General features: G+C 44.0%; 1 protein-coding gene and 1 long non-coding RNA gene across 5 annotated transcripts; one reads left to right on the forward strand and one right to left on the reverse strand.

Annotated features, from left to right (window-relative positions):
* Positions 1-6,671: 6,671 nt before the first annotated feature.
* On the reverse strand, positions 6,672-30,596 carry Maf (MAF bZIP transcription factor). 3 transcript variants are annotated; one of them, XR_013104902.1, is made up of 3 exons: positions 29,297-30,596; positions 15,532-16,330; positions 6,672-8,462 (listed from the first exon to the last, which is right to left on the reverse strand). XR_013104902.1 is itself a non-coding variant. In XM_034522340.2 (3 exons), exons 1-2 carry the CDS (start codon positions 30,403-30,405, stop codon positions 16,297-16,299), a joined length of 1,143 nt encoding a protein of 380 aa, XP_034378231.1. In that variant the 5' UTR covers positions 30,406-30,596; the 3' UTR covers positions 6,672-8,376; positions 16,270-16,296. The 3 variants fall into 3 exon arrangements, 2 of the variants coding, with proteins under 2 accessions (XP_034378231.1, XP_034378229.1); XM_034522340.2 differs by having other exon boundaries at positions 6,672-8,376; positions 16,270-16,330; XM_034522338.2 differs by having other exon boundaries at positions 16,270-16,330.
* Positions 30,597-39,502: 8,906 nt separating this feature from the next.
* Positions 39,503-53,096, forward strand: LOC117723362 (uncharacterized). Of its 2 annotated transcripts, XR_013104904.1 has the most exons (5): positions 39,503-41,053; positions 43,348-43,422; positions 50,682-50,827; positions 51,762-51,961; positions 52,680-53,096. It is a non-coding gene; the product is annotated as an uncharacterized LOC117723362 (long non-coding RNA). The 2 variants fall into 2 exon arrangements; XR_004608654.2 differs by lacking the exon at positions 43,348-43,422.
* The last annotated feature ends 18,771 nt before the right edge of the window (positions 53,097-71,867 follow it).

Here is a 71,867-nt window from a genome sequence, read left to right on the forward strand (position 1 = left end):
GGTCTCCGTGAAGAGGTAATCACACTTAATGTTTGCCTGGAACTTTAAGAGATTTCCTCCCTTCATCCTTACAGCCGGTCTGCAGAGGATGGCCCTGGGACTGACTAGTGAGGACCCTTCACATCACTGTGTGATTGTTTGGGAAGTGAAGAGCTACCATTTACTGATCAGACCCTCAGAACTCTCCCTACCATGTGGATCCTCACTCACTCTTACTGACATCTAGAAGGTTGATTTTATTTCCACTGTCTGTATGAAGTCAAACCTTGACCACGGAATTTAAACTGGATTTCTTTATTTGAGGATGATTAGTATTGGGGGCTGGCCTATGGCTTGTGGTGCTGACCTGGGCATGTAGATCCTCTCTGCTAACCATGACAGCCTAGATGCTGCTTGATGTCCCTGACAAGCAATGCCATCCACAGTTGAACCTCTTTGTCTGAAACAAATTGTTGAGGCCATGTAGAGGAGAGCTTCAGAGTTGAGAATGGTGCCGGATTCCTACAGTAGATGGTTCTCTACGTGTCCCTTCAGCTATCCCGAGACTGTAGGTCTCCAAAGCACAAATGTGTTCTTCCAGTACCAACTGGGATGTAGTTTGAAGTGTATATTCTTGAGGTTTGGGGAGTTGGCTCAGTCAGTTAAATGTTTACCTTATAAGCACAAGGACCCAAATTGGATCCCAAGAACCTACTTGAGGAAAAAAGTGAACATGATGTTTGTGCTTCTAACCCCAATGTTGGAGAGGAAGGGAGGGACAGATGGACCCCTGGGGCTCACTGGACAGCTACCTAACCTGCTTGCCTTCTTGATGAGTTCCAGGTCAATGACAGACTCTTTCTCAAAATAAAGGTATAAGGATAGTTCCTGAGGAAATAGTATTTCCTCTCACCTTCATAGACATGTACACATACATATATCAACACACACACACACACACACACACATGTACACTTATGAACTTCAGGGTTCTCTTCCAATGATGTGTCTAGATTTGTCTACCTGTCTACTGTTTTACAATGTTCTTGGTGCCAACTTGACACACTTGGGAAGAGAGAACGTCAATTAAAGAATTGCCTCCATCAGATTGGCCTGTGGGCATGTCTGTGGACAGCGCTATCTCCTTAGGCAGAAGGGCCTGGAAAGAATAAGAAAGGGAGCTGAGAGTGAGCCTGGGAAGAAGCTGATGAACAGTATCCTCCATGGTCTCTGCCTCCATTCTTGCCTTGAGTTCCTGACTCCACCGATACTGGGCTACCCCTTTCTTCCCTAAGTTGCTTTTGGTCTTTGTGTTTATACAACAGAAGGAAGCAATCTAGAACACTCTTTAGCTTCTGCACTGGCTCAAGAGGTTAAAGCAGCCACGGAAATAGGTATAAAGGGTGTTCACTATGTCAGATGCCTCTGCACAGTGAAAGAGTGGCTAGCCTCTGGGGAAAGGGATTAACTTTTATTGGTAAGATAGCAGAATTCAGAGATTTCTATGAATCCCTCTGCAGCCCTAGCCTGTCACTCCTGACTCTTCTGCTTTCCTGTTCCTCCTTGGCCCATGGCAAGCCATGGATGGCCTGAACATCTGCTCAAACCCTTTCTTTTCTCCTGAGATTTTTCTTTGACACCCCCAGACCACTCCCACTTTGTGTTTCTCTTCTGTGTCTCATCATTGTGGCAACGTCAGCCATGCCATTGCTATTGGCCTGTTGAGCAGTCTTTTTCTCCAGGGCCTCTGTACACAGCACTGTGCGTTAACTGTGTAAAAACTGGCAGTGAGCGAGTGTAGAGGTCTGGAAGGGTCCTTCATTTTAGAGTTGTGTTGGTCCCTCTTGCAAATATTCCAGCCACGGACAGTTTCACGCTACCTTCATGTTAGTCCTTGCATGTAGAACTGAGAAAATGGTGATGCTCACTCTTCGCCCTCATGAGACCATAATCCAGGGAGTTGATCCAGAAAATGTTTACTGGGAATCTGCTCTGCATAAGGCTGAGCACTGGACGGAAAGGATGGGCTATGGAACCACACAGCCCTGCATGCTGCAACAGGAAAACTTCCTTTCAGGGTGAAGGGTGAAGAATCAGGTATGAGGAGGTAAGAAAGGAAGGCACGGGTATCATCTGTCAAACAGACTACAGGATCCCCTTAAATCCCAAGGAAAATCATTCTGTGTTTCTGATCCAGAGGAGACAAGGTTGCCACTGGTCACTTCTGCTGCATCCCCTGAATGACAGCAGCCAGCTTACATGGGTCCTTCCTAGATGCCATCTCAGCTGGGTCATTTAACTCGAATAACAGTCTCACGGGGCTCTTTGTAGCACCTCTCTCCCCATTGGAAAGATCAGAAAAGGAGGCATGTGGAGAGGGGAAGTGACTTTGGGAAAGTCACAAGATGAAGAAGGTCTGACCTTTGTGCCTACATCATCATGGGCTCCCCGTTTAGGAATGCCCAAATGTTTCCAGCAGGAAAATGAAGTGCTTGTTTTTCATATCAGAGATTGGCTGAGCTAACAATACCCTGGAGAGAAGAATTCCCCAAAGATGCTCACACCAGCCTAGAGGGAGCCCAGAACCGCACAGTGACCGAGGATGACAGAGGGAGGAGGACCAGCATCCTGGAGGGACAGCCCCACTCGGCAGCTCCCATCTCTCTTTTATATGGTGATCTCACATAAACTCTCATTTTACAAATGGTTCCTCTGCTGAAACCAAACAAAATAAAACGAGTTTGAAAACCTCCGGGCCATGACAAATCCTTAAATTTATGGAGTCTGTAACTGAAGCCTGGGGAGCTGCTAGCGGTCATTTCGACCACTCCATACTACTCTTCTCACTTGCCAGAGCATCCAGAGACTACAAGACTAAAATAACTTGGAGGGATTTCCCAGAACATTCAGTATAGCCCAGTTACCTCCACCCCATGAGGGAAAGAGCTGAGACAAAATTTGAAGCATGCTAGGAACAGGACCCTCTGACTCAAGGCGGGTCATAAGTCTTCCCTTCATGTCCTCCACTGGGGGACGCTGTGTGAACTGGGCACTGTCCACCTGTTTCAACACCCACTCACATCCTTATTGATGCTGAGACTGCTCCTACCTTGCCTCGCTACTGTGTCTGATTTCTCTTTAAGCTGTCTCTCCTCCATTCAGAGATTCCCCCCTGAAGACAACAATGTGGAAGAATCATAGCTGCAAGCTTTGCTCACCACTCTCCACTCAGTTCTCTCAGCATTTCTCTCCACCTAGCAGAAGACTCTGGGTCCACTGCTGTGTTTTAAGATATAACTCACAAATTAAAAACTGAACGAAGAAACACATTTTTGTGTCAATGGCTTAAGGGGATTCTTTCTCTAAGCTGCAGTTAAAGCTTTCTTAGTCTTTTTTACATTTGTAGCATTTTGGAGCAATTTGCTGGAGTCAAAGAAAGCAGTGAAATTCCCACAACTGACTTCAAAGCCCCCAAATCCTGTATCAGTGGAGGGGAGTCTGGTAGCAACCCCAGAGGGGACGTTATTCAAAGAGGCACGTGTAAAAAACGTGCTAAGCATTTTTTTTTTTTTTTTTTTTTTTTTTTTTGCCCAGGCATCTTCGATTGATGTTAGTGGCAGACACGTGATCAAATTCCCATGTAGTTCTTTGAAGAAGCACCCCTCCTTTTCTTCTCCCCAATACTGTGAACTCTTGACGAGGCAGCTGATACAGAGAAGAGCAATAGATAAACCCCTGCTTCAGCTCCACGAGCAGTGCTGGCCTTGATTCCGTGGATGCACGTGAGTCCCTTTTACCTGGTGAAAAGTGTGGAGCAAAGTCTGCGAACAGACAGACGTATGGAGGGACAGACAGATGACCGAGGAGGGAAAAGGATGGGCTGCCTGGATGGACTGCCACTTAGTCATGAATTCTAGCTACAAACAGAGATGAGGGAGGCTTGCAATACTTCAGATCTCCAGGCCCCTCTTTTCCTTTCTTCCTCCCTCCATCTCTTCTCTCTGACCTCCCTCCCTGTCTTCTCTCTGTCCATCCCTCTTCCTCCCTCTCTCCCTCCCTGCCTCCTACCTTGTAGCTGTTCTTCACTTTTTTCTCTGCTGACCTTCCAGTCCCTTCTTGAGCCCAGCACTGCCTACGCCTCTTGGGCTGTGTTTGAGACAATGCTTCCTTCTCAGCTTCTACACATAAGTCCTCTGCTTGTTCCAGATGCATCTCCAACAGTAAGTCCATTTCCATTATGCAAATAGCACCCTGTGGTTGTCTAATTAAATACTAAAAGTACTTAAAGTGTGTGTGTGTGTGTGTGTTTTTTAATGGCAAAAGAGTCAAAATGAAAAAAAAAATTGTCAACAGAACTAAAAAAGAAATTACCTGATGGAACCATGGCTCAAGTTGGTAATGTTTGCCTTGAGCTTGAGGACCCAAGTTCAATCCCTAAAATACAAAGAAAACAAAAACAAACCAACAAACAAACAAACAAAAAACCCAGAAAACAGGTATAGTGGTACATACTTGTACTCTCAGTGCTGGAGAGGAAGAGAGTAGGCTAACTAGCTAAATAAAATAAAATAAAATAAAGTAAAGTAAAATACAACGTGTAGGTGACATTAAATTTGTTATCCAAGTAAGAAAACTTTACCCATAAAACACATAAGTAGTTGTCAGGGGATTTTTGAAAAGCTAGAAGAGAGTTAAAATAATCTTTAAGTTTTAGCAGATTGTAAAGATGTCTTCTTGGATGTTTCACAACTTTCTAAGGGCTGTTATCACACATTGGTGTGCATGTTTGGCTAGTCAACTACTTATTCAGGGAGACCGGTGCTTTGATCAAAAGCACTGAGCCATGGCTACTGTGTGCTGCTCACCGGACAGCTCAGGTTCAAACACATGAAGGCTTAACGTATGGACATCACTGTCACACGGTCTCAGCATCCAAGAGGGGAGGAAAAACTCACAGGGCCATCTTCTTACAAGGTAGACAGTCTACAACACAGGTGTGTGCGTGCGTGTGTGTGTGTGTGTGTGTGTGTGTGTGTGTGTGTAATCATTGGTGTCTGCAAAAGTCTGTACAAATAATTTGAGAATGCATCTATCTTTGTAATTTGATCACTGAATAATTATTCTCTTTTCTATGAGGATTAATTTTTAAAGGCATCGCAGTATAAAAATTTACCATTCCACCAGCTCAAATCCTTATCTCTGGTTCATCACTAAGTCTGTGAGAAGCTAGGTGCATAGCTGATTGCATAGCCCTCCTTGGCTTCTAGGTCAATTACACCCCCTCATCCCCCTGTTTAAACAAAAAAAAAAAAAAAAACAAACAAACAAACAAAAAAAAACCCCTGAAACTTGTGACATGTGATCCTGCAAGGCAGTTAGGGGAATGGGACCCACCCACATCCTAGAGCTATGCTGTGGCCAAGTCAGGTTTAAATTAGAGGCTTCGAGCTCTGGTCTGCTTTCCCTGAGGGACCTTATCTGGCTGCATTGGCCTTGCTCATCATGAATAGAGTTGATGTTTCTAAAGGACTGAGGAGACCAGATGGAGTGGGAAACACAAAGCGATTGTTCTGCCCTTCTCATCTGAAACTGGACCTGGAAGATGCTGAGTTATCAGAAGGACAAGAATGCAGGAGCGTTGCCAGGGGCTTCTTGGCTCTCTGAGTTTTCTGTAGATGCTGGTGCCCCCTGCATTCTTCTCTAGGACTCCTCATTCCTCCTCACATACTGGAATGTCTTGGGACTGTTTAAAATAAAAACACTGGTATGAGCTCACCCACCCCTTGAGGTCCCAGCTTAATTGACTTGAGGTAGGGCATTAATGATTTTGGAATCACTATCTATCCAGGATTGACAACCCATCTTCTAGGTTCACAGATCTGCTTGTGCCCAGCCCCTCACATCCCTGTCTTCAAAGCAGGTAGACATGAGTCTTGAGTACTAATTGGGGCTGGACCACTGTGGTAGTCTCATCCATCAGAAAATATGACTAAGCAAAAGCCTCTCTTAGTTACTGCTCATCTGATATAGATGAGCCAATCAGTTCTCTTCTGAGTTGGGGAACCCAGAGTGTTCAAATAACCTCTGGTGGGGCCTTAAGAGCAAAGAACATGTTTGGGGTGGGACTTGGGCATGAAGGTGGGATCCACGTGTACCCCACTAAAAAGAGGGTCAGAGAGGATGAACTTGTACACCCAGTTCTCACCCAAGCCATTTTGTATTCACCTGGCAAGAGACACCTTCATCCTTTTAAAAAAGGAACCTCAAACTGAAAGCTGCTTCCACAGCCACAGACTCCCTGGCTGGAACCCGAGGCAATTGTGTATTCCTTCCGGAAGCTTTGACTCTTTGGATGGCTCATCTAGTCACAAAAGTCTAAGGCATGTTAAACAATGCCTCTGGGTGTTCTACACAGGCTGAGGGTCCCCAGATGAACTTTTGAGATCTCCTGCGGAGCCCAGGAAGACAGGGCAAGCCCAGGAACTCATTATTACGCAGCCCTGGAGGATTTACCCCCACAGCTGAGTTCTCCCTCCTGAAGTACACATCACAGATGGAACCCTATGCAATCATTCTGCACTGATGAGTGGACTGAACACACAGAATGCAAAGGAGTTATTGAGGACAAGATTTCCACCAGGGAAAAATTAATGAAAGGGCTCTTTGGTGCTAAAAGAAAGAAAAGCCAGGGCTTTAATAATTTAGGCAATCATATATATTTTTTTCTCTCAAAATTGTCTGAAACAACGCTAGTTACAGGAAATGGGTGGTTCAAAACAAGCAGGGTCCATGTCCACACAAGTTTGGAAAATACTGAATGCCATCTGTGTTAATATGTATACAGGGCATACATATTAGCATATAAAGTCTCTGAGATAGATGACAGCAATATTAAATGTTTAACACACATTTTCCTAAATGTTTTGAGCAGAGAGCTCCCCAAAGCACAATGATTTTATATTTTATTTTAGGGGTGATGGAATATATATATATATATATATATATATATATATATATATGAATAGCCATAAGCTATACCAACCTCAGTTTTCTGATTTTTGAAAACATTTATTTTAAAATGAATGGTCTGGGGGTGGGGGAGCGGAATACTGTAATCACAAGGTTATTCTAACGTAAACCAAGGCTTGTTAAGTGTCAAGGTCACAATTTCATCCCATGTAACACTGTCCATGGCTGAACATGGTGGGGGTGTTTACCCAGTGCAGGTGTTTTACATATATTAACATATTTAATCCAAGTGCTTTACATATATTACCATATTTAATCCTTTATGCTCCCCTTTGAGGGACAATTCCCATCCTGAGATGTGGAAATTGTATTCTTTGTAGTACCAGATTTCGCTGACAACTTTTATTCAACAGGGCTTTTGCTGGAGAGATTTACCAACAGCGATTTATCTTCACTGCCCAGCAATTTGCTGAGTGACTCTTTACACATTATGGAATTTTAAGGAGATGTGTCATCAGTTACTTTCTAAACTGCGGCTGGGACGACAGTCATTATCTTTTGAGTGGGAAGCCTTTTCCATTGCCTACCAAAATCAAAAAGTACGGAATCATCGTTTGTTCGGAGACTTCCAAGGGTCCTTGGGGGTCAAGACCACAAGAAGCCATTGGTCTTCTAGACCTCCAGATAGGAATCGCATTATGTGTCTTCTGAGTCACACTCATCCCTGCTCGGGAAAAGAGGCCATTGGGAGGGCACCTGGGCACTTACAGCACAAATTGAGGCTAAGAGCTAGAGTATGTGGCCCAGAAAGGCTGCAGACAGACTGACTGACAGGGAGGAAGTAGCATGGTAGGTAGCAAAGCAAAATTGTAGTGAAGGGTTACATGGCACCTAAATTCCTTTGTGACCAGTACTCTCCACATCTTTATAGGATTAAAATATCTACTCCTAGACTTGTATCAAGGACTGAAGATGACATAGGTTCTGGCTCCTGGGAGACTTCTGCTCCTCAGCAGGTTCTCATCCCACAGATCAACTTTGTAACTGGCTGAGTGGGATGTTCGAGTGCATGGATGTTAATTCTAACTCCGACAAACAGGTATGGCCTCCATGTGGCCATAACAGACGTTAAATACCAATCGTCCTTGAAGTATGCATTTTTTAAAAAGTCTCATAATCTCTGTAGCTAAAGCAGTTCAAAGTGAAATGTCTTAAGTTACATCATACAGTGTCTGCTCGAAAGAATAATGTCCTAGAGCATGACGGTCCATCTCCACGCATGCCAGGGTACTCATTGAGGGCCCCTTCTGTACATTTTCTTCTTCTTTGAAAAGGGCATGCTTCAGACAAGCCCCTATTCAGGCGCTCCAGTATCCAAGATGCTGGTCACATGCACTGACATCCTGGGTGCAAGTTTGTCCAAGGTACCTTTGTAAAAAAATAGTTTCCAATTTCAGAAAATAAAACCTTGCTTGGGTGCACGCAGCAAGGAGCGAATAAGCAGAGTGTCTTCTCTGAAAACAAGAAAAGATGCGTGAATGAAGTCATCTGGCATTAATGTCAAATGATTGCTTTGCTAACACACAGAAGGATCGTTTCCTCATTCGGCACTGTGAGCCTATGATGTGCTGTGTTTAGTGTTCTGGTCATTTATAGAATGTATTGATTTGTTCTTTACTGCAACGTTTTGGGGTATATTTGTTGAGGTTTATGCTGTACCCAGCTCTTCGTGGTACTAATGAACCCAAAGATTAAATACCTAGGACGTTAGCAGGACAACAGTCACATCAATTTATTTCGACTCTCACGCTAGCTCCATTTTTCAAATGTACAGATGTTATTGTACATTGTCCTATTTCCAGATAGAATCCTACACCCCTATTTATCTCTCCTATTAACAGCTTAATAATTAAATCTGGAAACACAGGCAAAGAAAAATGTAATGAGAAAACTCCAGGTCTCTCCCAAGTAGTAACACTTGTCTTCCGTTTGACAAATCAGATGGAGAGCTTAACACACAAAGCCTTTCAAAAGAGCTGCCTTTCTAGGTATAAATCCAGTGGCTGCCCAAAATGAATGTATACTTTTTTTTTTTTTCCGGTTTGATGTTAATCACAGTGTATTTTTTTTCCTTTAAAAAATTAATTAAAAACACTAGATCGAATAAATATTTCAGGAGACCAGCAGTAAAATGGGGGAAATCCCATGTGTTTGGAGTTTTAGTACTCTCTGAGTACAGAAATTTATTTGCAGGAAGCAGAAAATAGACAGCAAGCATAAAAACACAGCCGAGTCCCTCTAGTGAAATTATTTATCAAGCTAACAAGGGAGGGACCCTTCTACTCACAACAAGCCAGCGAGGAAAAGACACGGCTTTATATTTTACCTTTGGGTTAGCAAACCAGTAAAAATGCCAGCTGACAGGCACTTCACATAAACATTTCTTTCTAAATGAGCTTCCTTGTTAGGGAGAAGGGGAAAAGAGTCTTCTAAGCTTAGGAGTGCCATAGCTTCCAGACAGAAAACTCTAGCTACATACTCTGACTATTAGATACACAAGTAACGTAATCGACAAGGAATATAATGAAGTAATATAAATTATAGGTGGCATGTGAATCACCAATTATAAAGTCATTAATTCCAGAAAACTTATGCCCTGACCGTGCTAGCCTGAATGGATGGAAGGATAGAAACGGTGAATGAGGAGAGGCAGCTTGGTTTGTAAAGATACTTTTTGGGAGACTAGCTTTAACAGGCTCTGAAAGAGACTTACATCCATACATAGCCATGCACTCAGATATATAAATAAATATCAGTGTGCACAAGTCTGGCATTGCATCCACCTCGCAAGTGTCCTTGCCGTACATTATATTTCCAAATGTTTATTTCATAAGCAATACCCCAAAGTCAGTTTTGTATGGTTTCACTTAACGGCATCGAACTTTGATTATAAACCACAAGCATTGTTTGCTGTAGCTTGCAATAGATAAAAAACGAGGGGTGGGAATAAAAAAGAAGGATGAGAAGAAGAGGTGAGGAAAGAAGGCCCCCCCAAAGCACATGATGACCTGATCCCAATTAAACTTTAAAGAAATAGTAAGTGTGGCGTTCCCAGAATCACTCACTGTGTTCTCAATCACTCTGCAGAGACCTCCTAATGAATTGACAGAAGACCCTCCCTGCCTCTCCTCCTTCCAAAAGTGAGATTTTTTTTTACCCATTATCCCTGAGAATGGTGGCAAGATGCCTTTTTCGTTTTATTGTTGGAAAAAAAAAAAAAAAAACAGCCTGGTGAAGATGGGCACGATACTGTAAATTGCTGAGAAAAGGACTGGGGAGAGAGCTCAGTGTTTAAGAGCATGTGCTGCTCTTTCAGAGTTCCCGGCATCCAAGAGGGGCAGCTCAGGACCACTTGTAACTCCGGCTCCAGGGGATCTGACTAGCTGCGCATTCTGACCTCACTATGCCACCTGCAGGGATGGTTTGTGACTAGGCCACACTTCATTCCTGACTGCAGGGTTTCTGCTCTTAGACTGGGATTTTATAAAATGCTACCAAGCATATATATATATGTGTGTGTGTGTGTGTGTGTGTGTGTGTGTATACACACACACACATATATATATATATATATATATATATATATATGTATATATTATGTGATATATTATGATATATATCATATATATTGTATATTATATATTATTTCAAAGGGCTGTCCAAAATGATGATGTTTGGAAAAGACTACACTCTTATCAGTAGCTTCGTGGCACACAGCCTGGCTAGGCCCGGCTTTGAATGCATTGAGATAAAGATTCAGGCTTGGTTTCACTGCACCAACAGGACACCGGGCAGGCATAGAAGCAGGGAGTATGGGTAAAGAACAAGATGCTTCAGAGCAAAGGATCTTCAGGGAGAGGTTCCTGATAATATTTGGAGAGAAGAACAGCTGGGAGTCCTCTGACTCAGGCTGTTCAGGGTGCTCAGCTTTGAGACTCATGGAAGCCCAATTTCCCTCCTCTCCCCTGTCTACCCGAGGAGTGCAAACTCAGCGGTGGTCTCCAAGAGCACGGGAGAAAATTGGTGGCAGCCCATGCATTTTGCTTTTATATTCTACCAGGTAGTGACAAGAAATTGTGAGAGATTTAAAAAAAATGATAGAAAACGAGCAGTGGGGAGGAGGAAAAGAAGAGTAAAACAGCCTTTGACCATCAGCCAAGAACTTCAAGCGTAAGCTAGCTACCGAAGCACAGGATAAGAAATCAGTTCTTGCACTCGTCACAAAGTTAGCATTGGTACAGGAATTTCTGGTCTCTCTGAAACTCTCTGAGAACAGAAAAAGAGAGGCTCCAAACATGCCATCTACATAGACGCACTCGCTTGTAAAATGCAGCACGGGACTCCAATGTTGTGAAACTGTAGTGTATGCCTCGAGGGTTTTGAAAGGGACCTATGTTTTTCCATTGCACGGTGTGGGAAGGGGTGAGGAAAGGAGAGGGAGAAGAAGAGGAGGAGGGAGAGACAGAAAGAGGTAGAGAAATAACAAAGGTAAACAGAATTCTGTTATTCTATTCCATTCTATTCTGTTCTGCTCTAGTCTACTCTATTCTAACAGTTCAGGACAGCTGATAACCCCACAGAAGCTTTGGCCCCTTTTTTTCCTGTACACCAAGCATGAACCTCATTTTAAAATATAAACAAGCCAGAGGCTCACCACAGCGGTATAGACGCCAGCCCTTTAATTAACTACCGTCCGTAACAAAAGGTCTCTATTTTGATTAAGGGTACAGAGGAAGAGTCAACTCCCGGTGCCTAAGAATTCCTTTAAATAATTACAGCCCCCAACTCAGTTCTGCTGCAGAAGCCGGGGAAGAAAAGGAACTTTGTGTGTGGAACCCAATTTAAGGGAAGACGACCTCGGGGTCAATTTCTCGGAGCATTTTCGATCAATTCAATTCTCACCTCTACTGCCTACCTGCCAGCAAATGAACTTAGTGTGCTTTCCAATAGACAGGAAAGACAAGGAGAAACCATCGGAGGCTGCATGCGAGGAAACCCATCAGATGATGCTCACAGAGCAAAAAGCAGAAAATAAAAATCCTACCAGCAAGCTCTCCCTTCCTTTCCCTCTCTGGATTATCTTTCTTGACTTCCTGTTGATTCCATCATAGGATTGCGCCCTCTCACCATTAATTAGGTATTAATATCAGGCAGGGCTTACACCTGCTATCACTGGTCAGAAGCCAGGATTCAGCTGACAATATCTGTAAATCTCACAGTCGGTTTGATTTTTTTTTTTTCCCCCAGGCATCTCTGAATCCACACTGTCCTCTGTCTTTCTGGGTGATACCCGCGCTGCCCAAGAGGACCACGTGGTGGTAATTAATAGCTTTACTTTATTCTCAGTAGATACTGGAGTAACACACACTAACTCTACTGGCCTTTCCTTGTCCTGATGTTTTTCAGATATGTTGGGTGGAGAGTATATACAGACAAGCAGAACCCCACAGCCCTAGTGCTTGGCTCATTTGTTTCTGATAATTCCATTAAGTGCCAGGAGAAGAAAAAAAAAGCAAAGGAGACCCGAAGCTTGCTAGTCCTTTTCAGGGGAAGGAAATGACAGAGTCCACCAGTGAAAGGAGAGGGGGTTTGGATGTCAGTGTGGGAGCCCAGCTGTAAGTCTGAGCTTTTGACAGGTGACTGAACACACACCGTGCCTTAATGACAGGTGCCCTTACGAAAGAATCGTTTTTTTTGTTTTAAGTCACTGAGGGCCACAGGACTTGCAAAAATTCCTCCTCCCACACCCCTCACCTAAACGTAGAACACTTCTTTCTTTAAGTTCACCACTTCAATAGTATGTCAGGGTTGAGGGAAAACTATACCTCGACACAGTATGATTCGGCTGACAGGAATTGATTAAATCAGCTTGCTGGTTGAGGAGGAGCCTAACCTAATCTAAATCAACAAACAGCAGCAGCAGACAACAATTAGGGTGAGACCGGATCATGAAACACTTTAAGCCAAATCTTCTCCCTAATTGTCTCAGAGCCAAAAGATATAAAAATCCAATAAGCTTGAAATACACTCAAGGAGATTTTTTTATCAGATTGCTCCCCACTGCAAATGCTCAAGTGAGAGAGAATGCCTTCTTCCTCTCAGGACTTATTCTAAAGACTTACAGTCTAGATGCCCCAATCAGCTTTTATCGGAGGACAGGGTCAAGACCAAACATTTGATCTTTCCAGAGGTGCCAATCAGAACTAACAGTGTCAGGTGGGAAGTTTCCTTTGTGGAAACGAAGGTTTAGATTCATCAATGCTGATCAAATATTCTCATAGATTCTGTGAGGGATACTGGCTGAGGCATATATATCTAGTGGGAACTATGAACTTACATTTGCATTTTATTTTCCCAGAGGCTTATAAGCAACACCTAGAGACATGTAGGCAGGGGCTTTGAAGACTTTTTTTTTTTTTTGGTTCTGGTGGTTTCATGTTACTCTGTTCGTAACATTTAGTAACTTTCTGAAGTCATAAACTTTCTGAACTGGATCGAAGTTACTTTCGGTGGGTACAGGGAAGGCTAGAGAAAATCATGCCCATTCTGTGAAGACTGGGGTTGAAGGATGGTATCTGTGAACAAAGTATTTCTATACATTTTCTCTCTTGTAGATGACAGGACAGTCATCACCAGCCTCTCCCTGTCTTGTTTGCCATGCCCCAAGACAGCACTGTAAGACTCAGTTGCAGCCAGGTGGGTCTAAGCCAATACCAGGAACATCTGAAATGGTCAGAACAGACACATAAACTGGTTGTGACTCCTTGCCACCTTCCAAATCCTGTAAGCCTTCCTGCCCCTGTTACTTTTTAATCTGATGCAAATCACAGATAGTTAGAGCCACCCACACCTTAGTACACTGCAAGACAGGAAACAGCTTTAAAGGCTAGTTCAAAAGCCACACCGAGCCAGAGGGTCAGGCTAGAGCATCACTTGTTTCCATGGCAACGGTCACACCTTAGCCAGTGAAGCTGTGGGACAAGACAGTCAGGAAGCAAGACTGGATAGACGAACAACAAGCCATGCTTAGGTGTTAGACTTGAGTGCTAGAACTTTCCCGAGAAGGAAGGCCTAAGTGCATTTTGATTGATTAGCTTATTTGGGTCTATGAAATATAACAGAGAATGCTAGTCAAGGCCAAGGAAAGCTACCTAAGTAAAGAATTCAATCTTCCTGTAATATCAACTAGGTGAATATTTTAAAGTGTGTATCTGTCTGTCTGTCTGTTAGATGTCCCTGGAGGCCAGCAGAAAGTGTCAGATCATGGAGCTAGAGGTAAAGGTGGTTGAGAGGCACCAAATGTGGGTGCTAAGATCTAAAACAGGTTCTCTTTGAGAGCAGTACGATCTCTTAAGAGCTGCACCATCTCTCCAACCCTTAGATGAATAACTGGTAATATGACCATGAATCATGGTATAATCCAGACTACGTTTCTGACAGTAGATAAAAGGCAACTAGATAGAGCTTTCTGCAAATCTTGTGGTTCCATTTTCAAAACTCACCTTAGCATTGAGATGCCAGACAGGAGTCACTAAGCTACACGTAACTGAAATTAGTGTCAGAGAACCTACTGGACCACCATCACCACACTTATGGAAAGGAAACCTCACAACCAAAGTGACTTTTTAAAAACAACTCTCCCCAAAGCACTGAGCAGTGAGCTTTCCATATGTCGGCTTATGATACCTAATGCCATAAGGAACTGGGAAGCATTGTCCTCCTCCCCAAATTCCCTTCCCGGCCAGATGTCTTTCCCTTTACTCTTGCCTGTCAATCATCTCCACAGATGAAATTTGATTTCTCTCCCACTGGTAACCTTATATGAAATATTACCAGTCGGGTCAGGACCAGTGTGAACCTTGCTTTTCATGTTCATTAGTTTTCTGCTCAAAATGGATGGTTTCAATGTCACAAAACTTGCCAGTCGGTCTAGATCACTGTATTTAACAGGTGGCTTTTAAATTAGAATTATAAAGACCCGCACAAGTAAGGAATAAGTATTGCAGCTGCATGCACATACAGACATGCGCATCCAACCAGAGGAATACACTGAGATCAAATCTAGATACAGAAATTCTTGATTTTGGTTTTTTTTTTTTTGTTTTTTGTTTTTTTTAAAAAAGCTTAATTTTTATAAGGTTTGCAGAAAAACCATATTATGTAGTCACAGAGTAGTTATTAAAAATAAGACTCTCCTCAGCACAGCAAGTGGATGTAAATAATTAGACATTATTGTTGAATAGAAGTGTGTGTGGGGGGGGAATGAGTGCTTCGGTTCTGTTGTCACTGCTGCTGTCATTCTTGCTGCTTTAACCCAATACTCTCATTCTCTGCATACCTCAAGAGCCTTCTTTGCAAAGAACCACAATTTGACAGTGTGTGACTTTTACTCCCTTTCAGAGAGAAAAAAAATTAAAATAAGAATATTTCATGCAAATTTCAGCAAGCAAACTTTTAATGGAGAGAAAAACAAAAAGAATGGTATGTTGTTTCACCAGCTATTGAGAAGTGAAAGGAACTCACAGTCATGACAGTACGTCATAGTTGGTACGAGAGTGTGGCTCTGTCTCTCCAAATGGAGAGGGCTCATAATTAAATTCATGCTGGGATACTTGGAGTCGAAAACACATTTAAACAGCTCCGTTTTTCTTTTCCCTAGTAGATGAAAATCAGACCGTGGCCTTCCACGTGTCTCCTTCCCTCCCCTTCTGTCTCCGGTTGCTGTGGAAAGTCAGCTAGCTCCATTACAGCCTACAGATTCAGAAGGACAACACTCTGTGCATTGAAATTATGCTAAACATCTCCAGGTGCAAGCACACACATTATAAACTGTTGTAAATTTGGAATGTTCACAAAGCCAGGTAGAGCGGATCAAGACAATGGATGTCAGTTTTGCTCAAATTCATCCAATAATCCGGCATTCAGGGAGAAGGACCACCTTCTCCCGAGTAGGGGAAAGGTCTGAGGCACCAAGATGAAGGGTTGAGATCTGCTCAGACTGGAGTAGTTATTTCTGTATGAGACAGATAATAACAGAACAACAACACATGCCAGCTCTCACCCAGAGAGCTTGAGCCGTTCTTGCCATACCAGGTATCACAATTTATGTTGTCCGTGAGATACTGATACTAAAATGGCCGACAACGGGAACTTCTTGTGTCTGAGGAGCTTGCTGCAGCATTGCTGGCTGTCCTGCATTCCCTCCCTCGCATGGCAAATCCATTCAAACAAGCACATGCATATCGAAGATCCAGGCGTTACCTGTTCAGCTTCGGAGAACTGCTTTTCTCACATCACAGATGTAGAGGAGTCCCTTGGGTACCTGATTCAGTAAATATATTAAAATAAACAAAGGGCGATTAATATCTAGGAAGAGCCTTTGAAGGACAGTTATGTACAAGGTAAGCTTAACTCTCTATGGCAAGGACAGAGATGAACCAACCTAAAAGAAGAACAACTCTGTCTAGTTGATCTTGCATGGTGGTCTCTCAGCCCTACCAAGTCAGAAGATAGGTCTCAATCGAAGGGAAGAGGCCACAGTGCAAGAGAAACTCCCTCTTGATTATGGCTCTGAATGGGGATGCCACTGGCCGGGCACCCTGAGTCAGCTTTGGAACTGGTCTTAATTCACAGGGAACCAAGTGATCCTGGGTTCATAGAAGGGGGATATGAACAATTTTTGACGGGCTTTGTGTCTACCAGTTCCTCAGAGGACCCATTGGTCTGGCTCTGTGTGCACCTACTGGGCCTCGGCTAGCCCACACTCTGCCCTCCCCCTGCCCCCATCTCTGTGGTTTGTTTTGCTAGCAGTCCTGCCAATCACTCTACATGTACTCTTGACAAATACTGGCACATAGATGTCATCTCTTTATTAACATTTTTTTCTGTTTAAATTAGTAGCCAGTAGTACTCAGAATGTTGAAATGGAAATGAGGTTTCCGTAAAAAAAAAAACGAGGGGAGGAATTTCTGTTTTACATTGACTGACAAAGCACAATGATTCAAAATGCTTACCTTCCTATCGTTTAAAAAACATGCTATCGCTATTAGCTAGACTAACGTGAGTGACAAAATAGTGTTCATTTGCTGTGCAGAGCCTAATATTTTCTAGATAGCAGCTTAATAACAAAACAGACCTGTCATTTCCTCCCACGGAGAGTCACACTGTACCAGTCCAGGCTGTCAAAATATATTTAAAATCTAATTTAAAAGATTCAACTTGGTTTTGGGAAATCTGTGTACAATAACTGTAATAGACTAGTAAGTCATCCTGTGGTTTTTTTTTTTTCTCCCTCCCCCCCAACCTCCAACAAGGATATTTCATTATTTTCCCCTAATCTGCCACACTTTTATTTTGTCTGCTTTACAATTGGTGGAGAAAAATAGAGAAAATGCCAGCTCAACGCTCGCTCCCATAGTCTGCTGCAGCCAAACACATAATCTTCACTTAAATTGTCACCGGGCTTTCTAACTCTAATTCTTTCAAACACTTTTTATCTGAAGTGTAAGACTGTGGTGGGATAAACCAGTCCTGCCCCTTGCACCCGTCACCATCAGAAGCTAATCATGTGTTTCCATTTGTGTTTTTCAATGTGATGTATCAAAAACATTAAGATACACTTGTCTAGTATATATATTCATATATATCTTCTCCCAAGTGTGTGTGTATATGTGTGTGTGTGTGTGTGTGTGTGTTTCACAAGGAAGAGGGGGTTAAAAAAAAACAAAAAAACAAAAAAACAAGAAACATACTAAAATTGTCACAAAACCTGGAAGTGGTTCATTAAGATAAACTGTCCCTTACTGGAAGTTCTGATAGTCAATCCCAAAACAAAAGAAAATAATAAAAAAAAAAATTAAAATTTCCCATTTAGGACAACTTTCTCTTCTAATGAAAAAAAAAAAAAGAAAGAAAAGATTCTTTAGGAACAACAGATTCTTATAGAAGTGCAAGTGAGTGGAAGGAGATTGAAGCTGAGGGGACTTCCGAAGGAATAGCGGTGGCGTTAACCCTTTGGGGATAAAACAAACATGTTAAGATTTGACAGGGAGGATCTACATGGGCTCAAATACTTGCAGGGCGTTTCACAATTTTAGAAAAATATTACAGAGCAATAATTTGATGTGGGCTTTGCAAAAGTGACACCCCCTCCCGCCCCGTCACCGCCACCCACTGTCCTTCCTGGCCCTGTCATTGATAGTATCTGTTATTTTGGGAGGAAAAGCATCAGCCTCATTAAATGCAATATTTGGCGCCTTGCCTGAAATCTCATAAAGAAGCTGTCCTTTTTAGATGGTTGGTGTCATTTTCCTCAAGATGACCTCTATGCTGTGGCTACCTGGGGAACCTATTGGAATATCTAGGCACTTGTTTTCCAAAGCTGGGGGGAAGAGGGCTCTGCTGTTTGCACACCTGGACTGAGTACAAAGGCCAGTGCATGTACTGTTTTGCTTGTTTGGTTTTTAGGGGTCCTTTTGCCTAAACCAGTCACTGGGGAGGAGTGAGGACTAGGGGGGGTTCTCTAATAAAAGTGAGAGGGGAGAGTTTTGAGCTGAACCATGTCCTTGTAATCAAGGCCAGATGGCTGATCTCCTAGACCCTCTTACCATAGCCACTGAAGAGGTTGTTGTTGTTTTAATAGCATGAGAGGGGACATGGATATTCAAGTTAATATTTCAAAAGGGCAAGACACCTTCACACCACAGTGAGTGCATCAGAGGGTGGGAAGTGCACCTTGAAAACATGTCATGGGTTGTCTGTTGTGTCTCACAGTGGCCTTAGTCTGGCGTGGGGAGGGTGTCACTTGTCTTTCATAGGTGAGGATTTTTCTAAGACAAGCTGAAGCAAGCTTAGTTCTGTGCATGCAGGGCCAAATAGACGAATGAACTCTGCCCCTGTGAACATTTTAATTTCACAGAGTAGAAACTGCAGATTTATCTTTAAATGGCTTTTTGTACTTCAATGTGTTACTCCAACGGGGCCAAACATATAGATAAATGGCAGAGAGGTCAGGATAGTTTCAATTCATTGTCTTAAAAACAGGTTGGCACAAATGTGGGTTTTAAAACAGATTTGGTATGATATAGTTACCTCTCAGTAACCACTGGGTAACCATTTGGTATGGTATAGTTACCATGGGCCTTTTTTTTTTTTTCTGCCCTGTCAAAAAAGATTTTTAAAATAATCTAACAGTATTCAGAGTGCCTGTGATGCATAATTATTGTTTTGGTTTCAAAATAGTCACCTTTGCAGCTAGTCCCTCCATTGAAAGCCAGAGAGCTAATATATGTATATGTGTGTGTGTGTGTGTGTGTGTGTGTGTGTGTATATATATATATATATATATATATATATATATATATATATATATATATATAGAGAGAGAGAGAGAGAGAGAGAGAGAGAGAGAGAGAGAATCTGTTCATGAAGGCACGGGGGCAACTAGTTTCACCCATCCCAGAACATATTGGAAAGGGGCTTCCTGAGCTGAAACCAACCCCAAATGTTTCTTTTCAAACTCTGTCCTATGGAGATAATTCCTAGGTGCTTTGCAGTTTGTCCAGTATTGTGTTAAATCCAGGAAGGCAAACCTAAGTGCTGCAGAAAGAAAACATGTTCAGCTCTCTTTCTTCTGTAAAGGGGCACCCAGCTATAAACCCTGAAAAGTCCAAATCATAAGGAGAGACTTTAAAGATTTTGAAACAGGTTATCTAAAGTCCTGTTGCCACTTTTTTTGTCCCCCCCCCCCCCCCCCCCCGCTTTTTTTCCTGCCTAATCAAAGTAGAAAAAGAAAATAAAAAATGTCTACAAAGTTAATAGAGTAAGAGACACAGACGCTCTGGGACTCCGGGTGTTCCTCTTGTTGATAGAAAGTTTCAGGGTGCTAAGTGGAGTCCTGCAGTAAAATGAAGAGGCTGGCAGCATGCTTTTCCCCTCCCAGGTCCAGCAGCACAGCTCCACAGGTAGTTCTGACAGCCTAGAAGGCTTGCTCCCCCCAGAGTTATCCTTCTAGACAACTTTAGCCAGATCCCAATGCACACCGGAGCTCCCTGCAAGGAAGCCTGGCACTGGGCCTAGCAGGGGTCCCAGAGACAAAGCAGTTGTGACTGCCCCTGGCTCCTAGCACCAGGCTGCCTTTTGAGTATCTCAGAGGTGACACTGGTGTCTGGTCCCCAAACATGCACCAGCTTCCTGTAGGCCTGTAGCTACAGGCAAAGCAGTGAGGAACTTTGTGGTGGCCTGAGGAAGTCACTGGCCACAGGCAGCCATTCTGGCTTCCAGGATAGACCTGTGGTTCCAGCAGATTCCTACCTGCTGTTCATCAGTCAGCTGGGCCCTGAAGCAGTATCCAGCAATCTGTTCACCTCAGCTCTGGCTACAATTGAGCCTAGCTATGTGACTGGTGTATGTATCCATGGGCAGAGGCTGATGGGTGTTCTTTGTGGTACAGAGGGGAGTGTGTGGACGCTGGGAAAGGATGGGGTCTCTCTCAGTCTTTTCCCTGCCTGTCTTTCTGTTCATTCCAAGCTACAGAGAGCTTTATACTTTGGGCAACCAAGCATCTTTAGGTTCAGTTCTCTACAGATAACTGGACTTCACTCTCTGCCTTTGTCTGCTTGTACACTTACCCAGGATGACTTATGGTGGAGTTAATGCTTCCTGACTAGAAAATAATCCCCCCCTTCCCAGTGGTGGAGGGAGACTGTCTTATGGCCCTGTGTGACAGACGTGATAGGAGAAGTTGCTGACAATCAAGAGGTGGACACTTGATGGGACATGAGTCAGGTGGTAAGGGGCCCAAACCTTGGTGCTAAGGACCTCACTACTTTTAGCAATCTGAGGGGCTAACTTTTAGCTGGGGCTAAGGGGCCTGCCTGTCCCTTATCAGTGCTCCCTGCAAACAGATACTTCTTGGGAGGGTCCCTAAGGATGACCTGAGATGACCCTAAGCAATTGGAGGTCATAGGTCAAGGTTGGCCTTTGTTAGGAATTCCTTCCCCTGGCAGTGGGGATCTCTTCCTTCCCTCTGCATTTTAAGTCTTGATTAAAATGCCCTATTATCTCATGGCCATCGGGTTTATGCTTCTTCTGCTAAGGTTCCCAAAGGAGGTCCGAGACACTTCTGGAGGTTTCCACAAGTAGATGCTGTCACACAGAACCTGGGTAAATACTGGTTGTAAAAAGGGCACTCGTATCCTGCTCCTGACTTGCAGGTCACAACCATTCTTGACAACTGATCATGAGAGTTTCTTCTTCCCTGCCTAGTTCTGCAAGGTATGCTAGCTTCCCTAGATCAACTACAAGGAAATACCTTCTTCTGAGAGCTCAGTTTGGAAGCAGGCAAGTCTAGGAATCAGCATGGATTCCAATCAGAAAAGCTAGGGACAGAATCAGCCAGCCAGGCTTGGAGCGAGGGTGGGTGAGAGTTGTGCTCTGAGAACTGTTTCCTTTCCTCCTGCTTTTCTTGTTCCAAAGCAGGGAGGCACCCCACCCCAGTCCCCTTTCTTGAATTAATGTCCCTTTCTCATGGGCTACTAAAAATTCAAGATAAATTTGTGCAGGGGGGGGGGGAATGTTATGTTGTAATCTAAAGTCTAATTGGGAGGAGGCATTTCTGATTTAAAGAAACGGGAAGAAAAAAAAAAAGTTGAGTTGTGCTAGATGCAGGAGGAGGCGCTCAGCAGATACCCCTTCTGATTTCAGGGAGGAACTCCACATTCCTATCATGGACTCCCTCTGGGAAATGTGTTTGGGGAGTTTCTTAAACCTGTCCAACTCATGTATATTCATATAAACATCTGATTTCTGTGCACTTTCTATCTCAGCCTTGTTCTGTTGGGCAGACCTCTCTCTCTCTCTCTCTCTCTCTCTCTCTCTCTCTCTCTCTCTCACACACACACACACACACACACACACAAACACACACACACACAGGCCTCTCAAATTTAACCGATCAAAAGCTGTAACGATGTCATACAACCTCGTGCAGTGTCCGTACAAACACGCTGGGATAAAGTGTCTGACTGGTCCAAAATGTTATCCCTTTCAAACAAACAACTAAATACATTCATAAATGCTCCCTCCAATTGAGACTAAGACACTAATGATTTCCTCAAAGCTCTCTTTCCCCTTTGGATCCCTTATTTAAAAAACAAAACCAAAGACAAACAAACCAACAAAAAAACGCCAGTGTGCACGTACTGTTGGAGAAGCAGAGCAGGAAGGAGTCCTGCCTTGAGTGTTCACTGGTACTGACTTTGGTCACTGAGCAGGGGAAAGCTCCTGGATCTATTTGTTCTGGGGATCCATGCCTTCAGAGTCTCCCTCCTTCCTCCCTTTCTATGGAGTGTATAGGGACCAGGCTTTTCTATCCTTGGTACAGAGCAGTCCGATGCTTTCTTCTCTCTGTCACTCCTCTCGAGAGGGCAACAGGGCCCCCAATTTGTCTCAGGCCTGCATTGTTTTATGTCCCCAACAACCATGAGCCAGCTCTACCAGCTAAGATTCTCTCACCGTGTCTCCAACTTCTGGCTAGAGTTAAAATGCCAGAGAGAAACCAATTTGTTCAGGGATGTGAATGGAGAAAAGGCTGGAGAGACTTCTCCTTTTCCGGGGCCTTGAATGTTGGCATTTTAAAGATTTGTATTAAAAGTGATTAAAAAAACAAAAAACAACAACAACAACAACAACAAAAAAAAAAAAAAAACCAAAAAAAACCCCACACCTATCTCTTGAGAAAGTAGAGTAAGGATTTTCCTGTTTTAGAGAAATTAAGAAAAAAAAAAAATCCTGGTTTCAATAACAGGACCCAGGACTCTGTCCCTGTCCCCTGTGGCTGCTCTACCCTGGACTTGGGACATTGTTGAACTTGAAGATTGGTTAAGAACACAAATAAACTTCAGAATTTTAAAGGAAAGCACAGACTCCATATTATTTATTTGGTATCTTGAGGAATAAATTGAAGCGGTAGAAGCCTTCAACTGCAGAGAAAACTTCCCTAAATTCCCTCAAACAACACAATGAAATGACAGTGCCTCTTCCAAGAAAAGGTGTAAATTATTATTTTTATAATCAAATGCAAGTCAATCACAGAGGGAAGTCCTGCAAAGTCAGCCCTCCAAAGTGGGCTGTGAGGGGGGCTGACTTCCAATGGCTCTTTCATGGACAGTTTGTAGGAGCATTAAGGCCTCAAAGCGGCAGTGTGAGGTTTTTGGAGGCAGTGATCAGATGTCTGAATGCTGTCACTCATGATAAACAAACAAACAAACAAACAAATGATGTCAGAGTCACAACCAGATTTTTAAAAATATCGATTGGTTTGAAATATATCAGGAGTATTTTATCAAGCAGAGAATGTGTAAGCAAGGGGATAAGTTTCCCTCAATCAGAACAGGGTAAAACAACAAAGCCCCCGGATGCTCTGCGCTCTTAAGCTTTGAAATGCGTCAAAAATGACTTCTGTCACTTAGACAAGGAAGCAGAGGAAGCCTGGCTAGAGAGCCAAGCTGTATGAAGGTGACCACCATTCTTTCCTCCGAATGCTTTTAACAGTAACATTGGTGGTTTGGCCAGAGGAAGTCCTATTTAAAAGCCCCAAAATCTAGAAGTGATGTTGCCACATAAAAAGGACTAGGGTAAAGGTAAAGGGGCAGAAAGAACAGGGTGTTAGCACCAGACACATCCAGCAAAAACAGCATCTCCTATTGTAGTGCCTGTGTGGAAAAGGGTCTCAGTGGTTCAGGCACCAAGCTGTAAATGTCTACATGGTAGATTTATCGGTTGGGGACAGGTTGAATTTATTTGATGTCGATATATTAATATTTTGAATATTTTATGAAATTTTTTTTTGATAAGGGGAAATATACATAAGCCAGGAAATTAAAAGGAAGTGATTTTTGCTGAGCGTCTCGGTGAACGAAACACTGTATATGGAGGTATGCTGGAGAAGTACTTGAAGGCGTGTGCCTAACTGTATTTTACCACACATTGGTTTCATTTACAGCTATGTCTGACAAATGACACATTTGACACCAGCCAATACTAGTATCGCCAGGACCTTTGAAAAACTAAGGTGTCCCACTCGCAGAAAGCTGCTGCCCCTAACATGTGTTTGGGGAGAGAAGTCAAATTCTTGCTTTTTTTTTTTTTTTTCTATTTTTTTTTTCTTTGCTTTTCTTTTTTTTCTTTTCCTTAGTATCCTTCTCTGCCTGGAAGCAATGAAAAATGAAGATATACTGTCAAGAATGCGCATGCCTGAATTTGCTTTTTAAAATGCTAGCTGTTTGCTTTGCAGGACGTTTTCTTTATAGATATGTTTGTGTAACAAGACACACACACATACACATGCATACACATGAGCACACACAGAGGTTCTGATTGCATTAGATTTTAAAAACTACTGTTATAGCTTGAAAGCTATCCCACCTGTTTGGTTGTGTGCCTGATACACGAATTAAGTGTGCAGAGGCCCTTTCCTGTGAGTCTGTGAGTCCTTCAGACAAGAAGTGTAGTTACTTAATTGTTTAGTATAGTGGCTACATATTCATTAACCTTCTTCTCTAACACATTTTTCTTTAGAAAGAACATGAAATGGAAATCATTCCACAGAATCACATTTTTTTTTAAATGGACATCTTCCGATCCTCTTATGTGCATCTCATATTTTATGAACACACTGGGCACATGCGTCTGGGCTTCCCAAATGTGGCATATCCCGCTGATGACTCTAACTTGCTAGTGGGCTGTTCCATTATTGGAATGAAAGGAATTTTAACACTATTTAGACAAATGCAGGGGAAAGGGGAAAGCGAGACTTTCTTTTTCGATTTCTTTCTCTCTCTTTCCTTCCTTTGTTTTTAAACTTGGGAATCTAGTCCCAATAATGGGCAATAATGGGTATTTAGACAAGATATGTCTTTTTGTGTTTACTTCTGTTTAGTATTGTCTTCTGAAGTCTCATCATGCCTCAAAGTGCTTTTCATCAGAGGTTAACTTTTCCTTCGAGCCAGCCACTCCGCCTCCTTTTTATTCTGATGGTGCTGTCTTCTCATTTCCTAATGTCCCAGGCCCAAACTGGCTTCTAATATTGAACTGCTTTCTAGAACCCTATCAAGATGATTAATTATTATATAATTGCATCTCTCCTGCCCCAACCCAGGTCCTACTCTCTGATAAACAACTGCAGCCATCATGTTACAAATGTCACTGGAGTCTAAGAATATATTTGCCTAAACTCTTTCTTCCAGGGCCGAGCTATTGGTGCAAATGGCATACCCATTTCTTCCTCCCGACAGACTGGTGATATGTGTCTATTCTGGCTATAATCAGAGGATGAAAATCTCTAAAGCTGAGGACGGCTAACTTACAGCATAGGAGAGAAGTTTTGCAATTAAGATTTCCGTCAAGCAAAATTAAGTGTTTTGGGGACTCACATTCAAGCTCACCAAGGGAAGCCAACATAGGAAGTGTAAACAGTGTCTGTGTTCTGTGCAAAAGAGCCAAGGCCCATGAGAAACTGGCCAGAATTCACCAGACTGAAGGACTACCTGATTCCTTAGACATCAGGCCTTGCACGGTGGGTTGCAACATTATCTTGTTTGTTAAAAAAGAAAAAGAATTGAAAACATAATAAGACAAAAATCATGTGTGTTTAGCTATATTTTCAAAAACAGTGTTGGCTTTGTCTACTACGGGATTAACTTCCAGGGAGGCCTACCAAAAGAGAAAGTGCCCCGTATTTGTAACATGGTTGCAGGAATTTGTGTCAATTTTAAATGGGTCAGGGTTTAGGAATTCAACTGAAGGTAATTGAGATTTTTTTTTCCAAGTGATCATTCAATTAGACCCCATTCACAACCTGCTTTGGGGGCAAACAGGAATACACCAGAGCACAGCTTCCACCCCCATGAAAGCATCATTTTCTTCATATATTTATGTATATTTATATTTTGGGGACTCAGGTAATATGTAATCATCCCTAGCTCATATGCTTGGAGACAGCTCTTTGAATATTGAATATTTGAAATGTAGTTAGATATCACAGATAAAACCTGGTATGAACTGGACAGTCTGGGCACAAATGGTAGACTTTCTTTTTCTCATCTCAGACAAGTGACTTGTAAAGTTAAAAAAAAAAAAAAATAAAAAAGAGCAAAATCAAACCACTTTGATTTGTGCAAAGTGTTTATGTTTAGTCTTGTCAGGGCTGTGCCAACAAGAAAATCACATGTAAGGGAAGAAGAAAAAAAGTAATAACTTTGGGCCAAACATCAAGAACTATTTATCTTTACCATTAAACACATATGTTCACATGTACCTTTGGTGAGCCAGACTTGCCGGTCTGTATCCCTCCAGCCATGCTGCTTGGTCAGAAGCTTAGAGTCCTATTCAGAAAGCTTCAATCTACTCTCCGTGTGTGTGTGTGTGTGTGTGTGTGTGTGTGTGTGTGTGTGTGTGTGTGTCTGTCTGTCTGTCTGTCTGTCTGTCTTTCTCACTGTCCCTCTTTCTCACTTTTTTTTTTTTATACTGGCTCAGCCTATTGGGGAATTAAGATCTGTGAGGAGAAAAACTGAGACTTCATAATTTGTATTTATATTAAATATTATTACTGACTATATGGTGTCAAACTCCTCAACTCTCAGAATAGCCAATAATTTCACCTAGAATTCTTGCCTCCAACTCCCCTGTTCAGAAATCAAAGAGAATGCATTTTGTATTTTATATCCAAGCTCCAAGACATGGGACCCAGTTAATCTATACACTAAGAAACGGAACAGAATCAAAAAAAAATGCAGTTTATTATTGTAGATTATTCTTTCTCTTGATATAACCAGAATTGAAAATGAAAGAGAAGCATGTAGAACGTCACGCGTGGTTAGTTAGTAACTCAAGTTATAAAACAATTTTGCACAGCAAAATATGTAAAAGAAAAGTAACTGACAAGATTTTTTTTTATATTTATTGTGGTAAGATTTACTTTTCTTTCTTTCTTTCTTTCTTTGTTTCTTTCTTTCTTTCTTTCTTTCATTTTTTTTTTAAGACAGGATGTCAGTCCCTGAAAATAACATTTACTGGTTATTGCCTTTAAAACTGTGGATTTTTTTTTTAAGTTACAGAAAATCCAGTTCTGCACCACAACACAACTGTAAAAAATCTGCATCATCTTAAAACTGTGCAGTAATGCCATTTTATAACTGCATAAATTTTATTAGCGTTCTAAACAGTTTTGCGATTTTTTTTATTATATGCTTGCAGGTTATATCTTAGTGCAATTCAGTCCCAAATACTTTAATTTTGGAAAAAAAACATACATGTTGAATGTAAAATACCCCTACAGATATAAACAGGGGCATTTCCCCTTTTAATACTTTGGTTTTCAATACAGTCCATGGTATAGCAAGAACTACACATACCCAACTTATATTTAAGTTGCAAGCACATGCTTCAGAAGCTACTTTTTAAACAGTCCCCTTGCAAACTCTACCCCCCTTAACATCACAACAGTAAACAATTTAGTGCATCGGTCTTTAAAAAAAAAAAAAAAAACTACAGCTACACAGACCTAACTCTTTCAAATTTATCTATAACATTCCTTTATCTGTAGCATACATTTTAACTGGGCTAACAGATTATAAAAACTAGAATTAAATTATATACTAGAAACCCATAGCATTCCACATTTGACAATGACCAAAAGCCAAAAGCCAAAAGCCAAAAAAAAAAAAAAAAAAAAAAAAAAAAAAAAAAAAAAAAAAAAGAATAACAATAAAATAAAACAAACCAAAAATAACTGGAAAATAATTGGGGCAGATTTTTTTTCTTTCTTTTCAAAGAAAATTTAGACTGCTTTTGGCAACAGCACAATTTAAAGTGACCCAAAGCAGGCATCATTGTTTCTAAAAAGAAAACATTTAATTTATGTTCTATATTTGCCATATAAATTTGTAGCCCATTCTGCTAACTTTGACAAGGAACGCCTTCAGTGCATTTACAAAGGGAGGCTGAAGTTCATTGTAACTCAAAGCAGTCAAGAGTAGAAGCAAACTTTCAAGGGAAGAAGACTCTGGGGTTGTACTTTTTCTGTTGTTGTTTTGAACTCAAAAAAAGTGATGAGGCTGTAAATCAAAAGTATGGATGTCATGCGCTAAGTCTTCAAAAGTCCATTTCCAAGCCAAAGGGGAAAAAAAGGAAAAAAATAATTATACCATACATGTCCAGCATGCAGGCTCTTTTTTATTAATATAATGTCTCTTTTCCATAATGTCTTTGAAACTGTTAAAGTTCATTGTTGCTAAGACAAAGTAGCAAGCATCGTAATGCATGAGATGAGAGTAAGTTTGTTTTTGTGTTTTTGTTGGTTTGTTGTTTAATGGCAGACTAAACTTTCAGATTTGGCATCGTAAGGCCAAAACTCACAAGTCACACCCAGAAGATTGATGTAGGCTTGATTGTGGCAGGTTCAGGAGCGGCTTAGGTTCATTCTGTTTTAGCATAACAATGCTAAAAAAAAAAAACCCCGGTGGAACTCAGCTCGCTGCAAGGTCTATAGCATTTCACATTTTTTTTTTCTTTGCAAGCTCAATCAGAAGAACTCAGGAGGAGAAAAAAAAAAAACAAAACCTGCTTCTTTTTCTTTTTTCTTTTATCTCAAGAACATGGTGCATGCGGTGGGGGGGGGGGGAGGGAGAGGCTGAGAAACACAGCAAGCTCCAAAAAATTAGTAATAGTAATAATAAACAAAAAGAAAAAAGAAGAAGAAAAAAATCCAAACAAAATAACACACACACACACACACACACACAGAGAATGAACACCAGCTCATGAACCGAAGAAAAAGAAGAAAAAGAAAATATACAGGCGATTGATGGCCGGGTTCAAAGGTGAGCTATGTCCTACATGAAGTACGGCTGCTCAGATCTTTGACCCTTGTGCAAGTCCAGGGTTTGTGTGGGGCAGGCGGTGTAAAAAGAGTAATAATAATTAGAAAAAAAAAACCAAAATAACCAAGCTAGCAAGTACGGGGGAATTCAGGTTGGCAGTCCATGAGCCAGACACCCTTCCCCTCCCCAATTCAAAAGAGCCACCAACACCACCACAAGCTTGGTGTGTGTGTGTGTGTGTGTGTGTGCGCGCGCGCGCGCACACACGCAGGGCCAAGGGGGGCAAACTCGCCAGGGGTGGGGGCGAGGTGGTGGCGAGCGTGGCCCTGCAACTAGCAAGCCCACTCAGGAGCCGGACCCCCACGGAGCATTTAACAAGGTGGCTAGCTGGGATCGCGTGTCACACTCACATGAAAAATTCGGGAGAGGAAGGGTTGTCGCTGCTCGAGCCGTTTTCTCGGAACCCGCTGCTCACCAACTTCTCGTATTTCTCCTTGTAGGCGTCCCTTTCGCGCACCAGCCTGGAGATCTCCTGCTTGAGGTGGTCGACCTGCTGCAGCAGCTGGTTCTTCTCCGACTCCAGGACGTGTCTCTGCTGCACCCTCTTGAAGCGGCAGGACTGGGCATAGCCGCGGTTTTTCAGGGTCCGCCTCTTCTGCTTCAGTCGGATCACCTCCTCCTTGCTGACCCCGCGCAGCTGCCGGTTCAGCTCGCGCACCGACATGGTCACCAACTGCTCGTCCGAGAAGCGGTCATCGAAGTGCAGGCCACCCGCGGCATGGTGCGGGTGCAGGGCGCCCCCCGCCCCCGCCGTGCCCCCGCCGCCGCCTCCGCCGCCGCCGCCCCCGGCACTGGCCGGGCCACCGCCGCCCGCGCCACCCGCGCCGCTCGCAGAGGCGGACGCGCTGCCCGCCGCTCCCGGGGCGCCGGCCGTCGGGTGGTGGTGATGCCCCGCGGCGTGGTGGTGGTGATGATGGTAGTGTGGTGCCGCGCCGCTCTGCGCGGCGGCCGCGGCGATCACGGCGGACACCACGGCGGCGGCGGGGCCCATCTCCTCGCCGCTGCCGCCCAGGGAGGCGCCGGCGCCGGCTCCCGCTGCCGCGGCCAGCTGCTGCGCTCCCCGCGCATAGCCATCGAAGCCACCCTGGAGCTGGTGGCTGTTGCTGATGAGAGCCTCGACCGCGTCCTCCGGGCTGAAGCCCAGCGCCTCCGGGTTGAGCTGCTGCGGGTAGCCGGTCATCCAGTAGTAGTCTTCCAGGTGCGCCTTCTGTTCGCTGCCCGAGCCCGGGCTGGGCGCTGAGAAGCTCGGGGACGGGGGCACCGAGCTGCAGGGCGTGCTCATGGGGGTGGAGGACAGCGAGCCCCCGGCGATGAGACGGCCGCACTGGCTGATGATGCGGTCGGTCTCCACCGGTTCCTTTTTCACTTCAAACTTCATCAGATCGAAGTCATTAACATATTCCATGGCCAGGGGACTGGTGGGCAGGTCGGAATTGTTCATTGCCAGTTCTGAAGCCATCCTCCTGCCTCCGCCACCGCCGCCGCCGCTCCGCCAGATGGGCTGCAGGAGAGGGGCCAGCGGGCTGTGCTGGGTGGCCAGCGGGTGAGCCAGCTTGCCGGGCTAGGGCGCTTCTAGCTCGCGCGGCGGTGGCTGTGGCCCGAAAGCTCGAGCGTGCACACACCCCCCGCCCTGCCCGCAGCCCCCCGCGCCCGCCCTCCCTCCCCCCTGCTCACGCCAATGTGCTCTCTCTCTCTCTTTCTCTCTCTTGCTCTCTCTCTCTCTCCCGCTCGCCCCGGGCCCCCTCCTCGCCTGCTCGCCTCCCTGAGCTCCGATCCCGGGCGCCTCAGGCTCGGGAAGGTCCTCCGCGGCTGGCGGTGGCGGTGGCGATGACAGCGGCAGAGAGGATGCCGGAGGAACCCGGCCCGGTGCGCGGCGTCCCCGGCTCGCCGCTCCGCTGCGCGCTTTGCATAAGGAGGGCTCGCCTAAGCCGGCCGGGCTGCAGGCGGGGCGCGCGCGGCTGCTGCTCCCGGGCTGTGTGGCGCGGCGGGTGTCTGTCCCGGAGGCGCGGGCCTCCACACCGGGGTGGTTAACACTTCACGCTTCTCTCCTCTTCTGCCTGGCTCTTATGGTTACTATTATTATTTTCTTTTCTCTCTCCGGATCCCTCGCGTGCGCGCTCTCTCTCTCTCTCTCTCTCTCACCCTCTCCCTCCGTGCAAAGTGCAAGACCGAGGTGCAGGTCGGCTGGAGGCAAGGGAGAGGGGGGAGTTTAGTTCTTTCTTGCCTTTTTTTTTTCTTTTGGTTTTGGTTTTTCTTTTCTTTTCTTTCTTTCTTTTTTTTAAAAGCAAAATTGCAAAGTCCTGGGCCAAGGCAAGGCCGAGAGCAAAAGGGTGGGGGGAGAGGCCGAGCGGACGAGCAGCCCGAGCTACAGCTCCGAGATGAAAAAAGATTTTAAAGCCTCTGATCCAGCGAGAAGAGTTTAAAGCAATTGCTGAGTTTTATAGCACCCGTGACGTCAGGCTCAAATGGGAAATTGACTGGCACTCTCCGCCAATGGGAGGCGGCGAGAGCGGCAGCGATTAGCATAATAGTATAGAAACAAGGAAACTTTTCGGAGCTGTCAATCACAGCCCAATCAGCTGACTGTCAGCTGGGACAGGCTGGCTTAACCCTTGCGGCGCCGTTGCTGTGGCGTAGCCAGGGAGCAACACTCCCCCCCCCCCCCCCCGCAACCCCCAACCCCACCGCCCTGTGCGAAGTTTAGTGCACCAAGGGACAGAGTTTACTAAAAGGGCGGCTGGAATCCGGTAGGACCCGGGAGGATGGTTTGCTTTCTTCGGAGTTCCAGAGAGGCCTGCCCCGCGGAACCTCAGTTCTCACCCTGCAGAGATATCGCCAAGAACTCCCCTGTCTCCTGCCGGTCCCGCACCCTGACAAGGTGCATTCATTTGTCTTGCAGATTTCGATTTTTGATCCATCCTCTGCATCCTTCGTAGCTGTTGAGGGGGAAGAGGGGTACCTTCCTTCCCTGAATCTGACGCTCCTGGGGCCCAACTTGACTCAACTCTTTGTCCCTCTGCAAGTGAGGTGATCAGATGGGGGCGCCAAGGGTGCGGGGGACCCCGAATGCGCTCGGGGCTCACTGAGTGGTGGTGCGCCTGCACTGCTTTTTTTTTTTTTTTTTTTTTTTTTTTTTTGATTTCGCGCGGAGAAGAAAGTCAGTATAACTCTTGAAAAACCAGGGGGCTTAAAGTGTATAGGGACTAGCTGCCCTCTAGCATATTCTGTCCTTGGAGGGACAGAGCGATGGTGCCAGCAAGTTGAGTCTGGGACGCTTTAAGCCTGAGCCTGCTCAGCCCAGCTCAGCCCTCAGCCTCAGGACTCTAGCCTGGAGTTTGGCTTCTGAGAATCATATTCATATTCATTTTTCTCCTCTCTCCTCTCTTCTTTCTCTCTCCTCTGCCCTCCATCGTTTCTCTTCTCTCCCCTCTACAATCCACCACCCTTTCCATTTATTAAATTTGAATCCTACTTGAGATGCCCCCCGCATACACTCTGACCAAACCATCCTCACCATTATGAAATTTGAACCCTGTTTATCAGGGTCCGGAGCGCCCTTTGCACTCACGCTTCGCTTAATTATTTGGTATTTAGAACTTGGTGGTGGTGGTGGTGGTGGGGCGCAATATCCCAGAGCCCTCCCGGCTCAAGGGTTAAATTTTAAACCGATGTTTTCCCCCTCCGGACAAGTCCGGAAACCCAGAGTGGGGGTGGGGTAAGGTTGTCCCCCTGCCGTTGCAAATGCTAATAACCAGTTCAGTTTTCTAGACTGATTCTTCCAAAGCTATGCAAAAATATTGGGGGGTGAGCACAGGAAAAAAAAACAAAACAAAAAGAAAAGAAACTAACAACTCTTTTTCTAAGATTTTAAAGCGATAGGCAAGTCAGAGAGCGGACGGAGACTGAATTGGGGAAAGCAAGGTTGTCTGAAGCCGCCTTACGTTTGGAAGAATGGCTCACCTGCTTGCTTGGAAATTGGGACTATTGATTCTTTCGAATAATGAAATGCATCTGGTGTTGATCGTATTTATTTTAACTCTACTGAGGGGGGCGTCTATGAGGGTGTGTTAAAAAAAAAAAATTCGAAAAGACAGCAAAAGAATCCAGAGTAAAAACTATTGTTGGATAGAGTTGGTTTTTACCTCAACAGCGCCACCTTTCGGCAAAGGTTAGTTGAAAATTGATCTCTTTGTGGGTTTAAGAAAAGTGTGAAGATGCTGATTTCCCAGTGTGGAAAGAGGCTAGAGGCACAAGAAAGCTAGGTGGACCACATTGAGAGAAGCCAACCATGCAGGGAAGGGGCTCCAGAAACAACGAGCAGGTGCTGCAATCTTTTTTTTTTTCTCTAATGCTTCCTTTCGTTGCTTGGGAAGAGGTCCAGAGACAGTCTTTGAGGATGCTATTCTGGCTGAGAGACCTCTGTGCCTGTTGATGCCATGTAGCAAGGGCCCTAGGCTCTTTCAAAATGCTGGCAAGGTTTTCCAACCCGCTTTGTGGCAATAACCATAGAGTTAAAAGTTCCTTGTAATTCAGTGATATAGGAGACATCTTTCCTAAGCAAAGTTACTGCCGTGGTTTAAACTTGTTTATCTGAAAAGTAATTCTCAGAAAATCCTGACTTCGGAGACTTAAGTCATATATTAAGCCAGTTTAGTGAACATTGCACCTAAGTGTGGTTTCAAACCCGCCCATAGCATTCTTGGCTGTTTAAAAAGAGGTCTTAGGTATCACTCCCTGGCTTGGGACACCAGATTAGACCACTGTTCATTTCTCATCCGCAAACTCTGGCACCCCTCTTGGTGTGTAGGGATGGATGTCTCATTCTAAAGGGCCTGTTGGTATTTTCTAGACAAGCCATTCTTCTTGTACTGTTAACTGCAGAGCTCTTTATAAGGGTGGTTTTGGTTTTATAGGAATGTTTTGTTAGGGTAGAACAAACTCTGCTTAGTTTGGGGAATAAAGAGTGAAGACTGTCAATACTTATTTGACCTAAGAGACTTCAGTCTTTGTTTTCCTCCTTTCAAACCATATTTTACCTAGTAATGAAGTTAAGGGATTATAGTGTACATTCACAGGGGAAGGCAGTGTTTAAGATCACACAAATGTCGTGCTGGTTAGCCACGGTTTTCTAGCTCTTTCTAAAACTTATTAACCACAGACGCCTGAATCTTATGTTTTTGTGTATATGAAATGTGCATCTTTAGAAAGCATTCACTTTTGCGATAATTCTTAGGCATGAAGGTTTTGTTAAACACTATAAAGTATACTCCCTGCCTTTCAAAAAAAAAATGTATGTTTTGGGCCAGGAACATGGAGATGGCTATATTTATAAATAGACACCATCTCATAAACAAAGATGGCTGATGATAGAGACCATGCCCTATAGCTCCATGGTCACATGACCAATTATCAAAAATATGTACTCTTTCTGGACATTCAGGGACTGTGTGTGGCTAGTCAGCTATCATCAGCTGCACTTTTTCTCCCCCTGGTTTATTTTTCATCCTTGCGATTGTTAACCGTAGCATTTTTCTTTCTTCCTGCTTTTGCGGGAGCCTTTTACAACCTCCCACTTTTGTTGGAAGGAAAAAGAAAGGGGAGGTCAGAAATAGTTCCTAAAGACATGTAACTGGAACGCTTTCAAGCTTAGCACTTAGTCCCATCGTTCCCCCACCCCCACCCCCACCCCTTACTTCATTGTTTAGCGATGTGCAGGAGGTGTCTAAACATTTACAGTTTGCTGTTAGCGGCGTTTCTTTGATAACAATTGCAAGCTCTCATTTTAATTTAGTCCCATTCAGGTTCCCGATTCCCCACAATTACAGCAGGCCACAGTGCTTGCGACTTCTTTGCTTACACTGTTTGTTTCGCTTCTAGCCAGGCCAACCTAATCCGAATATAATATGAACCCGGCTCTCATATATACTTCAGCTATCTCAGCCAGCTATATACAGTGATTTAGAAACCATGCGCTTGTCATTATTGACCAATTCAAACCGGTAACATTAAAGCTCCTGCAAGCAATGAATATTTATAAAACGGCTTGGATGGGAAAGGAGGGCATCGGTCTGGCCATAGTAAGAAGGCTTGAAAACATCAGAAAACACAATCATAACTTCGAGTTGATATACATATAGCGTCATGCAAAGCTGAAGGTGTAGAAGGCCCTTTGTGTAATGACAAAGATTGGGAGCTAAAAGGAAGATTTTTTTTTTCCTGATCATGAGTTACTACTGCTCAAATGTATCATGTTTAAATCAGTCATACAGACTCTGAAGTGAACAGGATGGAGCTGGAGAGCTTCTGGGGGCCTTGTTTATGTGCGGGCTGATTTTACAGTGCTGAACTAACTGGTGTCCACTAAATTTCAGTAGGAAACTGGCTCCATTGATCTGAGGAAGAGTTCTGGAGAGGGTTGGAGTGATAAGACATGCTCAGTTCCTAGGTCTAGTGTTAGATAAATCCTTTTAGCCGTCTTCGCTTAGCAGGGTAAGTAAATCACAGACTGCTGTTAGCAGATTCATGGGAGAAAATTAATAGAATCAGACGAGATAATCTGATAACGGTAAAATTGCTGAGGAGACAGTCTTGGCTTGCTTGCATCGGAGAGCAAGAAACAACAGTCTGATTACCCAAAAAGTCGTTATGAATAGGTGAGTTATGGGCGAAATAATCATCAGGGCAATTCAGTCTTTATTAATTTTTCTCTCTTTAAGCAATTCACAGTAGTAAGTTAGAGCCATTCTCTTTGAAGACACACATTTCATAATTTTTATTAGAGGTAATTTATTATTTGCGTTACCTGTATTTACCTCATAATTGAACATTTTGCATTCAAATTTATGTAATGCATTATGCCTGAGAATATATTTCTGCCTGATTAGCATAAATAGTCACTTCATGAATTACTAACAAAGTTTATCTTAAAATATAGGTTTCCTTTTATTAAGCCGAACACAAACATATGTACAATAAATTCAGATCTTTTTTTTTTTTCTGGTGCAGTCAGAGAAAGCAAAGGCTAGACAAACGAGACTCCTCACAAGCCGGCTTACTTCCAACGGTAACATTCAGATGGGGCATTTCAGGCATAGGGTCTGAGGATGGCAGAAGGCTCTCGTCTCAAACAACTCTAAGGTTACTTATTAGAGGATACACACAGCTTCTCGTCACCACCAACAAATATATTCAGATTTCTACCTGGGAGGAGGGAGGACTGGGAAAGCAAATTAGTAGTATTGGCTGAGTTCAGGGATTCGGTTTAGTTTATTCCTATTTTATGTTTTTTTTTTTTTTTTTCCTCTTCGGGCTCCTTTCTTAGAATATCTGTCACGTGGCCTTTCAGGGTTTATAAGGGGTACCGAGAACTCTGCTGTTCTCTGAGATGACACCCCAGGTTTTGCTCATCTCTCTTCCTTTGCTGCACCCAGCAGACCTCAGGCATGACCTGGCTGGTGGAGGCTTTAATTTAATAAATTGCTTTGGGGACACATGACTACCGGAATGAAAGGGTTTCTTTGGGTTTCGGGCAGTAGGCAGAGCTGTAAAATCCAGGAGCTTGGCTCTCTGCTCTTGACATTGCAAATTAACAGATTTCCACACTTGACTCCTTTTGCCCTTTCTTTTGTTGAGGCATAGCTATCCTCTCAGATTTTCCCCCCTTCCTTCAATTAGAGACTGCTTAGTCTCCATCTTTACGTTTTCACCCCTTTTGATCCCATTCTCACTTATATGAGGAAGGGAGGAATTTGTCTCCAAAGCGATCAGTCCTTTAAAGATCTTTATTGTCTTCGAGTTAAACATGTTTTTTTTTTTTTTTTTTTTTTTTAAAAAGAGCCTAAGAGAGATGAGAGGCAGGAGGCCGGGGTGGGGTATTGAATACATACACTGATAAGAAGAATCTTTATGTAGGTCGAGCCTTTCTTGGTGGGTTATTCAGGACACGTTGGTGATGGAGTTAGCCACGCGAAGCGCTGTTCACCTGGTCATAGGATGCTGCATACCCCTTGTTTCAGAGCATTTAGCAGCCATCCAACTTAGGAAAAAGAATGCAGTCCTAGCATAAACCAACTGCACTTAGATGCACTAAACTTGTTTCTGATTGTGTGGGTAGGGGTGTGAGCCAAGGGGGCCTTTACAGCCCTGTTTTGTATTGTTGTTTTGTATTGTTGTTTCTGCATGTATCATGGGTGCCCGGCAGCTTTCTCTTGTACTGTCTGTCCTGTGAATGCCACACTCCATGGTATCCCCCACAGTGCCTATTCTGAAAGAGGGTTCTTCATTCCTACCCAAATAATAGCTACAGTCAGATTGATAGATCTGATCACATTTTATTCTGCAATTTTCTAGCTCTGGTGCGCATACTTTGTTGACTAAGTGTTTGAGTAGAAATAGGATATTGAATAAAAGGAGTGCCAGGCTTCACTTCTATCCCAGGCCCTGGATCCTGTCCTCGGGTGTCAGCTTCTGTCATATTTAGGGTACAGGAGTCTGAGGTTTGCGGAATGGAGTGATAGCATGGACATTGGTCCCTCTTTGTGCTTTCTTCAGAATGTATCCATACTAATCTGGAAAACAGACCCTGAGTACTTCTCTGTTTGAAAAGAATTTTTCTAATGAAATTCCATTTGGGGCAAAGGTGCTTAAAGATACCCAATTTAATAGTTCTCCAGTGGGTAGAGCACATATGAGTTTCTTTCCAAACCAGAAGAAAAGAAAGAAATACTGACTCAGTTTGGGTTGTAACCACTACCAAACTGATGTAGGTATAATTTATTTTTTTATGGAAGAAGGATCCATTGAAGTCAAAGTGCCAAGGATCTACAAGAGTCTCCATGCAATTCCAACGTGTCTGTGCTTGCCTCTGGTGATGAGGGGCTCACTTCCTGTCATTTATGCCTTGGATCCTGCCTAACCATTTTTTTTTTCCCCAAGAGTTTCTGAGGTCATCAAAATGTTGATCGTTGGGCCAGCAAGATGGCTCAGTGGGTAAAAGAACTTCCATGCAGGCAAGCCTGGTGACTTCAGTTCAATTCTAAGAACCCACTGCGGAAAGAAAGAACTGACTCTTGACAATTGTCCTCTGGCCTCCAAGGGTAAGTTGTGACATGTGCATGTTCCTATACAGCATACACACAGATATATGCACGTGAGCACGCACGCATGCATGCATGCATGCACACATACAAATATTAAATAAAAAGTTTAAAGATGCTTTGTGTCTTTTTCTCTTTGAGCACTAGGGTCAAATCCCTTTTCCTATACATTAGTTTTGGTTGTGTGCTCATGTATTTGCGTATATGTATATGTTTATGTACATCAATATGGTTCTCACATGCTGCCAAGGCATGGGGGGGAGGGGCGAGGATCAATATCCTTTCCCTGCCTTTTGCTTTCTCTAAACAGACTGCTAGCCTTTGTCTATCTGGTTTTAAGAGCCATGCTCCCTGGTTGCTGACTCCCGGGTAGGATCCCAGGATCATCACTGCTGCTGTCTGAGGGTTTAAGCCTCTGACCTAACCCTATGTGCGCAAGCAACCTTTCCATCATATAGCCAATGGGATGCTATCCCTGGTCACAGCGTGTCTGCTTCTGTACTGCAGACCAGCATTTCACAAGCTTCTCCATCAGACACATAAGTCCAGGAACTGGTATCACATGTATGGTGATGGTCCCAGGCCCTGGGCTGCTTCTTACATCTCCTGTATGCTGCTACCTTCTTGTGCTCAGAGCCTTGGACAGCCCTCCAACAGAATTAAACAGCAGTCCCCAGAAGGCTCGCTCTTCCTCACTCCAGCCCTTTTCTTGCGTGTCCTCACCTCTTTGGATAAGAACTGTGCTGTCGACTAGTTTTAATTTGCTTCCCAGCTTTGAGTCAGCTGCAAATGAAATTCATGTTCATTTATTTGTTAATGACTTAACCTGCCTAGACTGTGCTGGTGTGCTGGAGATTCTGCCCAGGAAGTGGCTGGTATAGCCTGTGGCCACTGGAGAGCCAGAGAGCTACACAAATGGTTGATTCTCTAAAGTTTTTTTTAAAACTCTGTTGATTTGTTAACACTTCAGGGACCAAAGCCCTGAGCTTCCCAGGAGAGACTGTCCCTTCGTAATCCATCAGTAACTGCAGAAGTGATCCGTTGGGTCATTCATATCCCTCAGTGGACATTTTAAACCAACACAGCCTGCTTGTTAATTGTGTGTGTGTGCATATGCACCTGCCCAGATGCCTCTGTGTGGGTGTGTAATTGTGCATGGGGAGCTGATAAGGCAACTTTATTTGTTAGTCCTCAAGTGCTATCCGCTTTGTTTCTTTACTGTTTGGGGGCAGAGTTTCTTCCTTCCTTCCTTCCTTCCTTTCTTTCTTTCTTTCTTTCTTTCTGGAAAATTTTATATATGAATACTGTAGCTATATTATTTCCTTCCTCCCTCTGCCCCTTCCAACTCTCCCCATGCCCCCCTTATTAAGTGGTTGCTTAGTCTTTCATTATTGCCCCCCCGTCTCTCTCTCTCTCTCTCTCTCTCTCTCTCTCTCTCTCTCTCTCTCTCTCTCTCACACACACACACACACGACACAGGTTCCTATGTGTTGTTGTTCCTATGTATATGTATTTAGGACTCACTGCATGGGACTGGATAACTTAACAGGGGGCATATACCTGAAGAAGATCAATTCAATCTCTCTCAGGGGAACTTGCCAAGTGAGCTAGGCTGACTAGCCAGTGAGCCCCAGAAATCTATTTGTCTCCCTCACAAACATGCACTACTGTAGATGGAGTCTTTTAAGATGTGGCTTTTGGGGACTCAAGCTCACATTCTCATGCTTGCATGGCAGGCTATCCCAACTCTCTCATGGTGACTTTAGTTAATTGTCACATCTGGATGTCTGACACACATCTTGCTGATAGATTCTAAAACAACTTCTATTCTAGATGGCATAGGTACTGCTGCCTACGGGATCATAGATCACTAGGTAACCTCCATAGTTCGCATTAACCTGTGTCTTCATAGTCAAAATCCATAGCAGTAGTCTGAGATCAGGACCTCCGAGAGTAATAAGAAATAGCAAAAACTTGGACGAACTCTGTGTGGGTAACAATGCTTACTGGAGATCAGTTCTTTCCTCTCTGGTTTTGCTTTTGCTTAGATCACCAACTTTCCTGCCTCTTCCCGATGCCAATTTTGAGGGCAGGAGGCTCCAAGGCATTTTCTGGAACAGAAGAGCTCTGAGTGCCATGTGTCTGCCTTTGAATGCAGCTTGTCTCTCTGCTGGTCTCTTAAAGGGACCTAAATGTGCAGTTTTTGCAAAACCTTCCCTCTGAGGCTCACGCCCCCTCCTTTCAGAGAGAGAGAGAGAGAGAGAGAGAGAGAGAGAGAGAGAGAGCAGCAAACAGCGTGTGAGTTATTTATGACCTATGTCTGGTTCATGCCCAAGAGAGTTTGGCGGGAGCTGGGTGGCAGACCTCCGGGGCCCTGGAGAATAGCGGAGACTCTTCAGCGAGGTCCCAGTACCTTGGATCCTGAGGAGCTGTGAAGCAGCCACAAGGCTGGATTGGTGGCTCTGGAAGTCTAGGGTACAGAACAGGGCATGGCCTGAGGACTGTCTCCAAGGTCAGGGCTCATGTCCCATGCCTTCCCCCCAGCAAGGCTTCTTGATGGCATCCTCTGAGACCTCTTTCAGGGTGCAAAATGACTAGATTGGCCAAGAGTTATACCAGGCAATACTGCGGTATGTCCCTCCTCTAACACTTCAAACCTCAACTTGAGACAGGTAACTAAGGTGAGCGCCCACAGACAGGATAAACCACTGCAGAGCATTCATAGGTGACAACAGTTAAGTCAGATACTTTCTTTCAAGTTCACCTAGATGGAGTCTGAAGGGTGGAGCCATCCCTCCTGCATCTCCAAGCTGAGAAGCAGCTGCTGTAAACAGATATCGTTCTGAACCTTCTGTGGTACCATGACAACCAAAAACCTCACAGACTCCTGAGGAGCACTAGCCAGCTACTTCTTAGACCTGGGGGATTGCTTTGATTTGGCACCACACATGCGTAAGAATCCTGCTTTTCCTGGAGCTTAGACTCTTGCCTAGGAATCCCGAGAGTCCTAAGGTAAGTGTCCTGTGCGTTCTTTTGCTACACAAGTTCTCAGTGTGGGGTTCAGAGCACTCTCTCTCTCCATCCCTCCATCCCTCCCTCCCTCTCCTTCTCTCCTGAGTTGCAGGACCTGAGTCATCTGCAGTTCCCTGCCCTCTGTATTTCCTGCCTGCTGTCCTAATTACTGGCTCCAGCAGATCCTTCCTTGTATCTTAGGGTTTCTGTATGAAGGAAGCCTTACCAAGCCCTTTTGAATAATCCCTCCCAGCACAGGCCAGGCATGCAGGGAATGCCTTGACTTCCAGTCTTCAAGACGTCTTGTTACCCTCATGAGCACCAAGAAGCTTAACAAGCAAGACACTTCTTTTTCCCTCCTCTTCGTAAACCCACTATGAGCTCTTGTCATACAGTAAGCATCTCAAGACGTGCTTGTCAAGTGAGAATCACTAAATGACTGCTCCGATCTTGCAAGCAAAACAACAACCCCACCCACAAACAAACAAACAAAAGCAATAACAATAACAACAACAAAAAACTAACTGGAGTATTCCAGAGTAGACAATTTATCTATGTACAGATTCTTAGATAAAGCCAGCCACTCGGCTACAAGTCCGTTTTCACATTCACCCCTCACTGGTCTACCTGGCTGATGCCTTATCTTGTTCCTTGCATAGCCTGTATCTTTGTATGGTGGAATGAGATGGGATGTAGGGTAGAGATGTGCAGGTCCACAGGAGCCAAGACAGAAAGTGATCCATTTTGCTGGGATGTATGGCTGGATGCAGGGAGGGAAGGATGTAAGCAGGCATCTGGGTGTAAGCAAGCTGTATGATGCTGTGAGGGCCCAGCTTTAGGTCACAGCTGCTACCCTGGGGCTTCAAGGCACAGACACCATTTTGTAATCCTTATTTAGTAATTCCAGGCCTGTCCCCATTTCAACATGCCTAGATTCTGCCCATTCCTCCAGGCATGGCTCACGGGTAGTGTTGCACCCAAAGCTCTCAGTGTCTGGCAAGCATTTGATAGAGGTAAACACTATAACTACCAGCTCTGATACCAAAGGTTTTGAGGGTCCTAGCTCTGACACTCTTGGGAGCCACACGGCACAGCTCTGCAAAGCAGCACAGAATGGCCATCAGTTGTGACTGTGATATTTGGTGTGTGACCTTGAAGGTGTGTTCTGGGTGCCTTTCCAGTCTCAGGGTCTCCCTCTGTATAAAGCAAGGCCACACAGCCTTCAGACCTCATGGGCTCAAGTCAAAGGGGGAACCAAAAGACTCATGTGATCCAAAGCTCCAGGGACATTGTTAGACTTGGGTCTGGCTGCAAAGGGTGTTGTGTGCTATCACTGGAACTGGCTTTTCTCCATCTAAGTGAGCTCCAGAACAGGACTCCATGTGGCCAGGATAGCTAGGGTCTCTCTAGCCCTACGTCCTCTAAGGCTGGGTCCAGTAAGGGATCTGAAGCCTGCAGTGAGGGTCTTCAAAGCTGTGGTTTGGGTGGCATTGGGCTGGCTCATTTGTTGGGTCATATGTACACCTCCGAGCCTGACCTCGTGGCAGAGCGATGACAAGTCAGATTGGCTCAGACTTGGACTCAGAAAGTGGGAGGAACAGTCTCCCGGGGAGAGCTCTGAGCTTGTCTCATGGAGCCAGAGGTTCTGTACCCTAAATGACCCTATGGAACTCGCCACCAAATTAAAACATTACTAAGAGGCAACAGGTATCTGACACTCATCCAGAGCTTGACCTTGGTTTGAACTCATTGGGCCAGCCTGTTAATATTGCAATATTGCTCCCTTATAACCATTTGAGTAACGACAAACCTAAGGCACTGCCTGTTTTTATTTGTTTGTTTGTTTGTTTGTTTGTTTGTTTGTTTTTCTGTAGGCAGAGGGCTTTTCTGACATCGTGTGGTGAGCAAATGGTGGCAGTCATGATTCCAGACATGGCTGTGAAGTTCATACTCTTAAAATCCTTTGCAATCTATTGTAAGGAGACAGTCAAGAAAGCATACAGTAAATGCAGAGTCAGACATGACCTGACAGGACCGTTTGCAGTGGAGACTCATGTAGATAGTGTAATAGTCTATGAGATAATTCAGTAAGAGGTCGTGGTTTTACCATGACAGGTAAATGGTAAGCAGGCCATCTCAGTATGGAGCTCAGAGAAGTGTTGCCCTCTTACCTGGTGAGCTAGCTGACCAAATGACTTGTTTTATGTACACAGCATGAGTCCTTTCATCTGAGAGCCTTATTTCTGCAACAACACATTATTGTAAAATTTCTGTATTCCTTTCTGCCTCCAAAGAAAAGCAGAGCAGTCAAGGAGAGAATTGGAAGGAAGAGCCCAGACCCTGGCATTTCATTCGCTAGTGGAAAGTAGGTAAGGATGCCACGCTGACCCTGTGCCACTGCCATAGTCTTCCCAGATGCTCTTGGTGCGAGAAGTCTGGAGAAATTTACTTTACAGACAGGGAGAAAGGGAGTAGATGGAATGTAAGAAATTTTAGCTCCTCTCCCTCTTTGTAAAAATATTTTTCACCTCTTGGGAATTTGCAGAACTATCCCCAAGTTGATGTAGGTGGCACACAAATGTGTTTTGTTTTGCCTGTGGGGTTTGGTTGAGTATCTGGAAGCAAAGAGGAAAGAGGGAAGGGAGATAGCTCAGTTAGTAACACGTTAACCATGCAAGTGTGAGGACCCAAGTTTGATCCCCAGAGCCCATGTAGAAATCTGGATCTGGTTCTTTGCTCCTGGAATCCCAATACTGGAGATAGGCAGAGACAGGCAGATCCCTGCAGCTTGCTGGCCAGCTGGGGTAGCCAACTTAGTGAATTCTAGCTAAGTAAGAGACCATATCACAAGAAACAAGATGAATGATGCTTGAGAGATAATATCCAGGGTGGACCTCTATCCTCATAAGAAGGTATACATATGTGTACACATACCCATTGATATGGCAAACTGAATGTGCACGTGCACAGACACACACACACACACAGATAGACACACACACAAACACAGATACACCCACACACAGGCACACACACACATGTACACACACATACACACAGACACACATATACACATGCACAGAGAGACATACACACACTCACACAGATACACAGACACACACATGCACACACAGAGAGACATACACTCACACAGATACACAGACACACACACACACATACACACATTCACACAAAGAGAGACATACACTCATACAGATACACACACACACACACACACACACACACACACACGCTCACACATGCTTTGCTTTTTTTGCATATTGATGGAGCCACTGCTCTCTTCTGCTATCTCGGGTACAAGTTAATAAGGAGCCCTACATTTCTCCACTTTCCTCTCTGGCTCTTATCTTGGAGCCCAGCGTTATTGGGAAGCCCTTTAGCCAAAGCACCAAAGTCAGTAGAGAACTGCTTCTGAAATCAGGTTCCCATCGAACCAGAGCTGCCTACCTCTCCCTCCCTCCACCATCCTGCTGTGTAATCCTTGTGTGATTTCAGGTCCTTTGGAGTGACTCAGAGTGGAGTCATGAGTGCAACACCCACCGACTTTATTGGAATTTACTGTCAGAGAGAGGTCTGTTCCCCAAAACCGATCTGCAAGTAGCTGCAGGGCCGGTCCTTCTTGGCTGTTGCACAAGTCTGTGCATTTTGTGTGCTTTGGAATTCCATCCTGAACGTGCACACCTGCATGCGTTTCATTTTCTGCTTCTCAGGGAAGTCAGGTTTGACACAATGCCATTTGAAAGAATAACCGAACTCCTAGAAACTTGTACCTCCTTTCCAGTGGCACCAGGGGCATCTGGTGGTGAGGAGGATGCTGCTACAAAGTAATCATGAAGCCTCTCTTTGGAGAAGATGCAGGAGCAATGAGTCCACAACAATACAAACCAAGAATCTGGAACATGGTCAAAGATATAAGTTCTAGTTCTTTCAACTGATAAATGATCAATAGAAGAAAGGGGGTGATGGGTAACAGGGCAGCTGTCATGGACTAAAGGAGATGCTCCTTTAGGCCTGAAAGAGTACTGTCAGCACAGAGTGGTTGCAGCAGTGGCTTGTTGAGGGAGATGAGGCACACAAATTAGCCTTTCCTTGTCTTTGGCTTTACTTCCTTCATAGTCATCCAAGATTTATAAATGCTAAGTAGAAGACATTGAAAGTAATATATATATACACATACATTTATATATGTGTGTGTGTGTGTGTGTGTGTGTGTATGTTTGCAACTGTGCACTAGTTTGAGCACCATAATGAAATCTTGAGACATCACACTTCATCCCACCTAGAATATGAATCACCTCTCCTTTCAGCGTGTCTGCACAGTATGTGCTACCTTTCCATTAATCATTTAGTTGCCATTGGTTACCAAAGTAGTGATCTTCGTGTTTGCATACAGGGTAAAGTACTACCTGTGGTTTCAGGCACTCACCAGGGGTCTTAGAATGTATTTCCCTATAGATATTGATGGGGCAGGGATCAGTAGCTACTGTCTACTGTACTCTGATCCTTATCTGTTATCAACATCTGTACTGTTGCTCTAACAGTGACACCTGCCGATCCCAGCTACTGCCTGGTAAATCTTAGCCCACCCTCCTCCATCACAGACTGATGGGCTCATATTTACTGCTGGGAGAAGTCTTTCCTTGAGAAATCTTTTTTTGTCTGTTTAATGTTAAGTAGCTGATACATCTCCACTCTGTTCAGTGGACCCTGTGGCTTGGCATTTGTGACTAACCATACACAGATGTATCTTAATATTTAAAATGCAGGAGTGAAAGGTCTCCATGTAGGTAGTTATAAGGAATAGATTAGACAGATCTGGATCCTTTACCAGCCTCTCGTAGGCCAATGTGTTCTATCACAACTGTACAATAGTGCAAGTCAGGATTCTGGCACTGTTCAACCCACCTATTCTGCATGCATTCCATGTTCTCTCTCTCTCTCTCTCTCTCTCTCTCTCTCTCTCTCTCTCTCTCTCTCTCTCTCTTTCTCTCTCTCTGTGTGTGTCTGTGTATGTATATGTGTGCACACATGCAGGTATGTGTGAGTGTTTGTGTGTGTGTGTGTGTTGTGATTTTACCAAATTGTGTCTACCCCAGTCAAGACACAGAATGTTCCTGTATCTTGGTTCTTGCAGATTCTCTCCATACTTTTCTCTTTGCTCCTCTACTTGTCCCTGTACTCTGTAAGTGACTGGGGTAGGAGCTCAGGTTTGATGTCTATGTCTTGGTTACAGTTAAATCAGCTCTAAGCCCCCAGAGTTCCTACACAAATAGGAATAGATTGAAATTCTCTCAGAGGTAAGGAGTTGGAAATCCAGAACTTTTTATAGAAAAAAGTTTTGCTGCAAAGGGAAGAAAACCATCAAAATTCCAAAGCACCAAGGGGATATAAACCATAGAGTCTCACTGTAGAAGATTGTAAAGACCCCAGCGAGGAATGAAGGCTTTGCATCATCTTAAAATTCCACTGGTTTGCATGACTCAAACCTGCTTCAAGGAAGGGATAGATTGTGTGTGTGACCAGGAGGGAGTACTACCTCATCTGGAACTGACTCTGTCTCTAATTATTTGTCTATGAGGATGGGCCTCACGTTAACTGTCAGTCACAGACTTATCCCAGGCTTCCTCAGCACCAGGCCAATCTCACAGAAGTTAACTTCCCTTGGACAGTGACATATACACAGACATGTACACAGAGGTGAGCAAGGAATTGGGGTCATTCAATGCAAGACTCACATTTTCTCCTCTCCAGACCATCTCACGATGAACCTTGAAAGAAGTTGCTATGCACAGTTTCCTGGCCCGACTCTTGGGTTCCAACCTACTAATAGCAGACTTTCCAGAGACTGTTTAGAATGGCAATGTGCCATTTTCATGTGCCTGCTATGTGCACAAAACCACATGGGAGACTCCAGGATACCAAACACATTGAAAAACAGACAATAGTCAAGTGTGTCAGGTGATGTTGAGTTCATCGCCTGGGCATGCTGCCGAGATCATAGGTCACATCTTCACTAACTGGCAGCATGTTGTATGTAAGGCCTTGTGATAGTCTCAAGGAGAAAGGGCTAAAAGCCTTTTATCTCTACACCATTTCATCTGCTCATCTATCCATCCATCCATCCACCTATCCATCTGGTATGTTGTCTATCTTTCTGTTCATTTCTACATTCATCCCACCCCTCCACCCACCTATTCGTCAGGTCCTGTCTTCCTGTCCCCTCTTCTATCCATCTGTCTATACACCCAGCCACTCATTACTGTGTGCAGGATGCAGCAATATGGTGCCCAGCTCCACTGGAATGTGAAAATCACCTTAGGGCGAGAGTGGCTTTTGAATGTCTTTGAAATACCTTCCAGACACCGCTCTTTACCACTTAGGACTATGAGAACCAACACTTTAGAATATATGTGGACTGGCTTCTTAGTGGCATCCCCCATATTGGTATTTTCTTCCTTTGTTAAATAACATATTACCTTTAAATTTTGAACAGAAAGTCAAGTTGTTATAGATATGTTCCTTCATACCCAAAATCATTTTACATTTTTTTGGTAAAGTTTTCCAGGAGTGAAACTCTCATAGGATATGTAGTTATGTATCCATCTCTCTCTATATATGTACACACATTTACTTGCATATACACACACATATATGTATATATGTGTATATACAAGCACATATATACATTGTTTCTCTGAGCCTACTCAGATTGCCCACATACTGAATGCACCGTCATTACCTAGCTTACCTATGAAAGACTACAGGGTCTCTTGGGAACCCTTCTGAGAATCTCCAAGGCTTGACTGTGATGCCCACATCTCAGTGATGGACATCCAGGTCAGTGGCTTATCTCCATGAGCTTCTTATTTTTCCGTGAGAACCATCCAATTTGAGTGGAATCTAGCGTTCTCATAAAGGTGTAAAGATGTGTTCTGAACCCAGCCCAGGAGCACAGTATGCTCCCCTGAGACAGTTGTTAGATAAGTCCCTTTCAGGTCTCCTGAAGCTACTAGGGATGAAATCCCATCTGCGAGTCACCTAAACTCTTCCAATAACATGCTTTAACTGCAAGTGCATTTGTTGCTTAATTTTTGCCTGTAGAGGTTTAACACAAAGTTATTATGTTACAGGACAGGATGTTATAGGAAGAGGAAGGAGGATGTAGATACAGACAAGAATGAAGCCAGGGATGAACCCTGTGCTCAAACTGATAGTCTGTTGAGACAGAGAGTAGAGACGGAGACACTGGGATAAGTACATGAGGCACTGACACAGCTGGGTCTGAGTGTTGCACCATGCTTCATAATTTACTAGGTGATCCATGGGAGGCTTTGGCTAAGGGCATGTATCCTTACGTAAGTTAAAGAGTCAAATAGTCCCCAACACATGGTCAACACAGCTTGGGAAAAGCAGTGTTTCTATCGTATTTTAACTGATCTTCCAATATTGTAGATTTCTCCACCAATCTATGTGATGGAGCTGATGCTCAGACAAGCCAGGAGTGGTGATGATGCCTATAATCAAGCACATGGGAGGTGAGGGGAGGGGGATTAGGAAGGGGCTCAAGGATAGCTTTGGTTATACAGTGAGTTTGAGGTTAGCCAGGGACTCAAAAAACCAAACCGTCCCAAACCAAAAAGGACAAAAATGACACTCAGGGGACTTTCAGAAAGGACCCTTTCAGCTCTCTAGGCTTTTCTTACTCATAATAAAATTGCCAACTTTTTGTTGAATGGGCGGACACAAAACATTCTCAACTAGCAGTCTACCATCTGCCCATTCATTCAACATTTTTTTTTTCTCAATTTGTTTTCATGAGAAAGTGTGGCAATGCCTTCTATAATTTCTGGCACAGCGTAGCCTTCAAAACTAGCAATGCTGAGTGTCTCCCTCCTTCCATTTTGAGAAACTCCAATATGCTTGCATGAATAACATCTCTATAGTAGAAGCTGTCCATTGAAACGCAGTCGAATATTCACCTGTGGTTTGCTATCCTAGATACTGACTCCCATCTAATTGCTTTGAAATGTCTAGAAAAGAAAAATTCTCGTCCAAGTCCTGGTAGAGGTCAAGGTTCAAAGTCTCCTAACGATGGGTCTATATTTTCTCCCAACCATCTGCATGGCCTCCTATGCTTTCTTATACTATCTTCATGGTCTCTATATTCTCTCCCACTATATGAATGCCCCACCCCCCATTCTTAGCCACTGTGAGGTATGGCTTGCTTTGGTATGATATGGGCTTCTTACATCGTGTGGAGGTTCCATGACAGGTGAGATCCAGTGCAGAGCCCAACACCTGTGCTCCAGGGACAAATGCATGCTACTGCTGTTAGTATTAATCTGGAGATTTTAGTGGGTGGAATTCATAGACTGTGACTCAGCTTGTTTCTGCTTCTGAGAACCGGAAGTTGAAAGCTGTCCCAACGAGGCAGTTTTGTGGCTTAGAAAGGGAGAGAAAATTATATACCAGAATGACCTTTCCCCTCAAGTGTTGTACAGTGCACAAAACTAATTAGCCAAGCCCTAACTGGGTTGAAGCTGGAGCTTAAAGCAGAAACTTAGTGAGAATGTGACAGTCTACACTGTAGACTCTATAGGATGCCACACTTTACTTTCTCTCAGTAACTTCAGTATTAAATTTATTCAGTTTTCACATGAGATGTCTTGACAGCCAGCTCTTTCTGTGATCTCTAGCCAGCAGCCAGGAAGTTCAGTGGTGGCCTGGGATGATGACGGTCACCATGGTTCTGAGTTCTTCTCTGGTGACATTCACTGTTCATTTTCCTGAGCTGGAAGGCAATAAATAAATAAATAAATAAATAAAACACACACACACACACACACACACACACACACACACACACACACCCCAAAACAAAACATAACAAAAACCTGCCACAATTGCAAACCATAATGAGCTACCTCCTTAGGTAGAAGACACAAAGATCCCTTGGAAGGTATATACATGCTGATGTCTAAGGGGGTGTGCAAGGGAATACTACCTGGGTGAAGAACCTGGGGCTCAGACCAGCTTGTGGTGAGCATCCACCCACACCAAAGATTCTAAATGACTGTGCCGTGTGAGGGTGGAAGTACAGGTTTCAAAAACAAACCCTGCTTCCTCAGTGGTGTGCCTACTGGGAAGCCAAGGCCAGTGACTATATCTGGTTGGGAGCCTAGATCTGCCCAAAACAACTTTTTTCTTTCTTTCTTTCTTTCTTTCTTTCTTTCTTTCTTTCTTTCTTTCTTTCTTTCCTTCTTTCTTTCTTTTTTCTTTTTGCATGGAGGGATAGAGGGCTAACTAACCTTAACACTGTAAAAACCCCAGGAGAGTAACTCCAGGTCAGTTAACTCTTCTGTAGACTATGTGTTGTCGTTGAGACAGGGTCTCACTATATAGGCCCAGCCTGGAACATACGTAGATTAGGCTGGCCTCTAAGTCATAGAGATAACCTGTTTCTGCCTCTCAATGCCTGTATTGAAGGTGAGCGCCGTAACATCTTGCTTGTGCAGACCTAATGATGTTGGAAGATGAAGGAAGTCCTAGTCCAGGTCATTAACTTCCCTGTACTCTCCTCCCGTATCTGCCTTATGTACTGTTCCAGGCCCTGCAGCTTGGTAACTGCAGTTTGCAGCATGCATTGCTGTCCTGCGACCACTTTGCAACCTTTCACTGTAAATCAAGAGAAGGAAGACAAGTCAATGGAGATGGAAGGACGAAGTGACAGGGCTGGTGAGAAAGACTTAGCAGGTAAATGTGCTTGTGACTTTAGTTTTTAGACTCCATGTGGTGGGAGGAGTGAACCAAATACAAAAAGTTATCTACACACACACACACACACACACACACACACACACACACTAGAAGCAACTGGTGATTGAAGACAGAACCTAATTATGGCATCAAATCTGAAGTCACCCCCTCACCCTCATCTACAGCCATCCACTGAATGAGATAAAAAAAACTTCCTTATGTGAGCTCCATGGATGGTCTCTTACTTGAAGCCAAGAACATTCTAATTCACCAGTCTCCTTTAAAGCCCCTCAGCCTTTGCTTCCTAACCCATGCTCCCTGTCACTTCTTGTTGTTCCTTCACAGAGTTAATTAATAACTATCATCTGTCTCTCTGTAGATCCATGAGTTCTTCGAGGGCATGAACGGTGTCTTAACTCTGTTTCCCATAAGGGGCACAATAGCAAAGAGTGTACTAAGTGAATGAATGACTGGATTGATGAGTATGTGAATGGATGGACAGATGGACAAATGGATGGATGGATGGATGAATATATGAATGAATGGGTGGATAAATGGATAGATGGATGGATAAGTACGTAAACAAATGATTGGATCAATGAATGAAATTTTGGAAAACAAGACTGCAGAGGATATAAGGGTGTGTACTGTGGATAGTTTCTGGGTCTCAGGGAACCTTCTTTGTCTCAAGATCCATGGAGAGAGGTTGATCAATTCCTGCTCTAGCCCTGAAGTCTCGTATGAGAACCAAAGTGTGTTCATTCTCCCTCACTATAATGTAAACCAGATTAAACTCTCTCCTCCCCCAAAAGATGACACAGGAAAACTTGACATCTCCTCATGATGAATTACGTGTCCCTGGGTCTTTCTTCATTTTTTTTTTTCTATTTTCATTTTTCATCAGCACAAAAGAATGTTCTCTTCATTTTAGATTTTACCAGAAGTCACACTTGTGTGGATGAAGAGGTTAGATAAGTTTCTTAGTAAAGGAAACAGAACACTTCTTTCTGTGTACACTGAAGACTGTCTGTGGAAGCCAGCCGCCACAAGACACACCACACCCTTTCCACAAGAAACCAAGACTTCGTGGACCCAAGCTTGCCTGTTTTGTCAGTATCTTTGGGGTCAAAGGTAACAGTTTCAGAGCCAAGAGGACTGGAAAGTTTGACCAAAAAGAAACAGGTTTAAATATGTTTTACAAAGCAATATTGTTTCCCAAATTTTATTTCTCTTTCAATTTCAAGCAAACTGTCATGGAGGATAGTGAGTCAAGAAGAGAGTTGTCAAGGCGAAGCCAAGTCAGATGCCTTTACCATTTTCCCCCTATCTTTCTATAAAAGATAGCTTTGAGGCTGGAAGATGGCCCCATGGCTAAGAGTGCTTGTGGCAAAAGTAGGAAGACCTGTGTTAAAATCTCCAGCCCTCACACGACAAACTAAGTGTCGTGGTGCAGACCACTTGGGGCTAGATACAGGACTCACTGGGGCTTTCTGGCTGCCAGTGAGAGACTCCATCTTAAGGAACATGGCAGAGAGTTATACAGCAGGTTACCTTGTGTTTTCTGGCCTTTGTACAAGTACACACACACACACACACACACACACACACACACACATCCATATACAGACCACAGGAAAAAGACATCCTTATTGACTTGTAGGTCAGATACCGGTAATAGGACACACCCATTTGAAAGGTATAATTCTGTGGTTCATTAAGACATTTACAAGATTGAGAACCATGACCTCTGTGCCAGTCTGGAGCAATCTCACTGAAATCTCCTTCTCTATTGGCTGTCACTTCCTTGGCACTCACCAATCTTTTTTTTTTTTTTCTTCTTTCTCTATAGATGCAGAGAAATGAAATCACACCCCTACAATACATCATTCTGTGACTGTGTGATGTCTTTGAGACTTTACCCAGGACTTTATTCTTTCTAAAGGCTCATAGTATTCTACTGTCTTTACGAACCCTGTGGTACTTTAATGTCTCCCATTACTTTTGGGCATTTGAATCCTTGGTTTCCAGATGGTGAAACTCTTTGGGGGAGGTTTAGGATGTGTGGCTTTGCTAGAGGAAGTGTTGTCCCTGGGGGGTGAGCTTTAAGAGTTTAAACCCTCAAGTCACTTCCAGTTAACTCTCTTTGCTTTGTGGATGTGTCCGACTTTCCGAGTTTGAATCCCGTCCCTGTGACTCTCAGTGAGTCTCATGGAAAAAAAAAAAATAAAGAACGTGGGCAGCACAGTCCCATGGGATGAATATTTGTCTCCCTCTGCTTCCTAACTATAGATGCAATATGGCGAGCTGCCTCATGCTCTCACCCCCAGATCCTTTCTACTTCGGTGGACTGTATACCCTTAAATACCATGAGTTCAAGGGTTCTTCGTTTCTTAAATTGCTTTTGTAGGACATTTTACCCCCATTGAGGAAAATCGTTGATACAACTGGCAATCTAAATACCCGACCATTTGCTGCAGACCACTTCTGCCTCTGGGTTCTTTGAAGCAGCATTAGTGTTCAGGTTAAATGACCATGTGTGCCCTGAAGGGCGTTGAGCAACACCTCTGCTCATCCCCACCCCATGGCATCCTCCCTCACCCCCTGGTTATAACAAACCAAAATGTGTCCAGATATGTCTAGATGCCCTCAGGGAGACAGAACTACAGCTGAAAATTACAACCCTATAGCTACTGTCTTGTTCAATGGACACTCAGAGTAGCCAAGGACATTTTCCAGCCTCTGTTCACCAGAAAAGACTTTCCTTCAATTCCCTTTTAACAGAACAGAAAATGACCTATACATTATTGGGAAGAATCTTACTTCACAATGGATTTGGAATCCAAAGGGTGTTATGAATGACTAGGTTAACAAGAGTATTTAATTGACTGGAATTCTTCATTTTTTCTTGAACTTTCTTTCATAAGCACCAAACCAACTCAATCCCCAGTATCTCAACTCAGTTATGTAAGCTCAGCCCTCATAGAAGATTTGTCCTAACAGAAACTTATAGCTGTTTAACACATCCTTCCTCGGAATTAGACCCCTAGGTAGTTATGGTAACAGAACGGAGAAAGGGGTTTCACAGAGAGAGACATGACAAATGGGGTCTAATTTTAGGAATTTTGTGCAAATTTCAACATTTTGTATCTTCCTTTGTGGTCAGCCTTAGGACCAATTCTGAGAGAAATAAGCCCAGTTGCTCCAAGGCAGGTCCCTTCCTGATCTGGGGTGCTGTGGGGATCCTACAGAGCTGCTCCTACTTGGGAGGTGAGACTCGTGCTCTCATCAGGAAGTCCCATGAAAATACAGTTGGCTAAAAAACATTCAAAATGCAAGACCCCACTACCACAGAATCAATAAATTTCCACGATGCATATTAAAATTTTAATTAAAACTCAAAGAAACTTATCAAAACCCTTTAGAGGCCTCCTGGAAGCGGGCGCCTGTGATTCAGCCAGCCGTTTTTACATCCATCAGACCCCAGGGGCCATCTTCCTGGGTTACACCACAGGTTGCAGAGCTGCTATTCTAATGGTCTGATGGTGTTTAGGTAAGGGCTAAAATTATAAACACAGCAGCATTAAAAAAAAAAAAAACAAAAAAAAAAAAACAAACAAAAAAAAAAAAAAAAAAAAACAAAAAAAAAAAAAAAAAAAAAAAAAAAAAAAAAAAAAAAAAACGGAGGCACCAGCCAGCATCTCTCTGCCTCCAGAAACCATTGAGGACCGGAAGCTGAGGGCTTTGCGGGAGAAAGCCCCGCATGAGGGAAACGTAAAGCTCCCAAGAGCAAGCTGAAGTTTCCAGGTGAAAAGTGCTTAGAGACACAGAGATTTTTGGACAACTTTGGGTCTTGCTGGCAGTAAGAGTTCCTGGGGTTTTGGCGCTGGCTGCCTTCCAGAGCTGAGCAGCCAGGCTCACCCTAGGCGCTCTCACACTGTGGGACAAAACCTTATTTAATAGCTGTATTAATTAAAACTTCACACTGTGGGGCTGGAGGGGATTCATGGCAGAATGTCTTCATGCTGTTCGAGATGATTCTGGGTGATTTTCTGGGTCCGCCAAACTCAGAGTACGCCCTTCCTTCTTTCCTTTCTCCCTCCCTGTTTCTCCCTCCCTCCTTTTCTCCTTTCCTCCCTCCCTCCCTCCTTTTCTTCTTGCATTTACAAGCACTGTGTTCCACCGTTCTTTTAGAATCATCTACACAGGGTGCATGCATTTATGTTACCGATTGACCTTAACTGAACAGCCTCTAATTGACCAGTGTGGATCTGAGTGCTCTGGGTACCCAACACCCCATCACTGTAAGTCTCTGAGGGGATCCAGAGTAAGTTAGAATGGTTAAAGTTTCTGTCTTCTCTTTCTCCTGTAGTCCTCGCTTTTTTTTCTTCTCCTGCCACTTCTTTTCCTTCCCCACCATCTTTAACAGACCCTGTTTTAACAGGATGGATATTATACACAATATATTTTTTTATTGCATTTTATTTAATTGGTCATGTGCACATGCACACATGCACCACTCTGAGGTTCAGAGGACAGCTCACAGGAGTTTGATTCTCTCCTCCACCATATTGGTCTGGAGGATGATGCTATCTATAGTCCTCAGCTCTGCAGCAGGCATCTTTACTAGCTGAGCCATCCCACTGGCCCCTGTAAACATCATTTAATTTGGTTAATTTAATCATATGTGTCTTTTGACGATTCCATATATGTACATATTAAGACCGAACATTCTGGAATTGCTCTTTACACTGTCAATCTGCCTGATGCGGATTCTAATTTAACCTACCATGTGGCTGTCTCCCTCCAGCTACAGCTCAGCGTTCTCTTCCGGTGCCTCTCCATGTTCTTCCCCATCCCGGGGCTTTGCATGTGTTCTCTGCTTTTTCTCAAATCCTGCTTGGCCACACAACCCCATGAGTGTTTGTGTATAACCTATAGGGTAAGTGGCATGATTAGTTTTTTTTTTTTTTATTTGAAGCGATATTTTAATAGAAAAAAGGGAGAGGAAAAGGGAAGGAACAGGGAGGGAGGGAGGGAGGGAGGGAGGGAAGGAAGGAAGGAAGGAAGGAAGGAAGGAAGGAAGGAAGGAAGGAAGGAAAATAACAGGAACAGCAGCAGACTGTATACCATCATTCTCTGCAGAAGAGAGTCTTGGTGTTTTGCTGTGAGAATGGTAGCTACTGAAGGGAGGGCGCTTCATCTTGCTCACTGGCTCTTTCCTTTCCAAGTGCCTGGCACAATATTTAGGAGCATAGCAAGTACTTCATAACTTGTTCAGGCAGGATGAAACAGAGTGACGGGTCCCTGTTGCCCTGTCTAGGAGTCTTCTGATGCTCTGTTCTGAGGACTAGTCTAGATCCTACCCCACCTCCACTCCCCTTGAGTCTCTGATGTAACGGTGTTGCCTTTGCTCATATCCTGTTCTTCCAAATTTCCTTTCACCCCTATGTTTCCTGATGACAAGTGATACGGATGAGCATGTAGTAGCACATGCTGTGCTACCTGAGGTCCTGGCAACCTGAGGTCCACCTCCAGTCTCCACGTAACAGGGGGCGGGGGGGGGGGTAGAGTTGCCCTCTGACCTCTACATGCATGCCTCTGAATGTGAGTGCCTTCCACACATCATACACAGCATAAAGTAAACCAATATATATATAGCAACCTATAAAACAGACACCTGAATGTGATTCAGTCCATCTTAAAGCCTGCAGTTTCCCTTCATCCCCAGCTTAAAGTCTCTTGCTCATATGGGTGGGAGATGTTCATCAGTTAGCTAAGGTCATACCAACTCAACTGTGGTCTCTGCATACCTCACGTCCACTCCGTATCACGTGACTCCCAGGGCTACCCACTCATGCTTACAGGTTCCAGAATACACCTTACTTTGCCCAACATCTGGGCATTCACACATGCCCTCCTGATAGATCTTATTGGCCTTCAAAACTCTGGTCAACTCTAATGTCCTTGGGGGAATTTCTATGACTCTTCCCTTTCATCCAGGCCACCTTAGACATGTTCATTCTTCTTGTCCCTTCACCTCCTTAGACTGTTCACATCTAAATGCAGACAACCCTGCCTTGTAGTTGCTCATCTGAGTAGTTGTAGTCTGAGGTCAGGGTCAAGGCCTAGATATATCTTGTATTCTTATACCCTTGCTGTACCAAAATCTCATAAATTTTGTCAAAGAGCAGATCTGATGGCTGAATGAAGGATGACAAAACTCACTTCCCACTAACAATAATGGGTAAAAATCACAGAATTCTGCTTTTAAAAATACCTGAAGCTTTTTACTTCTTGCTTCCCCTATATTATGACATTGTTGGCAGCTTCTTTTATGACCCACTGCTAATTTGAAGGTTTTTTAAAAATTATGTGTGCACATGCATGTGTATATGGTATCTGTGAAAGCCAGAAGATCCCCTGAAACTGGAGTTACAAGTGGTTGCGACTTGTCTGATGTGCTTGCTGGAAACTGAACCTGGGTCTTCTGCAGGAGCAGTGAAAGCTCTTCATAGTTGAGCCATCTCTTCCTCCCCTCATTGCTAGTCCAGAGAAGGGGATATTTCACTTAAACCTCCCCTCCACTAGAGGTGATGCTGCTTGGAAGGCAAGAGCAAACACTTAGGAAACAACCACAAAGTTGGATTCCGGAGGCTCTCTGTTTCTTCTGATTTGTCCCAAAGCATGATGGGAGGCAGGGATGGAGGCCAGGCTGGCCGAGATTTTAAAGTCTTCATCAAGAATGCTGGGGCCACCAACAGGGATCACTCGCTCATTTTTTCCACCCAGGGTAATTCAAACACCAGGTCATCTCTATCCACTTACTTTTCTATTTTAATTTCTGGATCTATTATCACAGTGTTGTTTGGTCAAGAAAAGAGTTGAAGATTGCTCAGTTGGAAGTGTTTCTCTTTGCATTCCTGGATTGGAAATCAGTTGTTCAATTATATATATATATATATATATATATATATATATATATATATATATATAATTGGGGAACAGGTGTCTGCTTCAGGCAGGTGCTGGAGCAATATTACAAGCAAGTTCAAACTCAGTCTGTGCAGAACATACTGTTACTCTGAGTAGATGTCTCTGTCTTCCTGAGACCTTGGACATCACGTCTAAGAGACCTTTGTTGCAAATATTTTGTGATATAATACGTCCTATATGTAAAGCACAGCCTGAGAACACCGGGTCTGTAGAAACGGTTGCATTAGGTGGGATTCTCAGACCACTAGGCTTTCTGACCCTTGTGTTTAGGTGACCGCTATTCACAAATGCTATGTCTAGAGTGATGTCAAAGAGACGTTGAAAAGTTGCAGATCAGTTTACTTTATGGTAAGTTATGTAGGAGAGTCTAATAGAACCCACAAGCCTCCTGAGAACAAAGGATTCTCCACTTAGTAGTAGAAAGGGAAGTTAGACAGATGTATGAATAGGATTTTAGGTTAAGATATAGGTGGGTTTGGGGAGCTGGCTCTGTGGACAAGAACAATTGCTAACCCTCAGCACTGCCCCAGAGTAGGGTGGTCCCCAAGGAGGGAATCCCCTTCTCTTAAAAGAAGGGGAGGGGGCAAAGGGAAGGAACTGTAAGGGTGGGGCTGGGAGGGGAAGAGGGAGAGGGGGGCTGTGATCAGGATGTAAAGTAAATAAAGAAAATTATTGGAGAAAAAAAAAGCTCCTTGTAGCCACATGTTTCTATAACTCTAGTACCTTAGAAGTCAGAGAGAGGAGAATCCCTGGGGCTTACTGGCTGCCAGGGTGGCTCCAGGTTCAGTGAGAGACCCTGTTTCAAGGGAATAAGGTGGAGAGTGGCTAGACACCCAGTGTTCTTCTCGGGCCTCTGTGCTTGTGACTTTGTGCAGGCATCCCACCCTTACAAATGGATATATGCCACACACATATGCCATACACACACAAACACAACATACATATACACATATGACACCGCCAACACACAATAGGAGACACAGGTGCTCACTAGAAGGAAAGGAGCTGGCAAGGAAATGGGACCTTTTTACAAATTTACAGTCAAATTCATTCTGTCAACAGTCAGAATGAGCTTGGAAAGACATTCTCTCCCAAGAGCCTTCACTTTAGAGCTCAGCCCAGCAGACATCTTAATTTTAACCTTTGAAGTTCCTACCTGGGGAACTCTTACTGAGCCCACATTGGTTTCTAATCTCCAGAATGGCTGGTGGTGGAGCAGGGTAACAGGTGGGCGTCATTTTAAGCTGCCGTGTCAGCAATCGAAAGCTTTCGTTCTTGCTGTGGACAATCATTTCATCCCCACAGCAAAGTGCTGCACGGGACATTTGTTTTTCTCTTTTGGTCGTAGGTATGGAAACTGAAACTCAGAGATGATAAGATTCCTATTCAAGCCCACACAGCTTCTAAGGTGGCACAGGTAGACTAGACACTCCTGCCTGAGTCTTTGTGCGTGTGTGTGTGTGTGTGTGTGTGTGTGTGTGCCATTCCTGTGTGCAGGTGCATGTATGCAAGAAGTGTGCCTGTGTCTGTGTGTATGTCAGAAGGCAACCTCTGCTGCCACCTATCATTTATCGAGCTCTGCCCACCCACCTTTTTTTTTTTTTCCTGAGGCAGGGTCTCTCATTGGCCTGGAGTTCACCCTAGGTTGGCTGACCAGTGAGCTCAGGGTTCCTCCTGTCCCCCACTTCCCAGTGTCAGGGTTAAAAATGCATATCCCAGTCACAGTTCATTTAGGTTGGGTTCTAGGTCTCAAACTCAGGACCTTCTGCTTACAAGTCAGGCACATTACCAACTGTGCAGTTTTCCCAACACCCAGTCTGTGTTATCTGATAGTTTTGTGTGACACGTGCAAGCACATTATATCCAGGCCATAAGCTTCAGTGTAATGTGCCTTAGCAACCTCCCTGAGGGTGTGGCTTTTGTATCCAATCTTTTTGGAATGCCTCCTGAATTAGTGTTTGCAGCTAGCTCCTCTGGAGATCAGCACAGACCTGTAGTTAGAATCCAGTTTGTCTTTTAAGGTTGGGCCAACTCATACTCATAGACGGTTGTGTCTTGGTTTGTGAATTCCTGGGCTTCTTGGCTGGGCTACCTGCTTGTCTACTCATTAGTAGTTACTGATGTGCATGCTATAGAGTGTTTGTTCCCATCTGATGACAATTTGTAAAGCCTGGCTAACCCACCACCCATCAGTCTATTGGATGTCACTTGAATCTAAAGCCTGGGGGTTTTCAGCTTGATAGTTGAGCTGTCTCAGATCATGGCAGGTGTTTACATATGGACTATCGAGTCCATGCTAAGTCTATCATGCTTCCTAAGAACTCAGTGCTGCTACTCTTGACTATTAAAATCAACACCAACGACACAAAAACAAACAAAAACCACCCAAATGAACAAAACCCAAAGACCTTTCTTTCACAGTTTAAGAGCTAGAAGAAGTCTAAGCTAGTCTTTTACCCTTGAACATTTTTCAACAGCTAAAGAACAGAGATGCTGCCTTACAAACACGGGTGGTGGTTACTTGTATTTTATTCAAGATATTTATTACACTGAATTTACAAATATATATACAATTATACAAAATATAATTAATACTGGAATAATTGATATCAGGCCTAATAGACCTTTATACTTCCTGTTTTTTCTTCCGATTATGTAAACATTCCTTGGGCTATCAAATGTTCTGACAGCATATTTTCATTGGTTATATGGAATTTAACTGTGTGGTTCTGAAGTAATTAATTTATTTTGTTTATTTGCAAACAGTAAAATTTCCTTCAGATTTTCAAAAAAAGTACATGTTGTTTTGATGTGTATGTGTATGTGTGTGTGTGTGTGTGTGTGTGTGTGTGTGTGTGTGTGTGTGTGTCATTGACTATGGTAGAGATCTGATAGTTTCTCTATGGTATATATCAAAACCTGGCATCACAGTGCATTGGTACAATGTCTAGCACACACAAAGCCCAGAATGAGCCATGTAGGGTTTAGCACTAGAAAAAAACTGTATTTCTAGGTAAAAAGTTGCAAGTATTTTAAGACTTTGTTATAGGAAGAATTTTCTAGAAAATCAGCATCTCTCTACACTCTTGCGAATATTGTTATGTTTTTAAAGATCATTATCAATTTGGAAAGCAACATCTCTTTTTTTTTTTTTTTTAAACAATACCTCAACAGTCTGCCCTGGCTTTATTCCCTTTGGAGACTCCCATTTTTATTTCAAGTGACTCATCTTCAACCCCAAACCCAGTGACATCCTCCAAAGGTCTCCAAGAGGCAAACAAAATCCCAACGAGGCTCCTTGGTGTACATAGGTGTTTGTGTTTACAAAGGTAAGTGAACACATGCTCACTACAGCATGCCACCTGAAGATATATACCCAATATATATCTTCAGAGGCCCAATAGAAAGTTGCCTTTAAAAGACTCTTTTAACAATTCATTTTAAGTCTCTAGTGGCATAAATGAACAACTTGGCCTTCAGCTCTAACATAGGATGCACAGCCAAGACGAGCAGCCGTTTGCAGTGTTGAGTGGAGAGGAAGAAGCCTAGAGGAACTGAGGCAACAGCACCTATCAGGCTCCGTGCTGGGTGCCACAGTGTGGATTCTCCCTCTTCCTCTCACAGGAGTTTCCAGTTCTTGGCCTAAGGAAGTGCTAAGGTTAAGTGGTATCACAACCCCCAGCCAGCACTGCAAAGTCACTGCCTTGTACCCAGGTCCTCTGTTAAGTAGAGCCCTGCCTCTGTGGCCACTTGGACAGCAGCCCTTCTGGTGGCCTCTTCCTTGTCACTTAGGAATTTTTCCCTATTCCCTTTGCATTCTTGTTCAGATACTGAGTAATCTGCCCGAACACAGGTACTTATCACAGATTCTTCTTTGGATCTCTCAACTGTGATGTTCACTTAGGAGCTTGACAGCAGGGAAGGCCTGGTGATCAGAAAACCTCCCGGAAGGAGCTTGCATGCTTCCTTCTTGGGTCTTCAGGTTCTCCCTAGGCCATATCAGCTCATCTTGCTGGGTTAAAATTCTCCAGCTGAGAGTGACACCTGCCACAGAGATTTCCTCTTCCTCCCAGCTGGGCCCACACATGGCCATGAGTGAGTCATAAGTGAACACTGGAGCTGCCTCCTCTGGCTGTGAGACTTTGAGTCCTCTAACCGTACTTGGGCTTTGGTCTCACTGTAGGGATGATTCAGCGGAAACTTCTGGTGAAATGGATCACCATAGCAACTTTCAGTAGATACCCATGCAAAGTAGAGAGTGGAAAGGTACGATTTTCAACATCCCCAGACCAACTGATACCTTCTGAGCCCTGTGTGGATTGGATCCCAGACTCTCTGAAGCTGTCACACAGTCAACCCAAGTGTGCATCATACTTGGCCCCGATCTGCTGGAACCTTCAGAATCGATCATGAGATAAGCAGAGCCAGAGGAGATGGCTTTCCCATGGTAGATTCCATGTTGGATAGAGAAAAAAATTCCAAAGTGGAGCTGGGAAATAGGGGGAAGGGCTGTCATGTTTCCCAAGTGTTATCCATAAGCCTTGGGGTCTAAATCAAACACAGAAGACCAACATGCAGAATTTTGGTCAGTCAAAAGAAGGTGAACATGGGGTTCAGCAGGGACCCAGAGTATCTGCAGGAGTGATTAGGTAGTCTTTGGTACATATTTCTCTCTATATAAATGGAAGCTGCTCTGGTCTCCCCTCTGTAGCTCTGCAAGCCTATTTCCTACTGGCCTTGTTTTTCCTTCTTCCTTTAAAAAAAAAATTCTTTGCTTTGGTGTGTGTGTGTGTGTGTGTGTGTGTGTGTGTGTGTGTGTTCATATGTGCAGGTACATATGGAGGTTAGAGACTGATATTATCTTCCTCGGCTGCTCTTCATATTATCTTTTGACCATGGTTTCTTATTTGAGCCTGGAACTCAGTCATTCTGCAAGACTAGTAAGCCCCAGGGATCGTCCTCTCTCCACGTTCCCGGCAACAGGATGGCATGCACACACCACAGTATCTGTTTGTGTTTTAAAAGATTTTTACATAGGCAACTGGGATCTAAAGGCACGGCCTACACAGTTCAGCAGCTGGATTGGGATGGGATGAGGGCCTGGTGATGTGTTCCTATGTGCTGAAATGAAGGTAAGTGGGTGTGGAAGAGATGGATCACAAGGACATACTTGCTGTCGGATGAGCTTCTTTTGTGGTCACTCGTCCTGTGCCATGATAGGTGGAACTCACTGGGTGAGATCTCAAGCAGCCCCAAAGGAAAGATATTATTCCATCCCTGGGGGCAGAGTTCTATGACCTCACAACCTCTCAAAAATTCCTGAGGATGTAGTCAAGACACAGTAACGAGAGTGCGGTGCAAGAGGGAGAGAAGGGAGTAGGATGAGTCCAGGAAGGGGTGAGGAAAGGGCATTTAGAGAAAGGCTGCTAAGCTGGCTTCATCAGTAAGCTCTGGATGCACAAGCCTAAGGGCCTGAGTTTGAGCAGCACCCGTGTTAAAAGAAAAAAAGAAGGCCACAGACAAGTCTCGTTCTTTGAGGAACTGCCGTAATCCCAGAGCTTTGAGGTAGAGACTAGAGGGTCCCTGGGTTTCCTGTCGAGCTAGTCTAGGAAAACAGCAAGCTCCAGAATGAATGTGGGACCCTGCCTCAGAAGATGACTGAGTAGCATAACCAATATTGACCTCTGACTTTCAAATGCAATAACATGCCCTAACACACACACACACACACACACACACACACACACACACACACACACACACACACCCTACCACAATACAACACAAAATGAAATGAAACTAAACTTGTTGACATGCCTCCAGACTTTGACATGGTTAACAATCATCTCCAAAAGAGAATGTTCCAGTATTGGCAGTTGGGCTCAGCCACCAGACCTATTTTCTTTTGCATAGGGAGCTCTGACTTTGTGCATGGCAGCTAACTGCTCTCCTACAGACTTCCTAATCGGCTTCAAGCCCCAAACTCCAGAAGATTAGATGGCCTCTTTAAGGTGTCTCTTTTCAGGGTCCTTCAGAGATGTAGATCTGAGTGACTCCCCCAACACCAACTTTATCCATGTATTCTTTACATCAGTAAGTCACATGATCCAAATTGTAAGGACATAGATCTTGCATAGATCTCACACACTTTTTCTTCATTCAAAATCTAGGTCTGAAATTGCAGTACAGTGATTCTCACAGGGTTGGTAATCTTTAAAACAAATGGCAAATGTCAAGGAGGAAGAAAGATGACAATCAGGCATAAATTGCACATGTATATATTCTATGTGCCCATGAACTTGGGCATGCCCATTTAATGACTTGTTTGCCCTGATCGACAAACCAATTACACCAAACTAAGAAACCAAAGCAATACAGTATCACAGTAGCAGTACAGAGTGATTCCAGAAGATTCTACACCCAGAGCTGCTTCTATCCTGAGGATAGACTTTGTTTTTTGGTTTTTTTTTTGTTTGTTTGTTTGTTTAAAAAAAAAAAAAAACCACTTCATAATCAGGCTATCAGGCATGGGTCCCACTCCCGTGATGCTCTAGGCATCAGTATCACCCAGTAATCCCAACAGTGACTTTCAAGTTTGGCAAAAGACTCATCATTTTTTTTTTTCTCAAGGTGTACTGATTGGGGAAAAAAAAAACCCTTCAAGCTCTAAGGAGGATCAGTTTTGCCTTTCCCAACCTGCCTTAACAGACATAAAAAGGGTGGGACAAGGCCTGGAACTCTCTGGGAGCAGGCGTTGTCTCTGGCAGGAGACAGAGGCGCCAGATAGCATCATTGGAGATATTAACATGGCGGCAGAGAGCTTGAAGGACTTGCTGCTCACAGAAAGGTGGAAACAAATCAAAGAATTTCTGGTAAATTGGGTCATAATATTCCCTCCCTTATTTCTTTCCAATGAGAGAGAGAGAGAGAGAGAGAGAGAGAGAGAGAGAGAGAGAGAGACAGAGAGAGAGAGAGAGAGAGAGAGAGAGAGAGAGACAGAGAGAGAGAGAGAGAGAGAGAGAGAGAGAGAGGAAACAGCATAGATATAACCAATTGACCACCAGTCGATTCTGGAAAACAAGCATTCTGTTGTGGCAAGTCCATCCATCCCACACACATTAGCTGGGTCATTGCTTTGTGTCTGACTGTGCCCTGAATTCCAGGTTCTGAACTCAGCTACACATGTATACCTGGGATTGCAATGTAAAGCTAGAGGCCCAGTAGCAGGAACAAGTACAGGATGCCCGGGGATCAGTGCCAAGTTGCATCACAACCAGAGAGATACGGGTTGAAGATATGAGCAGAGCATCTGCCTCCCCTCCAGAAGGCATCTCTGTTGACAGCAAATGGAAGCACAGATCAAAGCTAGCATCGTGGGAAAAGCTCAACGAGCCTGGACTTCTTTTACTTCTCTTCCTGTCTGGTGTTTCCATTTTAAATCACAAGTCAAGCCACCCTCATCTCTGGTCCTCCAGATCTTAAGGGTTCTAACATCCTTTTAGATTCACACACGAGGGCACAAAGCCCCATTCTCTAAACATGGGTGTTTGCAGAGGGGACTTCTAGGAAGTAATGACTTAATTGAGCTGTGCAGGATGCAAGGAAAGACAGGAGGTAGTAGAGGAATGATAGATGGAGGTGCCTGGATATTAGCGTCCTTGGCTTAAGGCCCCAGGGGTTCTAAACATTCTTTCCTTCCCACACCCAAGTTCTTGTGAGGATGGGAGTTGCTAGCTTATGGTACTGAGTCTACTGTTCACTGAAGTTATACAGAACCATGTGGCACTCGACTAAAGAGTTAGGGAACAACCCTCGTCCTGCTGGCATTTGTCTTTCCCTCATTGCTATTGGTGTTTGCATTTTTGTACACAGACTGTCTGTGCTTCTGTTTCCCTTCCTGGGAGCAGCATGATACTATCTTGATTCAACATCTACACTCCAATTCCTCTCTTGAGTGTTATCCACATGCCTGAATCATTCATGGTACCAGGTCTCAGAGCAGAGCCAAGCTGGGGTCCTCTCTTGGCCTTGAACCTTTTGTCCAGATCAGAGCAGTCAAGTTTGACCAAACATGAATGTAGAACCTCTCAGGATGAGATATACAGACATTTACTGTAGTCTTGTTGACCAGAAGTGAAAAAAAAAAAAATCTCAGACCCACCCAGCTGCCCAGTCCTCTCACCACAAACCTCCAGACATCTCAGACTCTGAGGCAGCCCACCAGCCTTCACTGCCCGCAGACACATTTCTAGGAGTTCCAGTAGGTCTGAGGGATGTGGTAGAAGATGTTGGTACATCTAGGGACAATACTGGGGTTTCTCTTCATTGGAGAAATTACCTCTTTTTCAAATTGTAGATGAAGCATGGCTGAACTTATGTCCTGGATTTTACAGGACACAGAGGAGTTGTGCTTAACCCTGTGGTTCTGTGTCAGGACTTTATCCCTCTTTCTATGTAACTTGAGCTTGGACCAGGATAGTTGTACTAGAATTCAACCTTTTAGAAACTTTAGGACCTTTGGGAGACTTTGGAAGGCATAAGATCTATACTGCCTCCACATGCCCATGCTTCCCATGAGTGTTATTTTTTGGCTGACTTCATGTCTTTATGGAAAGAATTCTGACTATACTTTTAACCAGAGATGTCTCAGACTTCATCCTGAGTGGGCTGGTGCTTGCAGAAACAACTGAAGTTGATAGGACCAAAAGAGATGCTCTTATGAGGTAGATGAGGCCCAGGAGAAGGAGCACCAAGTGAGTGGTTGTCAGAGCAGCTGGCTTCTTCTGAGGACCACTGAGGAGGCCCCAGGGGAGCTGAGGTGGTGGAGTTAAAAAAAAGCTGAGGATGTTGTCGACCATTTCTGGACATCACAGAGCCTGCCAGATTGCCTGGGGAAGAAAGCATGCAGCACAGTGTTCAGAATAAATGGTTAACTCTTCTGGGCTGGAAGAAATGATTATTCAAAAGTTGGTCCCTACATACAAATGCAAATGACATCCGAGACACATGAATGCTAATTTCTCCGACAAGTCTGCAGACAAACGCTCATCATTAGAAGCGTTTCCGTGCATTTATATTAGGCCCTCCTCTAAAAGACTTTTCATACAAATATGTCATCAAGATATTCAAAACCATGCAATCTTATCCAAAGTTTCATCTATCAACACTTCGGGCCTCATCTCTCGCAGCTGTGTGTCAGAATGCAGGGGGCGGGAGGGGGGGAGATTACTCAGCTGATATGAGGTGCCCGGGAGGGGCTGAAGTCTTAGGGGTTCACAGAGAGCCTCCTGAAAAGGAGAAACAGGGTTTTCAGGAGCTAGTTGAGCCTTTTAGCCACAGGTGAGTTATTTTGGTGGGAAAGCCGTGAGTTCTGGTGGGTTAGAGGTAGGGACCTTGGGATGGGCTCTTTCTGCAGAATGCTTCTCCAGCTACATGCTACCGAGATGACAGATTACCTTCAAAGTCGAGTGATGGGGAGGCAGTTGGAGATCTTGTCTGTACCGCCTTCAGCAAGGCAAAACCTCAGGCCTTCAGGCTGCTTCTGGGGAGGCGGAGGAGAGGAATGGGTTAAAGTGAAACGACAGCTTTTGTAAAAGTCCTGTGCCTGGACTTAACTTTAAGTCAATTTTGTATGTGTCTGTACTTTTTTCAGCCTTCCAATCTCCTTCCCCCACTTTCTGACTCCTTTTTTTTTTTTTTTTTTCCCTGAGGAAGAGTGTGTGGTGGCCTAGGGGAGCCTTGAGGGTTGGAAGTGACTTTGGTTTTGGCCTGAGGGATGGCTTTGAGCTTGGACCACTTTATATAGTGTGTGAATGAATGGTAGTTTGGGGTAGTTATGTACATCTCTTCGTTATGTTGTAAAATTATTTCAGCAAACAACTTAGTCTGGTAATTTACCAACCTGAATATTTATCTACCCATCCATTCATTATTTCCATCCACCTATCACTGCATCCATCCATCCATTCATCCATCCATCTATCCATCCATCCATCCATCCATCCATCCATCCATCCATCCATCTGTCCATCCATCCATCCATCCATCCATCCATCCATCCATCCACCCATCTATTCATCCATCTACCCATCCATCCATCTATCCACCCATCCACCCATGGTAAACAATGTCTCATGGGCCCAGGAATAGGGCATGATCATTATCTTAATTCTGAGTTTGGAGGAAAGAGACATGGAGTTTTAAAATTTGAGCCAAGGTGGTTTGATTAATAAGAGACAAGGCTGAGAATGAATGGCCCAACCTAGTCTCTGATTCATTCCATTCAACCCATTAACAACCATTTATTGACAGACTGCCTTGTACCAGGTAGCAAGCCTGGGTACAACAGGAAATTAATGTTGTCTCAGACTTGTCCCAGCCCATGAAGAAGAGCTAAATGCCACAGCTGGTTGTGAATTGCTTGTCCTGATGAAGCATAGACCAAATGCAGAGGCATTGTGAGCTGGTATTAAAATCTACCAGCTGAAGAAACCAATGTAAAAATGACATTGTAAGGAGACACTGGGACCTCCTCTTCCAGCTCCCATAGGCACACTGGTGAAAAAGACCACTTTGTGACTTTAGATAAGCAGACTCTAAATCGCATCATACAGCTGATGCTTTGCAGGGAACCTCCGTGAGGGTCAAGCTGGCATGAAGCCCACTCCTCAGTAGATGGGCTCAGTGTAGTTCCAAAGGGCTCTTCTAATCAAGCACCACAGAACAAAGAGTATATCTGTGACTGTTGGCTCGTGCCTAATAGAGATAAGGACAGTGACCAAGGAGAGTAGAAGTTACTAGAAAGTTTCACTATGTTGAAGGCATTCTGGGTCGAGGAAGCTACACAGTAATGCAGGGTGAAAATGATGGTGGAGTAGTAGGTCAAAGTGGCCTTCACTGCTGCAGCACCAATAAAACATAAATGAAACTGGTAGATCAGGAAGGGTGGGTACAGGTTGTTTCTGTGCAGTTAGAAAGAAGACTCCCTGTGAAAGGTTTCAGAAGTCAGCTAGGATTTGGAATCCAGGGAAGGCATGGAAGCATTTGGGCAGGGGAAACATATCTGGATGGATATTTCAAGAAACATGCTTGGCAGTATGTATTCAATGTGGGAGCAAAAACCCTAGTTAGTTGGGTATTTCAATAGCTTAGACAAAGATAGTTGGAGGACTAGAATGTAACTGAGCAAACGAACCAGTGCCATGCTGTTTTGATTACTATAGTTTTGTAGTATAATTTGAAAGCAGGTAGAGCGATAATCGCCTTACAGTATTTCATTTGTTGAAAATTGCTTTGGCCATTTGCTCTCTTCCTTCATTATTTCTTCTTCTTCTTCTTCTTCTTCTTCTTCTTCTTCTTCTTCTTCTTCTTCTTCTTCTTCTTCTTCTTCTTCTTCTCCTTCCTTCTCCACCTCCTCCTCCTCCTCCTTCTTCTTTTCCTTCTCTTTCTCCTCCTCCTCCTTCTTTTCCTTCTCTTTCTCCTCCTTCTCCTCTTCTTCCTCCTCCTCTTCCTTCTTTCTTCTTCTCTTCCTCCTTCTCCTCTCTTTCTTTCTTTCTTTCTTTCTTTCTTTCTTTCTTTCTTTCTTTCTTTCTTTTTTCCTTTCAAGTTTTTAGACTGTGTGGTTTTTTTTCCTGGCTGTGAAGAATGGCCCTGAAATTTGGATTAGGACTGTATTGATACTATTGATTACTTTTGGTGAAATGGTCATTTAATTAGATCAGTCCTTCTGATCCCTGAGTTTGGGGGGGTCTTTTTTGGTTTATTATTTTTGTGTCTTAAAGTTTTCATGTCACGGGAAAAGGGAGTGGAGAATGCATTCACCCGGTTGGCTGAGGGAGAACTCATCTTAGTGCTGAAGTAGCAGCCTAGAAACTTGTGTAGATAGGGTTTTGTTTGTTTGTTTGTTTGTTTTGCTGTTTAGTTTTATAAGGTATGATGTCAGGATGATGTTTTGAGAAGCCTGATGCATACTGCATATATTACTTTCCTTATTGGGATGCTATAGCTGAGAAAAGTACCAGAAAGAGGAGGGGCTTGTTCTGGCTCACAGTTTGATAGGACACAATCCATCATGGCAGGGAAGGTGTATGTGGCAGTGGGAGAAGAAGGTGGCTGGTTGCACTGTGGACTGTGATCAGCAAGCAGTATGTTCAGGTACAAATTAGGCAGGGCTACAACCCACATGAGCCAGTCCCAGCTACCAGTGTCCTCCATCTAGGTCCCAATTTTGAAAGCTTCCATAGCTTTCCAAAGCAGCACCACCAGTCAGGGATAGAATATTCAAGCACATAACCTCATAGGGGACACTCTACATTCAAACTATAATGCAACTAAGTATTTGGATATTGAGGCGATCAGAGGAGTCTGGGAAGATGACTCCAGGCAATCTTGTCTGTGGACACCTGAACTCAAACAGCCTCTTGAATATACTGGGTCAGACAGCCTCTGGGAAGGTTGTCAACTCCACCTAAGACACCATACTCTGAAGGGCTTAGGAAATTCCCAAGGAGTTCTTGGTCCTTTCTTCGGTTTATATGTGGCTTGCCATTTTCATCAATGTCTTCTTAGGACTTCGCTTTCTAAAGTTTGATAGCTCCTGAGGCCACTGGACTTCAGCGAAAGAAGTGGGAGCCTTGAAGGAGAATGGGACTATTGTGTCTGAATGCTCTCTTTTCACCAAAAGTAGCAAACTGGATAAGTGTTTGTTGCCACCCAGGAGGGAAAGGAATAGAAGTTTAATTTTATCAGACCAAAAGGCCACTTTTCCCTTTAGGGCTTCAAGCATGTGTGTGTGACCTGGAAAAGGCCTTTAGTCCAGGAAAGCATATTGAAAAATAAATACATATAATTTATTTATTTTCCTGGTTTGCCATTTCCCAATTATTCTTCCCCCATAGAAAGACACAGTTAGAGTCTTCAGGGTGTAGTATAACATGTAAAGTGCTTGGTCAAACACCCTCAAATTTATGTAGCAAGTATCAAATTTATCTGAATATGTAAACAGCGATAGCCCTGAAACTGCATGTCTGCCCCCTTGGGAAGAGTTGCGCCGTCTTTGCCAAGACCCAGAGGCTGCATGTTACAGGCTCCATAACCACAGAAGGCCATCTCTTTGGGGGACAGTGAAGAGTGGACCTTCAATGTTATTTCTCAGTGCAAAATTGCAGGCCTCCAATTACCAAGGATCACCCGGTTACTTGGCCAAGGTTCAGAAATTCTGGAGACCTTCAGACCTCATGTTGGGAAGGATGAACAAATACCAGCAGGCTCTGAGGCTAACCAACTGACTATTCAGTTGCAGAGTGCATCCTGGGACCTGTGGTTGATTTTAGTATGGGTTTTATCTCTGAGAACAAATCTTGGTCCTTATGTAGAAGTGTCTTCTGGTATGGTGGGTGTGAGGGATAAATGGGTGTAACTATGGGAATACTGGTATATTATTAACCTTTGTGTATGAGAATACATGGGATTGTTTGGGTGTAGATAGGAAGAGAGAAAAGACAAGAAAGCCAAAGAGAAGGAGACTAGGGGAAGGGTGGAGCAAAGGTAACAACGGGTTTAGACTAAGATCATTGGGGATAAATTCCTTTTCCTTTTGCTGGCACTCTGTCTCACTGTTTCTGTCTCTGTCTCTCTATTCTCTCTCCCTGTCTTTCTCTCTGTCTTTCTACTCTCTCTCTCTCTCTCTCTCTCTCTCTCTCTCTCTCTCTCTGTGTGTGTGTGTGTGTGTGTGTTCTCACAGAAGTGTATGTTTGTGTGTTATTCCTCAGGACAATGTGTTTAACTGGCCTGAAGCTCACTAAATAGGCCAGACTGGTTGGCCAGTGAACCCTAACGATCCTCCTGTCTCTGCCTCCTTAGAGATGGGATTACAAGCATTCTCTATCAGTCCTGACATTTTTGAGGAGTTGCTGGGGGTTGAACTCAGTTCTTTATGCTTGCATAGTAAGCACTTTATAAACTGAACCATGTCCCCCGTCCCTGAACAGATCCATCTCTCACTCTGGTCTAAGACTTTGCATCCAGCACCATTCAAGGTTCTGAA

This window comes from Arvicanthis niloticus, chromosome 18 (assembly GCF_011762505.2).
Source record: "Arvicanthis niloticus isolate mArvNil1 chromosome 18, mArvNil1.pat.X, whole genome shotgun sequence".
NCBI classification, from domain to species: domain Eukaryota; kingdom Metazoa; phylum Chordata; class Mammalia; order Rodentia; family Muridae; genus Arvicanthis; species Arvicanthis niloticus.

Excerpts from the sequence above, each read along its gene's own strand:
- Maf (XM_034522340.2), bottom strand. The coding sequence starts at position 30,405 with ATGGCTTCAGAACTGGCAATGAACAATTCCGACCTGCCCACCAGTCCC. Across the intron at positions 16,331-29,296 it reads TCCTCTCCCGAATTTTTCAT|GTACCCAAGGGACTCCTCTA; the intron begins GTGAGTGTGACA and ends TTACTGAATCAG.